A 72,089-nucleotide genomic window follows, 5' to 3' on the forward strand; every position below is an offset into this window, starting at 1 on the left:
AAATACTCAAATGTCTTTAGAAACTCATTTTTTAGAGAGTCATGTGTCAGCAGATATGACTTGGACCGGTAAGCTATGGCTCCTTTCTGGACCTCACTGGTTTCCCACTTTTCTGTAAATTCCCAGCCCTCATCACTCCAAGGTGGTCCAGAAAAAACCATGCAAGGGGTCAGTACACATTCATTCCCATAGCCAGAAAACGGACCAAAAATCACCGGCAACCACATTGCAAGGGACAGAGTTACCGACGCGCTGAGTCTGTGGTTATCTGTTATAGCCTTCATTTCATGGCATGATTTTAAAACATATTTCTTGATGACGCTGCACTAAAAAGAATTCTTCTGCAATCTGCTCTCTTTCTATTTTATCTGGCATGAAACAGCATGGCTCCTGGGAGCTTGAGTCTCCCCGCACAACAGTAAAGAAAATGCCAGAAGTGCGGCTCGTGTCCAACCTCTGGAAACCAGGAGACTTTGAGTGGGTTGCACACAGGGTCTGCGTGTTTTCTTTAAGAGCACTGCTAGGTGTTTGGATTGCTCAGATTTATTTTTAGGCTTTCCTTCTCACTGGAAGAAATTCTCCTCAGAGAAATTTGTGTTCTAAGTCTTCTCTCTGATAGGTGAGAGAACAAATCGTGCAAACTGGTGTATTTTTAAATGCATTCCCAGAAACAGGAAAGGATAACCAAAAAATCCTGTCCAGGTGAGATGTGTTTTATTTATAGCAGTAGAGAAACAACTTTTGAAATCCAAACACAAAACAACCATCCCTTCTCATTCGATGCTAACTCTAGACAGAGGGGGAAAGCTAGCTTTGCTACACTGTTTTTGGTTTTGGAGGCTCTACTCTTTTTCCTTCTAGGTGGCGTGGAGGTAAGTTCCTAAGCTTTACCATTCCGAGTTTGAAAAGGAGATAATTATGTGTTACAACCCTTTCACAAAATTTTAAAAAATAGTTTTAAAATGACAAGCATTATATAAAACAGCCCGTCCGTCCAATTGTAGGTATCACTTATCTTTTAGGGGAGTGCTAACACGGACACATTAAACTGCTGTAACTGCCTGCTCCGTGGGACCTTCCCTCCACATATAGGCTATTTAATTAAACCACCTCTACAAATTAACTTATAACCAGGTAATATAACCTCGGGAAGGCATTTAGAAGATTCAGTGAGTTAATAAATGGCTGCCAAAAACATAGCGTAGGGCTTGACGCTCAGCATGTGCTGCTCAGGATTGCATTAGCTCCCTAAGGCCCCTCTCAAGAGATGGTGATCAAAGCTGGGCACTGTTGAAGTCACAAACTGCACTTGGCAGTTGGGACAGTCCCAAACCCCAGAGAGTGTGCATGCTACAGTTTGAGTATTTTTTCTCTCCAGTGAAAGCTCATGTCCCCAACATTACAGGGGTTGGTAAAGAAAGAGGCGCTAATGGTTCAGGGAGTCGCGGCCCACTCTCTAGGGACCGATCGCTTTCTTTTTGTTGTTGTTTTTTGTTTGTTTTGTTTTCTTTTCTTTTTGGAGTCAGTTGTATGAAAGGAATTCCCTAACCTACCAGAATTTCTCCTCTACACACCGTTGCTTCTTACCCTAGCCCGAGTGTCAAGCTGCAGGCGCAGAACGTGCCAGAAATAGCCAACCAACTCCGCCTCCAGAATATGAGCCAAATAAACATGTTTCCTTATATGTTACCCAATGCTAGTTATTATTATTTTTTTAATAGGAACACAAAGCAGAACAGGACAGCATATTTAACTCCTAAGCTATACTATTTTCCTGTGTTTGTAAAAATATATTAGCTCAGAAATTTTCCTTTTTGACTTCTAGTATGCTCCTTGTATCTTCTCTCTCCCTCCCTCCGGCAACAAAACACCAATGAATTTTACTTTATTTTTGATACTAAGACAAATATTTGGTCCAAAAAAAAAAAAAAAAAAAAAAAAAAACTGTTTCAGGCAGTATTCCACCTAAATACAAGTCTGTGTGAGCTGTAGCTATTCCCAGGTAAGTCCTCCTCTGCGTGTGTTAAGGCTGCACTGTGGAGATCTTGTTCTGCACCGCTGCACATTAAACTGAAATGGACCGTGCGATTTTATAATCACGAATGCATCTGATTTACCTGAAACCTCGTTTAGACTCTGTGCAAGCAGCAACTCACATCTGGCTCTACTTTGAAAGTTCACAAAAGAGTCTTGTGTGTGTGCGTCTACCGCATAACGTCATTCTAGCCAGAGCTGTGCCTAGGAGGCCTTTCGTGGCAAGCCGGCTTAGTGTTCTCTGCGTGAAGATGCCTTTGGAGGAAAGAGGTGCAATCTCAGGCACAGCAGCCTTTGAAGACCCGCTGGACTCAGAGCCGTGCTGGCACTTTTATTGTTTGCTTCGGTGTGTCTCTGGCTGCCATGGGAACCGTCACTCTGCTGTTCCAAAGGGCGGCCCATCGGACTCACTTGAGGAAAGATAGGGTAACGGGATGGTATGCCTTCGGGAAAGCACGGAAAATCAAACAGAATCCCTGATCCTGGCCTCACAAAAGCAGAGCACCTGGCAGTCAGGGCAAAGTGTGAGATGCTGTGCCCACCACTGAGCTTTTCATGTGACCAGCACTTACACACGTCACTAACTTCTCTTCATGGCTTTATTTATTTGGGGTCTTGGAAACAGGGTTGAAAGGTGCCCTGGCTGCCCTGACTTGCTGTTCAGTCAAGGCTGGCTTTGAACACTCACCTTCTTTCTTCCATCTCCCAAGTGCTTACACATTAAAGCACGTAATAACACAGGGCATGAACCTAGGCTGTGGTTTCCAACACTCCCCTTCTATCCTGGAGTTCTGCATTTTGGAAACCACGGACAGTAAACCTGCTTCCCAGAGGTTTTACCATGGCTGTCCCGTGGCTGGCATTTTACTTTGGATTCACTCAAGCTCACACTTGTCTGGGACACTAGCCATTATTGCTGGCATTCCCAGAAGGCATCCGGCACAGACAGAACTGCCTCCTCCCAATCCGTGTCTCAAAAGCAGAGCTGACTCTGGCTTCTGGAGACAGAATTCTCACGCATCCTGTCTCCTTGGTTTGGATGATAGAGGACAAAGAACCACCTGAAACACTGCTATGTTATTGCTGCTCAGCGACAGGAGAAAACAGGAAGGCGAGACTTTCAACAACACTAATCAAGGCCCTATAGAGGGGCAGACAGTACAGAGCACACCAGTATAGATTTTATTATATGCAGGCCCAATAGAAGAACACACACTGTAAATGTGAGCACAGTCAATGATGGCCTGGCAAAGAGAAAAGAAAAAAAAATGATTGTTCAATGTACTGGTCAAGAAATCACATTCTGATTTTTAACTTTTTGTTTGTTTTGATTTTGGTTTTTGAGATAGGATCTTACTATAGAGCCCTAGCTAGAACTCTCCACGACCTCAGCCCAGCAAGGAGGGCTCCTGCCCTGCCTCCCAGATTATAGCCAAGTGTGCCCATGCTCCATACTCACATTACTGCTGCTCAGATTTTTTTAGTCATAATTAACTATCTGGAAGATTGGCATGGGCTCTACAGTCACCAGAGCGCCCGGCATAGAAAACCAGGCTCTTCTGTGAAATAACACGGGGCAGGTATGATGTGGTTGCATCTTATGTCCATGTTTAATGGGAACCACCTCCTGACATGTACCCTTCGAACATGCTAGAGCTTCTAACCCACAACCATGAGCAGCTCGGAAGGCTGAAGCATGGAAATGCCGTCACCATAAAGAACTCAGAAATGCTGGAAATATTCTCTTTATTAATTTTGGAGGGGGCACAGGCATGGTGTCTGTAACAAAGGCTTGGGTGACTATCCAGAATGCCAGGCCTCGTAGGCTTGTGTTTTTATGTCCAGAGAGTAGCTCTGCAGAGTCTGGAGTTATCTGTCCATATTTTTGGGTTTTTTTGACAAGAGAGTATCTAACTTGGAATGAAAAAAAATTCAAAAAAATGTTGCAATGTGTAAAGTGGTAAGAAGATGCAGGGTCACCTACAGGGTACAGCAACAACTTTGGGGACTGCAAAGGCCTTGGGGGCTGGGGACTTTGCATGTAGTCACCCTGCTGTTTTATATAAGGAAGGGAGGGGATTTCGAACCATAGATCCAGGGCTCTCCAGGTCACACAGCAGGCTTTACTCCATACAAGTTCTCCAACATGGTTGTTCTCCATCTCTATGGAGCTGAGTGGCTTCATGAAGCAAAGTAAACAAGTGTTTGTGTCCCAGGCAGGCCTCCTCCAGGAACCATGTCCTAATGGGACTGCCAATTGCTGCTTTCACTGCACTCAGAAAATATTCAGGAAGACCAAGTCAGCTACAGGGTCATTATAATTGACCTATTTTGTTTGACTCTTATTTGAAAAAAAATATTAGGAAAGATAAGTTACATGCACAGAAATGAAAGATGTGCATTGAAAACACCCACTGGTTCTCCAACAGTTACGCTTAGAATTATAGCAAGACCCAAATGATTCTGCTCTTAAGTGTACACACGCATTCAAACTTGCATTTGTGTAAGGATATTCAGATACTTACACACAGCTGGGGGTGTGGTACACACCTTTGATCCCAGCACTCAGGAGGCAGAGGAAGTCAGATCTCCGTGTGTTCCAGGCCTGCCTGAGCTACAGAGTGAGTTTCAGGACAGCCATGGTTACACAGAGTAACCCAGTCTTAAAAAACAAGCAAGAAATAACACGCCCCCCCCCCCATGAAACCCTTCCACATAAAGGTCCACTGAAGGTCTTGAAGTTCTTTTCACAACAGGCCAGAAAGGTAGAAACAACTAAAACACCTGTGAGTGGATGAATGGATAAACAAATTGAAATGGAATAATTTGGTCATGACAGGTGTGAGTAGTTGATGTCTACTGTAAGCTCTAACATTAGGGGTTTGGGGAGGGATGCTGCAGCAGATTGAAACCTTGGGGAAAAGACGTACTAGGGAAATTCTTAATTGCGCAGAGAGACAACATCAAGCGGATTTTGGCCAGAATCCAGACCTGTGAGAAGAAGGAACCTCTTCCAGGTTCCAAAGGGCGTGGGCAGATCTTGAGCCAGGTCGTGAATGAGTAATACCAGTGTCATTGTGAGAGGAGAGAAATGTCTGTTGAATGTTGTACCTATACCTGCTTTCACACTCGAACAGGAATAATAATGATAATAATGATAAATAGCGTGCTCACCAGTTTCGTAGTCTGGTTACCTCTGGAGCTTGTTCAACTCTTTTTAGGCAAGTGAGGGTTGCAGACTCACACACAGTCCCCGTGGGGTGTCATCATTCTTTTACAGCAGCTTTGGGGGTAGAGAAAGAGGGTTGTTGCAGGTCAGTAAGTTCTGAGTTCTCCTCAGTCTGTACTAACTGTGTTCTACATATGAAGCATGGGACATATCATGCCAAATTTAAAAAGCTGGCACAAAAGGACACCATCATGTAGGTCCATAGATCTGAAATACGCAGGTCAGTGGATCAGTGGCAGGGAGGAATTAGGGTAAAGGGACAAAGTGAAGTCACTGCTCCTCAGACGTGGGGTTTCTCTGAGACGTGACCGCGTTTCAGAACTCGAAAAGAGTAAAGGACATGTTGTGCAATGGCTCATTTTACATTATGTGAATTACACTAAAATACAGAGTTGACACTCTAAACATCTACTGATTACAGAAGCCGCCACAGGGGTGTAGAAACACGGTGTAAAACCTGCAGTTTTGGGGCACTGTTGTAGTCCCCAAAGGCTGTGTCCTGTTTCAATCCACTGAAGGGACACAATGCATCCTGAGCACCTCTCTGGGCAGCTCCTGTCTGGAGCGAAATCGCTGATGGGTACTGCGTTTTTCATTGTTGTTGAGAAGGGAGCCATCCCAGTCAGCTCCTGTAAATAATCCCCCCCCCCAGCAGCCTGTAGACAGTTTCTTACACTGTCTAAACAGGAGGATTTTAAAATTTAAAAAATGTCGATTATATGGACCGTGCGCATGTGTAGCGGTTCTCAACCTGTGGGTCCCAACTCATTTGGAAGACTAGGATGACCTTTCTCTCAGGAGTGGCTGAGACCATGGGAAAACACAGATATTTACAATACTATTTATAATAATCGGAAAATTACAGTTATGAAATAGAAACAAAAATAATTATATGGTTGGGGGTCACCACAACATAGGAAGGAACTGTATTAAAAGGTGTGAACATGTGTGTGCGTGCAGTACCTACAGAGACCATAAGGGAACTATTTGAGTCATTGGCAAAATCAGCAAGTGTTCTTAATCACTGAGCTCTTTCTACAGCCCCCAAAGGAGATTTTTTTTTTTTTTAATGCAAAACAAGGAAAGGAAAGTACTCTTTCCAAGGGCTTTATTTAAATCAAAGTTGATTTTCATTGCCTTTAGATTGTTTCTTTCTGTTTCTTTCATCCCAATTTCCATTACAGGGAACGATTTGCGGCCAACCCTCAAATTCAGGATTTGGCTCTATTTCGTTAAGAAAACAGAAGAGCTTAATCTCTACTTTTTTCCTTAACGATTTTGAGGTCCTTACAGGGTGTCAAATATATTTATTTCCACTCACATTTTGCGTAATTTTTTTCTAATAGAGATATAAATAACCTCTTGTGTCCTGTAATTCCCATCAAAATATTGACCGTAAACCAATTCATCTACAAAAGTACTGAAATTGCCTTAGCCTTGTTGGGAAGACTCCAGCTCAACCACAGTGGACAGTTTGGTGGGAGCTGAGTAGCAAAGGTGAGTCTGTAGCCGGCGGTGGCAGAAGTGATCTGTCTCTCAAGGCCACTGGGAAGATTAACACAGACTTTTTGCTAAAAGAATTCAACAGGCTTCTTCCTTGACAGGCGTAGTTGATTCAGTGTTGGTGGGTCGGGAAGATGATACAGTTCCCAGCCGGGAGAGACACAGTCTTTGTACAACTGTGTCTTTTGTGTGTGAGCCGCTGTTTGGAGAAGGTCAGGTGAAGGGCTACAGAATGATACACCAGCTTGTAGCCCCAGGGGCTCCCTCTCCTGCTACTAGGAATCTAACAACTTGTAAATGCGAAAGTATCCAGTCCCCTTGCCGTCTCATTTCTCATCAGAGCAGCTTTTCCTGTTCACTCGGGACAATGTAACTGTCACACAGGAGTAAAAACAAGGGGTTTTCCTTGTCACAAACGCATTGACACGATACTGATTACATTGACTCAGGACAGAATTGTCACCTGTGAAATTAAAAACAACTCATTCCAGCGAGGCTTCAAAAAAAAAAAAAAAAAAAAAAAAAAAAGTCACTTTCTAAAATCAAATTTCAGTAGAATACAGGCCAAAGGTCAATGCTATTCCCCCCCCCTGATTTAGAAGGTTAAGAGATGTAGTAGCATGTGTGATGTAGGAGCCCAGTCATTTAGTGTGCCATCTATTTGGTTTCCAACACCAATACTCAATTGCTTTGTGAGGTACAGGCATTGAAATTTCCACAGTGCCCAGGTCTCTACTAAAGCTGGCTAGACCCCTAGAATGTAACACTACTGATAGGTGGGGGTGGGGAGAACTGTCACAAAATTTATTGTGAAAAAGATGATTCCTTCTGGCAATTAGCAGCTACGAGCCACATAAATGCAAATTTCTCATTCCAGTGAGGCGAAAAGCTTTCTACTAAACGTTAAGCCCAGCTGGGGCCATTAAAATGCCCCTTTTACAGAGGTAAACTCTCATCATAATGTTAAGATATGCCAAACCTAAGGTCCACTGAAGTACATAGGGCACTGGAGCCGTACACCTGACTCCTTGTAAGACGGTCTCACATTGTCTGTCGCCTTGCTTGTGACAGTCTTGTGGGACAAGCGTGGCATCCCTTTCTTGTGGTCATCTCATGGACGAAGGACCTGAAGTGGCTGAGCATCTTCCCAGAGCCTTGCTCGCCACCCAGCCACTTGCTTCTTTCCAGGACTGTCTGATTTCAGAAGAAGCTGTCTAAACGTGAGCAATCAGCAGCCCCGTCCACTGGCAGGTTCCTGCCTCACACCTCTTTATCAGGGAAGGGTCTTACATGGAAGATGACCCCCTCTCCCCAGAGGTCTCTTCTTTCTTTTTACTTAGACTATTAGATGTTGGCACCTGGGCATGTTTTGACATAATTGGAAAACAATGGTTTGCCATAGAAACAATCCAGGAGACTTTCTGCACTTTTATCCTGAGATTGGATGGGGCCCAGTGCCACCCCTATTTACTTTACTCATTCATTTCAGCTGACTGGCAGGGGAACACCCGGGCTGACATTCCCAGGGACAAGAACGCCACTGCCTGTCCTGGAGCCATGGCAGCAACGAAGATTCAGGAGAAACTGAACAAAGGAGGTGAAATACGGTAGGTCTGTGTTTTAGACTGGTCCACTCCAAGGTTCCAGCGCATCTACAGCTAATGACTGAGAGTGGAGGATGAAGGGACACCAGCCCACTCGAGCATGTGGCTGTGGCAGGCCATGCCCTTCCATCCAACTCCCGTGCCACTTTACCTTTATAAACTGCTGTTTGCTCATGTGCCGGGTCTGTCTCCGCTCTCTCCAGACACAGTCGTCTGCCCTTGTGGGACAAACCCCACAGCCTTACTCTTGGCCTCTTCTCCTCATCCCTTATCTTCTTTACCACCTCTTCCGAGCCCATTCTGACACAGACCTCCCATTTCCTCCTCTTAAAAAGTACACCTGCAAGGCCATTTGCTGCCCTTTCTACCTGAGTCAGAAAGCAGCCACTTTAATTTTCTTCTCCACTTAGTAAATCATCTCCCTGTGAAGACAGGGGTTGGGTGTGGATTGTGCCTAATCTAGGGTCCAGAAGGGAGCCTCCTCTATGGGAGTCCCCTTCTGAGGTGAAGAAGAGAGGATCCCAGAGGCCAGGGCTTAGATTGGGAAGGGGGTTTAGGGTCTGTTTCACCAGACAAGGTGCTTTGGTTGGACTTGGGAGCTTTGGCAGAAGTCACAGACCTGGTAGCCACCCATCGCCTGATGACGTTCACTACCATTCCTCCCTTTTTCAGTGACAGAGGGCTCCATTTTTAACAGGGAATGGAATACAAGACCAGCCTTTGACAAACTGCAGCTACAACTGTGTTTATTTAGCATCGCATCTACTCAATTGTTTAATATCGACTACTGTTATAGCTACTCCCAATTCCACAAATATTTTCACTTAAAAACTTAACAGAAATACAGGCTGTATGTCTCCATACAGTTACAGAAGCATAGCAAAGGCCCTCGAATCATAGCTGGGCAGTCTCATAAACCGGACATCTCAGGTGGTCATTTTAACTGGATCAGAAAAATCACCTCTTCAGCACCCCAGAACAGTCTGTGTGCCCTTGTAATCACAATCCCATGGGAACAAAAGCCTTGGACGTGTACTGAAATGTACCTGCTGCATCTACCTTTGAGTTTTCAGGCCGTGAATCTTACGGTAGACGGCACCTTTGTCCGGCTTCTTCCCTTCAGGGTTTCATTTGTGAGACTCACGCACATTGCTGCGGCTCATTCCTCAAATGCTGACTACATTGTCTGGCATGGCTGCTCACGGTTGATTTATTACTCGGGGTAACAATCAACTGTGGAGCGCTTCAACAAGGCTGATGAGCAATCTTATGCGCCTTTTGGTGACTATGATACAATTCTCTTGGACACACTTCCAGAATCACTGCCTTGCAGCCAAATATTGCCTAGCATGACTACTAAATGTGTTCATCAAAAAAGGGCCTCCATATCAACCAAGTGGATAGAGTTAGTGTCATTTCTTCAAAATAAATGCCGTAAAAAAAAAAAAAAAAAGGAACAATCTCATTAAATAGTAGCTAAACTATTTATGTCTGCCATGGACAACTCACTTCTTGCAGGGCCTATCAGTGTGCAAATAGTTGGAGGTGTCAAAGGTGCCCTTTTGCCACAAGGAAACTTTTTCCTGGTTTAAGAGAAAGCCTGCAAGACCACATCCTACTGTGCAATTCACTGGCATCCAATGCTGCCTTCACTCAGCTACAACTCCCAATAAACAGAGCTACCTGAGATGAGCAGTTATCTGATGTTAACATCCCATGCCTCTAGGTGAATGACTCTTAATGCTGTCTGAGGGAGATTAGGCATTGTCTGGAGACTTTTTTTTTTTTTTTTTTTTTTGTCACTACTTGAGAGGGGGGATGCTACTGACATCCAGTGGGAGGGATCTGGGGTGATGGTTCCACACCCTCCCCACCCTGCCACTGGGGAATTCTCCCAGCCTGGAATGGGGTGTCACCACTGGGACAGGTCTTCCACAGCTGGGACAAGTCCTCCCTAATGGGCCCAGCAGAGATCAAAGTGCCTTTGCGCTGAAAGCCATTGGCCAGCACTTGCCCAGGCAGTGAACGAAAAGCCAGGCCCTGTACTGGATCTAAAGCTTCCTGCTCCCTGCAGGCTCACCCACCTTTGAAACCAACACCAGAATGAAGTCAACACCTCAGCAAGAAGAACAGGTTCTGCTTCTCTGTGCCAGACAGGTCTGTCAGGCCTGCTCCAAAAGAAATCAGGTTAATTACAACTTCCCACCAATGAATAGCACTTACTTCCGATCCTCTCATTTGTTTGGCTTGATTGGCACTTGGGGAAAATTGCTGTCCGGACCTTTCACCCTCACAATGGAATGCATGTGCAAAAGCATCTCTCTCTGCCTGGCTAAGATGAACGACGCCAAAAGAAACAGTACTCTGTAATCTTTATAGCATCTCCATGCCGTATTATAACAATGTACGTTGTCTGGACCGTGAAACTCCAAGGGCTGATGATGAAGAGGAGACAGACAGTGCCCGAGTTTGAACTCTGATTTTCCTGTGGTATCCACTAGGCTCAATTATATCTTCTTTCATCATGAAGTGAATTCGAGGCCCATTGTCAGACCAGAGAGGAGGAGAACGGATGAGGTAATGGAGAGGAGGAAAACGTGGTTCTTTTAAAAAGGGACCATAGCACATATTGGCAATCCAGTGAGAAAGGCCTTGCAAAAGCCATCTTATTCTAAAGCACTATCAAAGTGATTTGAAGCTACTTAGTGTATCTCTCATTGTGTTAAACACCCATGATAGATCAAATGGGCACACTAATCCTAGTTTCACATGGTCATGATATTGCCCTGGGTTGCAGTACCATGTAAAATGTTTTTTTTTTTTTTCCTGTTAAATTAAGCATAAAAATTTGGGTAGTGGTGCATGCCTTTAATCCCAGCACTTGGGAGGCAGAGGCAGGTGGATCTCTCTGAATTTGAGGCCAGGCTTGTCTACAGAGCCAATTCCAGGTCACCTCCAAATGCTACAGAGAAACCCTGTCTTAACAAACAAACAAAAGAACCTGAACAGTGAATTTTCTATAAGTGATCTGTCAGAGAGAGAGAGAGAGAGAGATCCAGGCTGTCCTGTGCCTCCTCCTTGGGGTCTTGCCCACAGTTGTTTCTTGAGCAAGGTGGGGAGAGCTCACATTAGCAATTCTTTCCTGTGCCTCCACCTGATGCTCCTTGGGAGTAAATGGAAGCCCAGGTCTCAGGGTGAGATGGGAGGAAAGGCTGGGAAAAGATAAGACGGGCTAACCCTAACACCGTGTTATTAGGAAGGCAGTGCTTTATCCGCTAAGTTTCACAGCCAGTCTGGATGGAGTCTAGCTCAGGAAGACAGTGCCTCTCTAGCATGCTGGAAGCCATGAAGAGGCAGGGGAATAGGATGGAATGGGAGGTCTAAACAACCTTACACATTGAGTTACAAAATAGCATGTGAAAACAATTTACCCTCAAAGAGGAAGCCTAGATAACTCCTGCCCCAGGTCCTCTAAAGCTGAATGTGGGAGCAGAGGTGACCCAGTGTCCGAGGGTGATGGAGATGGTTTATTATCTTCCTAAAACACACACCCCAGCATAGCATAGAGATTTAAGAAGCTAATGATACACGTGAAAAAGCTTGAGTGAGCTATGCAAATGACCTCAAAGTCTCCTGAATGGGACACAAGCCTCCAAGCCTCCGAAGAAGACTGCCTCGCTGAAGTGTCTTTGCTCCAGAGAGCATCTTCCCTTTGAAGGTTTTTTTCTCAAGAAACTATCTCTGCTGAATTGATTGATTGACTGTTCAGGATGCAAGGATTCCGTAACCCCTTCATGGTACCCACACAGTCCTGATATGAGCTGATGTCAATGGGCTGTAACCCAAGCACTCCCCCCTCAACACATAAAAATTCCAGGGTATAGACATAGCTGATTGGATTGTCACTGAAGATGCTTAAACTGATAACAATCTACCAAGAAACGCAAGGTGTTCCCTTCTGAATACTGAATTGTAGTTGGTAAAAGATGAGTTCCCCAGACTGCCTGTATATAAACTAGTAGCATATTTTTAAAGAACAACAAAAAAAAAAATCACAATATTATGTCTTACCAAGTAGGAATTTTTTTAAAAAAATTATTTACCTAACTTCTACGAACACATAGCATTTTACAGTTAAATATTTTACCGGTAGCTATAGCAGATAGTCATGGTGAGTGTAGAGATCATCCTAGGAAGCAAAACAAGCCACATTTCAGAAAGACAATGGCTGTGTACTTTTCTCATGTGTGGAAACTTGTGGGGGCAGACAGTGTGTAAGCAGAGGGGGACAATTCGCTTAGTTGGTATGAAAAACAAAAATGTCAAGTCTCCTTGACTAGAAGACACAGGATGTTTGAGTTCCTCTCCTTCTCCTGACTTCACATCTCCCGGGCTTGTCTCATACCCAAGTTCTTCTACACATTTATGTGTCCCCGTGGCTGGCGGGCTTTGGGCTAATCTTGCAGTGTGTTTTCCCTCCTGCATTTGCGCAAGCTTCCTACACAGGTCTCTATTTGTGCAGTTAAAATTCACAAGCCTTTAGGATTACGGAATCAGAAACATTCCAGTTCTCCTCTGGAAAGTTTATGGCCAAGTCCCTCATCTTAGCCTTGGTCCATTGAGCAAAGTTGTCTTTGTAAACATATACTTTCCTTGTCTTTATTTTCATGAGCCACATTTCACCACAGACAGTGAATAAAATCTTTGAAAAACCCTTTATTATGTGCTTCACTCCATAAAGAGTACTTTATTCAGAACTTTGATGCAATATATTTGATCTAGCATTTGATGGTGGCATTTAATGTATTGAAAACTATTAGCTTTATCAAAGACATCTATAAATATTTGACCCTTGCACTTTTACATGTTATGAAATGGAAAAACACAAAATATGAAAATGTCAAAACTCTTTGGAGTGTTGTTTTTAAATTTTTTTCATTTATTAAAAATTAAAATATAATTTCATTGTCTCCCATTCCCTTTCTTCCACCAAGTCCTTCCATGTGCTTGCACTTCTTGATTATTTCAAATTCATGACTTCTATTTCGTGTGTGTGTGTGTGTGTGTGTGTGTGTGAAACCTATGTATAAACAGGGGGATGGTGGCTCACACCTTTAATCCCAGTATTTGGGAAGCAGAGGCATGCAGATCTCTGAGTTGGAGACTTCCTGATTTGCAGAGTGAATTCTGGGGCAGCCAGGTCTACACAGAGAAACCCTGTCTTCAAAAACCAAACTTCATCCTCTGCTTCCTGAAACAGCATATCCAATAGGTTGTGTGGTGTGGCCATGTCTCTCGTCTTTCTTTCCACTTACTGCATTTGAACAATCAGTGTTTCAAATTAGTGTTCAAATGTGTTGACAAAGGCAGGAATCTCCTCACGGCTACGGTTTGAACTCTGGCTGCCATAGTCTCAACCTTAGCACTCACTCTCAAGAAACGGATTGCTTTGCTTTGCTGACAGACTTCATTTTCAGCATTACATCCTGGCCTCTCCATTGCCTTCATGAATGCAATTTCTTTTTTTTTTTTTTTTTTTTTTATCTTGGGGCTTTTCAGCAATTTTTTTTTATCATGTTACATGGCTTTTCCTTCTCCTGTAGCAAATTTCAAGTTAAGTAAGCATTTTTCCAAATTTGATATGGTCCCATGAGTTCATGGGGGAACACCCTGGGCAAGCACATTCATCCATCTAATTTAGAGAAGTCTTCGTGTCTACGTTAGCCCTCTTGTGCTGCAGAGCAAGACTTCTGAGCTACACTCCCCTGCACACACATTGTACAACAGCTGCCCATCACAAACAGAACCTACTTCATCAAACTCCCCACCACGGGTTCATTCAATACCAGTGGCTCATGTTTCTTTCCCTCTCCAGATCAAGTTCCCACACCCATGATGATCATATAGATGTATTTAAATCCCAGCTTTCTTTCTTTCTTTTTTATTTAATTTCCAATTTGTCCACCACACATTCAAGCTGCAGTCAGAACTCCAGTGACCAATGTGTGTGTTCCTGGCACCTGTGTCTCAGCTCATGATCTGTGTGCTTGGTCATCTCCATCGCCTACTGGTGCTGACAAGTGGGTGGTGCCAGGAACTGGGGGGGGATTTGTTGAAGTGGAGATATGGTTAAGTGGCAGCATGATGGCTCCATCATCGAAGAGTGGCGTTTCCTGCAAAATAGCTCGATGGGAAGGGCAGAGCCCCAGATGGCCGAGGGCTTCCTTTCTGCAGAGGGTGCCCTTCTCGCCAAGTCTTCATTCTCACCCAATCATGAATAGGACCTCAGGAAAGCTCCTTAAGGGGACGATTGATTGGCCACCAGTGTCTCGATGAACTGAGACTGGTAGGATAAACTGTCTTTGAAAACACAGCCTCACTCCGGGAAATCTCAGCGGCCAACACGGTAGCTGGCTATGGCTGGCTGACTTCAATTTTAGTATAAATTCTAAAATGCAGATAAAACCACTCATATATGTCTCATATGTACACACACACACACACACACACACACACACACACACACTCACACACACACGCTGCTCTCGTGCTAACAGATCCCATTTTGCAAAGGTTTTTAGTTTTATGTCAATCATTGTGTTAGATACTCATAAACCGAAAGGACTTTTTCGATGACTGATACTTATGCTGGAGATCACTGTAGTTTATAACTGACCTATTTGTGAACAATTTGCAACACAACCCCCTCTCTCTCCTCTCGTGCATCCCCCCTCTTTATTGATCCTGTCATTGCCAAATTATGACTGAACCTTCCTGTTTCTCTTTCTTTAGATAACAGAAACGGAGTTTTACTTGTTTGCTTGCCCAGTTTGCTTTTGGCAGATAAATACAAATCAGATCTATTTCTTGTATGCAAGTTGTCTTTGAGACCTATATCCTATGACTTATTATTCTGGCCTGTCCATTCCATCTTATTTATAAATGTACTCATTTCCTATTCAATGATTTAAACAAGATTAATTTGCTACTTTGGCTTGACTTTTTAATGTTACCATGGTGACCTAATTCAGATCACATATTTCAGATTATACATATGCAATATGTGTGTGTATATATACTATATATGTTGATAACAATGTTTTATATTAAATTCTTTTGAATAATTGATTAGACAGTTAAATTGTCCTAAACCCATTCTGGCTACCCTGTGCATACATCGCCTTTGGCTAGTTGCCCTAGAATAATAATACATATTATTATAATAACTTAGAAATACTAGGTGGCAGTTCCAAGTATATCATCCAGAACATAATTATATTTCAAGTTGCTTTCTCCAAACCATATTAACCTCTGAGGTAATTTTTTTTTTTTTTGCCTTTGGTATGAATATACACAGATGACATAACATATTATGGTCAACCTGACCTAAGAGAGAAATTCAGTACTCTATAAAAAGATATTGCATACCTCAAACCAGGTATTGGTGGTGCACGCCTTTAACCCCAGCACTCAGGAAACAGAGGCAGGCAGATCTCTGCGAGTTTGAGGCCAACCTGGTCTAAGGAGCTAGTTCCAGGACAGGCTCCAAAACAATACAGAGAAAAACCCACCCGGCCTTGAAAAACCAAAAAAAAGAAAGAAAAAGAAAAAGAAAAGAAAAGAAAAGAAAAGAAAAGAAAAGAAAAAGAAAAAGGATATTGCATCCCTCAATCCTGACAGCCAGAATCGGAACCACTCATTAATTTCTCAACTATTTCAGATAACCCATAAGGAGTCTTATCAGGTGTGACATCATACATTTATGTTGCCATTGTGGAGAAGTCAGGGCTAGAGAGACAGATGGGTCGGGAGCTAAGAACACTTGCTGCTGTTGCAAACGGTTGGGGTTCAATTCTCAGCACCCACACGGCAGCTCACAAGCTTCTGTGATTTGACTTCAGTTATGGAACATCTGATATCCTCTTCTGCCCTCCAAGGGCACTGCATGAAGATGGTGCACATACATGCAGGATGTAGGATGTGAGAGAGGTAAGAGGTCTGGACCCTTTTTCTGGTAATATAAGACCATGACCATGTGGAAACACAGATTGACAGAAATGAGTTAATATTTAAGACAGAGCTAGCCAATAAGAAATTTTCATAATTAAAAAAAAAATGAAGGTCAGAGGAAAGCATTTACAAACCAGTCCTGCTGATAGCCCCTCATTCAGTGATTATGTTTGTGGTTACTTTTCAACATAACGAATGCTCCGCTTGAACCTGCAGAAGACACATTGGTGCTTCAGAGGACAGGAAGAGAGGTGTGTCTTGGGGTGAGGGAGCTTGCTCAGCCACTCCTGACAAGCCTGCTTAGATTCTGGCCCCTCTGGTGCTCTCTCTAACTCATCATCTCTGGCTTCACTGTCACCAAACAGTCATCCACTTCTTGTGATACTTCTACAAGTTTTCTTCCTGGCTTGTGTTTCTCTGTGATTTTTTTTCTAAAGTCTCATCAGCTATGTGTGTTTGCTTAGAGCATCCTTAGATGTGCACTCCAGGTCTCAATATTTGGTCTCCAATGGGAACAAAATAAAATGCCCATTTCTTTAAAAAAGACTTCAATTATATTTATTTAGCCAGTGTGGTGATTTGTGCGTTGTGTGGGTGTGCGCGTACCATGGTACTGGCAACTTAGAGGAGTTGGTTAGTTCCTTCTGCCATTTGGGTCCCAGGGATCAGACTTGAGTCATCAGGATTTGCTGAAAGTGCCTTCTTCACCTTCTGAGGTCTCTCACTAGCTACCACCTCCTGAACACAAACTTTTATAAAAATACTCTATATAGTGATGAAGTGGGGGTTATGGGTACCCAGAATGCATCCAGACAGTGATGAGTAAAACACTAGAGGCTTGAGTTTCTTGCCCTTCAGCATCACCTTCTGCCAGTGTATAGCTCTGCCTTTCTAGTCCTTTTCTATTCTCCAAACATGGGGAACTCACTTTGCACATAATTCCTACTACAGCCAGATTCCTAAGTTCTATCTAGACCTGGCCATCACTCTACATCCTCCCAGTATGCTTTATCTAAGCCAGCCCTTGTTGGAGGGCTATTCCCACACTAAGTGTCAACGGATCCCAAGGCCCAAGAAGAAACCTCTTGTGTCTACTGTTATGTGTATCCCCAGGTATTAGATACTGGATAGGACAAATGGCAAGGACAATTTGTTGAAATACTTAGTGTCTATTTGAGTGTTTGCCATTATTCAACACAAAATAACGTTTGAGACATCAGCTATTGTTGTAGGCTCAACATAAAGTTCTCTGAAATCTTGGTCAACAGTGAAGTGTTCAAAAGCGTGGCTTTGGGAAATGGAGTTACGACCTCACTGAAACCATCGAGGAATTCATCTACGGATGGCTCCATAAGTGAGTGGACCCCTGGGGGGGTGGGCTCTGTGGAACCTGGAACCTGACTAGAGGAAGTGCTGTGAGCTTTTGAAAGTGTATTTTCTCCCTGATTCCTTCTCCAACTACCTCTCCCCCTCCTCTCCTCCTTCTTCTCCTTTCTCCTTCTCCTCCTCTTCTCCATCTTTCTTATACTCAAGCCACCATGAGGTGAGAAGCTTTGTATTCTGTTACCCTCTCTGTCATGAGGCCAAGACTGGCCCCATCTCAAGGCCTAAGCATTGGAACTGAGCAACAATGGACTGTAGCCTTGAACCCGAGCAAACCCTTCTGCTTTTAAAATTGCCTTACTCGGGTCACTGACTCATGCACGCTATGCAACCTTTCCTATTTTGTCAACACAGTGCCTTTCAGGGAATTCACTCATCTCCCACACATACATTCAAGGCATAGGTAGCTTTGAAGTTGGTAGAAATCCCAGTTTTCAGCCTCTAGTGCCCTATCAGGCCCTGACAGTGGAACATATCCTGCCTGCTAACTTTTGCTTCATTACATCAGTTGTGGACCAGGGAGTGTTCAGCCTGCGGGTGTGATGCTGACCGAATGGACAACATTGTTGGGAGTCAAAGGTGAGGCCGCTTTCTATCCATTTAAGGGTGGAAAACGTGGAGTAATTTATTGCTTTATTGACTGCTCCAGGAGTGTGGAAATTCACACTTTCCCACTCGCCGGATGGCTTAGAGGGACAAGCTACAATTACCAGATTATACTTTTGCCCTGCCATATGGCTCTAAAGGAGCCTGGAGAAAGCCCCTCACTTGGCTATGGGCGTCAAGGGCAGCATACAGAACTGAGCGGAACCCTGAAACGGTTTTCTTCCTGTGTGATAATTTTAAAATAGCAGCGGAGCTACAAGCAAATGTCAGCTGTGAAGTGAATCCCCAGTCTGGAGGCCAGGGATTTTGGCATTTAAGTCCAATTAGAAATAATGGAAATCACGGGGTTTGCTGCGGCCCTCCTTACAGCAGGGGCTATTACAGTTCCCTAGTCACCGCCACAGTTCCATGTGCGCCTCTGCAGGGTTCTCATTTTAATTGGCAAATAGTGTATGACATACGTCAAATCTCATCAATTCTGGGGCCCTTCCATGAAAAGCCGGCTTTGAACTTGCTAATGTTTAACCTCCATGTCCCCAGGCTTCCCACTGCAAACAGTGCTGCAAATTAGTTTGTATAGCTTCACTGTCAGTGGTCAATAGCCTGGCAATGGATTTATGAATGACATTTGTTAAGTGACAGCTCAGGAATAGTCAGAACAGCCTCAGATACCCCCCCCCCCAGCCTCCTCTCCTGAAACTAGAATTTGCACGGGCACAAATCACGCATGAATGAAAGACTCAAATGGACTGGAACCCCTCTGGAAGTAGGAACTCATTTAAACACTGCTTCCACAGTCATTGATATCCCTGCTTCTGCATTAACAGTGGATATTTGCTCAAGGCGGCATTTGATTAACCCCTTGTTACTCCAGAAAAAAAATGGACAGATACAACAGCACCCCTGTATGCCTTTTATAGAGCAGCACCAAGGTCTTGCATCTTAAATATTTAGAGAGCCCAGAGAGCCCATTCCTCCCTGCACCCACATGGGGGCGCTAGATAGACACCTTCATGGACAATCGGCAGGGAAGCCAATGGTAGGTAGGCACATCAGAAGTGCCTGGAGAGTGAATGAAGAGGTAGGTGGCCAAATGCTTGCTGCACACTATGAGGATCTGAGTCTAGATCCTTAGCACCCACATAAGAAAGCTGGGCATGGCTGCACAAGCCTGCACTACATGATCTGGGGAGGTGGAGAGGGGCTGAGGAAGACCCCTAATGCATGAACATGGACATACACCTCCACACACAGACAGCAGGACACAGCGGCTCTCACCATGTTGAAACCCCTGTGGGAGGGATGAAGCAAATCTTTTCCAGGTCTAAAACTTTATCACTGCCAGAGAGAAGAAGGGATGGAACCCACCGGCCTTTTGGGTTAATCTCAACCTCTCACAGCCTCTGTCTCCTTACTGTCTCAAGCGAATTGTCGTTTCTCACCTTTGAATCTGACTTTTGTTGCTTCTCCAAATCACCCAAGGTGTGAGGCCCATCTTTTCCTCTTTTACCATCTCCAATCTTGCCTCTGGCATGAATCTTCTGCCCTTCTGATCTCCATTTCCCACACCCTCTGTCTCTCTGGGGAAAAGTTTGTGTCTGGAGCCAGAAATCCCATCTGGCAACTAGCTTAGCTCTTCTCACCATTAACCAATGTTGTCGGGAGTATAGGAAAGGAGCTCAGACATAGACCAAGATCTGGACACTCCATCAGGACACAGAAGCCTTCCCTCACCTCCCAGAGTTTTCTCATGTCTCTCTTTGTGATCAGCCCTTCCTCCAAGCCCTTCCCCTCTCCTGCTAGCCTTTCAAAGGGGTTTGATCAAACAGTTTACCACTGACCATAAAGGGAGATGGAGTGACCTGTCTTGCCTTGTGCCACAAACCAGTGTTTCTTTCCATTATCGGGGAAGTGCCATCTTAAAGGGAGATGACTATGCTTCTTGGAAGAAAATGTCTTCGTATTTTTATGGAAAGTAAGAGCCAAGAATAGCAGTTTGAAAATGGTATTTCTCTCTATATTTCTAGTCCCATTAAAGTCTGTGAATTTGTTCAGCAAAGTGTATCAAGTTGTCCCTCCATGCTAGACGATCAGTCTACCTGAGAGATGGCCTTCTGCACAGTCTGTCTGAGGGGTATCAGATGCCTTGTTGATTATTCTGACTTCAAAGGCCACTGACTGAGACTTTCAAGGTGGTCTGTAATGCCCCGAGTGTTGAGGCCACCTGTCAGTGTCCCTTCCAAATTAAAGAGAATCTGCTGGAAAATGAGGGGTAAACTTCCCCTCCTTCGGATGAGGCTGATTAACCTGGAGCAATTTGAATTTTTCAATGCCAGCTAGCATGAGGGAAAAAAAAAACAATCCCCAAGAAAATCTCAGTTCCTCTTACTGTCGGTGTAGATACACTTGTCAAAAATTGCAAATAACCTGGTCTACAGAGTGGTAGAGTTTCAGAAAAATGGAAAAATATTCACAGTCTTCTACTTCCTTCAGTTCCTGGAATTTCCTGGTGCTGTACAAATGGAAAGTATCAATCTGAGACCTAGAAATATATCTTGAGGAGTTAAAAAGTTGCAAATACTCATCAGCCAGAATTTTCTTTGCAATTAAAAAAAAAAAAAACAGTTATTGGCTGATGCTGTTTCCTAATTATAAACTATGAGTTACTTGACAGGTTAGAACTGTCTGTAAAATGTACACATTTGTGCTGGTTTAAACAGAAGATTGAGTGTAACCTCTTGAATGCTACACATCTGTGTTCTTTCTAACCTTTTAATACAGCTTTGCTTTACTTTATTTCCGAGTCGGGATCTAAATGTGTAGCTCAGACTGGCCGAGAACTGCTCACTGTGTAGCCCAGGCTAACCTTGAATTCACAGTAATCCTCCTGTCTGAGATGACAGACATGACCCATTGTGCACTTTGAAAATGTATACAATACATGCAAGTGCTAACAAATATTGTGCAGTGTTTTTACTTGCTTTGGGACGATTGGGTTTTCTTTAAGGATTTCTTTCACTAGCACTGTGTATTTGATTTTTACCCTTCCTTCTTCCGTCTCCAACAACTCTTTGTCTCCCTAACATCTCCTCTTGATTTACCCCCTCTTCTTCTATGACTATCTTTGTTTCACACACACACACACACACACACACAGTATTGCCCATGGAGGGCAAGGCTCTCTAGAACTCATGGCACCTTGAATCACCATTGGCTTGCCCTTGGGCCACTTAGGCTTCAGCAGTTCCCTGTGTTCCATGCGGCCACCAAGAAAGAGCAAGAAGCAATGTGTGCTGCCATTGGGCTCCATAGTTAATACTCCAAGTCTCTCAAGCGTAGGGTGGAGCTTCCAAAAGAATTCAGCTTCTTAAATTTACAATGCTAAGACTTTCCTAACAGGTTTTAGAATGCATTTTAACCTTTGATATGTAAGATTATACATTAAGTAAAGCTTAACTTCTCTTAAGAGTTATTCAATGCTATTATACCAATTTCATTAGTTAATGTGTTTCATTTTGATTAAAATAGAAGTTACCAATTTATTCCGCCAAGGTTATTAAATGGGCATTGAAGCTTTATTTCCAAGGCTGTGGGTAAATTTTGATTGTTTAATATGTCTCATGACATATTATCTGTTTAAAATAGAATTTGGGTTCATTATATAAATTAACATTTTATTTTGTCCTTTTCTCATACTTATTTTTATGATTTTAGATTTAAAGTGTAGTCTGATGTATTTAATGCAGAACTGGTGTGCTTAGTTACTGGTATTTGCATAGCTGTCATCATCAGCTGCCTCCAGCAGCAGGATAAGTTTGGTTGGCCTTCAGCCTGGGCTTCATTTGACATACGTTACCTCCGGTCACATTCCCATCAGCTGCCAAGGTAAGACTTAACATTACTTGGTGTTACTGTTGATGAAGTCTTTTTTAAAATCCCACGCATTTGCTTATAAACTGCTTCAGGTGTTAGCCAGTCTTTCCTCAGTCTGTAGACAAGGCATGGAGTATCAGTCTGTTACTGTTGGGGTTTGAATGAGGAATGTCCCATGTGTGTGCATTTGATCGCTTGGTCTCTAGTTGGTGATGCTGGAGTGGTGACATTAGGAGCTTGAGCCTTGGTGGAGGAGGTGGGCTTTGAGGTTTTATAGCCTGGTGTCTCTTCCTGTTTGCCTCTATCCCTTTCCTGCCTGCTGCCAAATAAACCCTTTCCTCCTTTATTGCCTTTTTATTCCATCTCAGTAACAGAAACAAAGAACATAGTTACACTTTGTGGAGAAATGACGGAAGTATAGTTCAAGTGAGTCAGTGTGCAGGACCAGGCTATTGCTGCGTGTCTATTTACTGGTATCATACTATTGCAGAGCTCAATGGCAGGTGCTGCATTTACATTAGCTACCCTAAGTGATGCCAAGTCGTAGGTCCAAATATCATAGTGCAATTTTATTCACAAGGAAATAGAAACTTTGAGAGACTTGTTCAGTCACCTATGCATGAAACAGTAGTGACTGGAATGGAAACAGTGTTTTCTGGCCCTAACACTAGGCTTACATTTGCTACACAACCAGAGCATCTCTCAAAGACTAGTTGGAGTGCACTGACTTTATCAGAAGTATTCTTACATTTTAAGCCCAACTGAATGCTGAAAATAAATGATGTCATTATTGAACTCTGTAACTGCTCTACTGAGCCATACACCTCCCCTTTTTTTGCTTCTTATTCTGAGACAGGGACTCACCGTTTCCCCATGTGGACCTGAACTTCACTCTGCAGTCCAGCCAGTCCATTCTGCATCCAAAGTGATGGGCCTCAGTCACCAAGGCCAGCTGCTTTATTTTTTTTCAAGGACCACACTGCCTGTAGCATCACTAAACAGTCTGAGGACCCCTGTAGATGGTGGATCCTTGCTTGCCTTGAACACTTGCCCTAGTGGAGACACTGACTCATGAGAGGAATGCAGTCACCAGACAGGACCAGAATGTTTCAGAATTTCTGGATGTGGCACTCATGATTCTTGGTGCCATCATGCACACCATTGGCAAGAAAGGGGGCTTGACGGCATTTCTGTTGCCGGGTAAATCGTCATCCCTTGCAAAGCAGCAATGCAGTCAGATCCCACCCTGAGATTCGGCTCCAACAGGGTGTGAGCCGGGTCTCCTTCCTGTACAGGCCTAGTTAGTACTGGGCGTGTCATACTCTTCGTAAGCAGGTGTCGGGTAATTAACTAAATTAATTTAAACCCAACCAGAAAACAACCATGGAAATCACCACATGCAGAAATTGTGTCAATCAAACAGGAAAAGGAGCTTGCTGTCGGTGAGTGAGTGGTTATGGGAATTGCGTGTCCAGACAGAAAAAGCCCGGAAGAACTCTCCCTGCTTTCACTCTCCTGCGTGTGCCATGGTTCCAACCACTGCCCCACTGACACAAGGATGTAACTCATCCTCCTGCATATGGACCAGGAGGTAACACGACCCAGGTCCATTATTAATTCTGTGTTCCTGAGCTCTTAACCATGTAATTGTTTTAAGGACTAGCAGGTGGCTCAGGGTTCCAGGTTTGTGGGACCTTAAACTCTTCTAGGCAGGGAAATTGGTCAGTATGAAAAACTCAGGGATGCAGCTAAGACTACAAAATACTCCCTTTCACAACAAATAAGAAAGGCAGCCCGCTGGCCACTGAGCAGAGAGGGATGGCAGGTGATCCAAACAAGGCAGAAGTCCGTATTCCTTCCCAGAGAAGCTGTGTGCTTGCTTCCCAGGGAGAGCAGAGGGCTTCCTGGATGAGCACACCCAACTCCTCTCCACAGTCTCTCCTGCTCGGAAGGAGCGTGGAACACGTAACCTTCTGGTGCAAGCACCACCATTTTCCCGTGCTTTGCCTCCTTGGGCCTTGCTGTTCTGGCTCTAGTTAATTCACTCACTTCTCTATGTATGGTGGTTTCTCTAACTCCAGGAAAACATCTTCAAAACGGAGGAGTTGGGAAGAGAATGAGCATCTGAGAAAACAGTTATCAGAAGGACATACTGGAAACACTTTCCATGACAACATGCAGCACGCACAAAAATAGCAGGTACAACACAAACGACCTACAAAGGTCCTAGTTCCCTGGTAACAGCAGACATTGCTTTTGGTATTTCTTCTAGCTCAGTTTTACTTCCTTCCTTGGAATGAATTTCTTAAGAAACTCTCCCTGCTCCTAGCAGGGATCCATATGCCCCTGCCAAATTTATTGTTGTGGGATAGAAGAATCTGGAAATCTCAGGGGATATGTACAAGACTCTGTTATTGCCCATGACAAGAGTTGCCGATAACACATGACTAGGATCAGTGTTTATTTAACTTCATATATCTTAATCCAGAGATCCTGGCAAGAATGTTTCCACTTATAATAAGCAAGGAAAGCAGAGTTACCATAATCCAGGCATTGTCATCCTAAATTGAGCTTTTCAGCACTTTCATTTTAAGTTTTACAGCATTGCACAATATTCTCTCTCTTTAAAAATGATGCTTATCATTTATAAATCGAAAATACATGTACACAATGTGTCTTTATTGTATCCACCCTGATGTCCTTTGAATTATGTCAGGAGTGCACTAACACATGTCCCTTGAAGCTTCATTTCCTTATTTTACTTTCTCTTAAATCCATGATGCCTATACGTGTGTTGCATGGGACAACCTACTGGGGCTTAATCTATTTATAGTGACCACCACCACCACACACACATATAGAAAAGTGACTCCTTTCCCAGCAGCTGTCAACTACCAATAGCCCCTCAGCCAGGAATGGAGACTTGGTAGCAGCTCCCTGATCCATGCTGGAAATTTCCCACTGGCTTACTTAGTCTTATGTGGGATGTGCATGGGTAACCACAGCTGCTGAAAGTTCATGTGTGTAACAGGCATGTCATGTGTAGAATACAGCATTTCAAAGGGTTCTTCTCCATCCTATGGCTCTTATAATTTGTTCTGCTCCTCCCTCCTTAATGTTCCCTGAGTCTTGGGGTTGAGATGGGCCAGGCTGATATAGATGTTCTATCCATGGCGGATTACTCACAGTTGCTAACTTTCAGTGCTTTTCAACTGTTGTAAGTCTGAGCATTAACCACTCTCTACTACAATAAGAAACTTCTCTAACCAAGGTTGGGAGAAGCACACATCTATGACTAAAAACATAAATATTGAGAAACAGTTTGACAATAAGAACCCTCAGCAAGACAACAATAGTAGGTTCTCCCTAGGGCCTGACTTCCCTAGACATGATTTTGACCATCTTTATAGTTACCAAGTATGAGATTCTTTCTATTGAGCAGGCCTCAATCCAATCACAAAAATGGCTGGTTACTGTATAAACAGTATTTCCACTCTTGCACTGTGTTATCTGGCAAGCCAGTGTTATTGAATGCAGGGTTCAAAACTAGGCAAGACCCTTGGCATCTCTTCACCCCTACATAGGACTTTTTGGCACTGTGAAAGCTAGGTATTAGGGAGAGTCTCCTGATGTTGTCTAAATCTTTTAATGAAACTCATCCAAAGGACTCACCTAGCTAAGTATACAATGCTGATTAACTGCCTCCCATTTAATTAAGAAGAATAATGACACCTGCCTCATGGGCTTACATAATCTGATAAATGCACCATACCCACACTTTCCAGGGTCCAGTGCATAGGACAGCCTCAGTCAATGCAGACATTCCTGTGACAGTGGGGTTCAACACCGTGAGGCTCACTGAGGCGAGAAGGACCTTGCCAGACCACTCATTGACGTTTACATCAAAATTTGAGTTTTGAGATCCAAAGCCACTAAGTAGGTTAGGGCGGTCCTTTTATTAATTCGCCAAGGAGAAAAAATATTACAAAATTATTTTCCACCCACGCACCCAGCTCAAAACGAAATTGGTGAGCTCTTGCCATATCTCTGTGCTTTCTGACTTTCCATGCTGCCTGTAAGAGCCAGTGAACTAAATCTTGAATGCTACCTCTTAGAAAGGAGAGATGACCTGTGATGAGTTGCAGGGGAGAAGGTCCCTTGGAGTGCCAATTTGTCTGGGGGCTGTGAAACAAACAAATGGTGGGACAGGAAGGCAGGGGACCAGTGACGGATGACGAGTAGATGTGACCCGAAGAGAATAACACCCAACCCCAGATCGGCCGAACACATCAACTGCTATTAAATCATGGCTTTTATTTTCCCTCCCTTGCCCTTTTAATGTTTGGTTTCTCCATAAATGAAAGGAATCATTTGAAGTGAGGGTCTGCAGAAGGAGGGCCTCTGACCCCTAGCTCGACCACAGAGATCAAAGGTAGTCCCATATGTGTGAGATATTATCTTTTCAAGGCAAGTGGGCTGCTGTTCTGTGATGCAGTAGTGTGGAAACTGACAAATAGCCAGTTCGGGACCACTGAGGAGAGATGATGGACATGGGGCTGAGCAGACGGACAGCACGCTTCAGAGGTCTTTGCATTTTGTTTCGACCCCTGAAAGTCCTTTCGCGTTTGGGGGAGGGGGGGTTCATTACTCTACTTGTGACTTAACTCTGAGTCACCTTCCATGTTTGTGGGGAACACTGTCCCTTGCAGACACACTCCTTATTTCTCTAAGTCTTCCTTGTCTTTAAATCTGATTATTTGATTTTTGCAAGGTGAGGCTCTCACATAGACTGGCCACACAGATGAACACATAGCTAAGGTCCTCACCAGAATATGCCTCCTGTGCAATCTCAGTGTGGAAGCAAGACAACCTACCAGGCAGCTACAGTGACATTCAATACACAGGAGGTTATGATGCTCTTCCCCTCCCTGGCTCTGCTGCTCGCCCATACATAATCCCTGGGGCAGATGGCTCTCCTTGTTATTTCCTGGGGATGCCGTGCTGACAGGAGGTTGTTGTCAACTCCTAAGAGTCACCACACAGCTTAGAGGCTTTCAGGGGCCTTGGTCTACACACTGTCCTTCATCAGTCTGACCATTAGTGGGTCCTCCAGAAGAGAGTGAAACAGACCACGGTGAGATGGATTTCAGCCTGTGCGGTTGAACTTGACCTTTGTATCATTTTTCCTCACTGCACTCGGTGGTAATGGTTCCCGTGGGGCGCTGGGCTTGTCCCACGGGATTCCGCTGCTTTGCTCCCTCCTCCATTAGTGGCTCAGTAGCATCCATCTTTGCTTCCTCCTTTCCCGTCTCCCTTGTCCCTTCTCTCGCTCCCCGGCTCTCTTTGCTCTTCCTGTCGAGCTCTCGTGCTCTCCTCACTGGCCTCATTTCCTCTCGCCCAACGCACTGCCGCCCTTTTCCTAACTTGTTCTTTGCTCCAGATCCGTAGAGGTCCAGCCAGCGCCTTTGTGGGGGGGGGGGGAGCACAGAACAGAACTTTCTCTTGTTAATGGGTTCAGTAAGATCCCCTTTTTGTTTGTTTAATCAATCTTATTTGCATTCTTGTATTTTTATCTTCTTTATATCATTTCCTTTTGAGTCTCCCTTTGCAGGGAGACACTATCGGGAGATGGGCAGGTATGGAGCGACTAGGATATGACTGGGATTGGGGCTCATGACGTGAAATTCCTGAAGAATCAATAAAAAAAATGCCGTTAATTACAAAGAAAAAGGAAAGATCCCCATTCTACTTGTCAGTTTATCCTGGCTCGTGGTTTTGTGACGTGGACACACCTATATACACTAACATACACACTAACATAGACACACCAATATGCACACATATAAAACATGTGAAGTAAAATACATACACATGCCAATATACACCAATGAAAGTAAGCATATGTGCTAACACGCCCTCAGCATACAGAGTAATACCCATGCTAATGCAAACTCATTATCACAAGCATCAAAACACACACCAACGCGTATAGTGTGATGAGCTGATGAATACAAAACTAACACTGCCACACGCACATCACAACATACATACCAACATACATACTAACACACATCACAACATACATACCAACATACATACTAACACATACACACTAACATCAGCACAAACACTAATGAGAAGAGTCCAAACAGTAACATACATCAATACACACTACACACAAATACATACGACAATAAACACGCTGATGCACACTGATAAACGCATGCGCACACATACCCCCCCCCAAAGCACACTAAGACCTATGCAGCCCAACACACATGAATACAAACAGAACCACTTCTGACCCCTGGACCTCCATGTTTCTTCATTACCCAGTCAACAGGACCCAGGAGGAGATTCACATTGCCAGGGAGGTTATAGGACCGCCTGCAGTGTCTGCTAACTGCTGAGCTGAAGGGACACTTGCTACTCTCCTTGTGAATACTTGGTGTAATGATTATGTTGAAAACAAGGTAGCAAGGAGGCTTCCAGTCTCCAGAACAAAGGTGGCAGAAATTGACTGTGAATGGTTAGTGGGCGTCCGGTCACACACCCGGAGAGCTTTCAGGAGCCAAACATAATTATTTCATCCACACAGCACTAATAATGTTCAGGTACCATAGATAATGGATGATCAAACATCCAAAGAGACAGACATGCACTAGCGATTGTTAACCTCTTTGGTAAGATCTGGCATGCATCCAGTTAATACAGACTTAACTATGATGCAAATAATAATTTAAAAAAAGTGACCCGGAACCTCCCCACACACACTACAAATACATGCACAGGATCTGTCTAGACAGCTTTAGACAAAAGAAAATCATTTTCTCTGGGAGGTGTTGAGTGAAAAGGCACTTGAGGTTGTTTCGGGGAGGAACGTAGCCGTGGGAATCAAAGGGCTTCAAGTGAGCAGCCTGTTAATCTCAGGATCTAACCTGGAGACATGCTGCATACAGGACCCCAGGACCCTGAAATCAAGAGGTTAAAGAACAATTTTTCTTTTAAGTTTTAAGTCTTAGCACCCCGTTCCTCATGTAAAGCATAAAAGGCAACGTTGACCATTTAATACAAGACCATTTTCTTTTACCCCAAGGAGGAAATCATGCAAATGTACTTTTCACTTGTAAGCCACCTAAGTGAAATACTGTCATTTATGCTAACATGAGCACAGTCTTACTCCAACACCGTTGTGGCTACACCATCCATTCTAGGGCTCTGATGCTCTTAAGGCCCTGATGGTAAGAGCCATTTATCGATTTCTGAAAGTAAGTTCCTACTGACTCCAAGGCATGTTTCTGCTATGCAGATGCCTGTGCCAAAGAGATGAACTGACAGCCCTTTTTAACACTCGTTCCCACTGGAGTTTTCCTTTATTGTCCTAATGTATCTCACAAAGACAAATTCTTGGTGTTTATTCATTTTTATTTTGATAGACAACTTTTAAACTGGTTGTTACCATTCTATCTATGATGCAGGGATGCTTCTAGCAGAAAAATAAATTCAAAACTTTTGCCCACAATAAAAGGCAAATAGGTCAATAGGATCTGATATATATATATAGTAAATTGAATACAAAAGATGTGTCCCTTGTTGATAATTGATGAAAAAATGGGGCTGGGAGCAGTTGACTGGACTCCAAATCATGCTTTAGCTCATTTTCTCACGCGACTGTGTGCCGATTACCACAGCTTTGAAAGACAGAAAACTCAGAAGCAAACAGTGCTCCGTGACTTACATTGATTGCGATATTGATACAATTTATGTGATCTTAAAAAAAATCATTTACTTATTGGCCTTAAAATAATTCTATGCTACTCTACATTGGAGCATTGTGCCCAGGCAGAGCTATTTAAAATGCCCAGATGGTATGCCCTCATTGATTCATTGGGATATAGGGGGTTATTGTGAGGTCTATTATACTTACCTTCATGACTTTATTTAACTTCTTTATTGGTAGATTTTGTGATATGCATAACATAATTCTGCCTATACACAGATACACATAGATATCTGTGGTATGCTAATAAAACTGTGTGAGCAAACACATATGGTCACACCAGTCTGGATCTTGGTATTTCTTATCATGCTTGAGATAAAGAAAGTAAACATTTCCTGACAACATTTATGAGATTCTCCTATATGCCAAATACTATATAAACCATTTGTCATAAGCCTCCTGAGATAAATATGAGGTATTTGCTTTTCATAGAGAGGCATAGTTTCACAGAAGAGATGAGTCTTCTATACGAGTCTCCTATCTGATTGTATAGTGTGAGCAAATGCTGTTCACTCTGGCTAAGTTATAGTCTGTCCCAAGGGCTGATTATAGTAGGATGCAATAAATATTGACAAAAGTTTGCCAAGTCCAGTTTTGTTGTAGTAAATGAATAAAAGATGCACTTATGGACCTCGTGGAAGTAAGTTTCCTGTTCAACGTTCTTGTGGCACCCAGACTCTGAGGTGTCATGCTCAACAGCAGACTCTCAGTTAACACCTGCCAATGCTGAAGGAATAAAGAGAGCCAGTTTATCAAGTAACGATTCCGCATTTCACCGTTAGCCAGCTCACCTAAGAAACTGGAGGATCCAGGACGAGAAGCAGCAGCTTCCCCAGTAATAACTAGAAAATTTTCCCTCTCGGGAACTTCCCATCAACTCTAGTCTGTTTCTGGTTTCAAAGTATGAACTTTCTGTTACATATTTGGTTTATAATTCCTCAACCCAAATGAAAAACAGAAGTTCCCATTGGATGCTATGTGAACTGATAGCCTTCCATTGCCGTTCATCTTCTGGAAACTAACTTCTCCTTTAGTTTGAAGTTATTGGTGATGCTTTACAGAGCAAGCAAATCTCATGCTTGAGTGCAGAGGAAATCCACAGCTAATGAATGGGAGACTTCCACTGAAAACATGCTCTGTCCAGTTCCCTTCATTACTCAACGTGAGGGGCGAAGGTGTTGCAAACGCTCAAAGCCTTTGTCCTACAAGTACTGTCTTGACTTCCATGTGTCCCTCCACCTCAGTAAAGAGATCTGCCATCATAGATTTTTTTCATAAGGACACATGTGCAGTGTTGTTCCACGCTAGAAACAGTGTCAAATACTTACCGTCCCTCTGATGGAAGGACCCTGCACTGCTTCTCTTGATAGAAATCACTCTCCTGGTGGGAGGCTCGGAAACCCCTCCCTGAGCCTCTACTCCTCCAGCCTCTCACAGTAGAAGGTTTTTGTGAACATGAAGAGTGCCCTTGCCTATTCCCATTTTGGAAGTTCAGTTACATTGGTCCACTGAGCATTATCCTCACCAGTTCCTCTTCAAGCCCTTATTTTCTTTTCTGACTCAGATTCCTTCCAAATGTGCTTTAAATCTTTAACGATTTCAGAGTGTTTGAGCCACTACTCTAACAAATCTTTGGTGGGGAGGTCTCAGAATTGGGATTTCCTTTTCGTTTTTCTTGCTTTCTCTCTTTCTTTTAAATTTCGTGGAGAAAGGGTCTCTTTGTGTTACCAGGACAGGTATAAAACTCACAGAAATCCTCTACCTCCTTACAAGGTGCTGGGGTTATGGTAGGAACACACAGCTGGAACTAGGCTTTAAACCATTGCCAGTTTTCTGGGCATCTTGGATTAACTTTTGGCTAAGAAGATTATTTTTATGTATTGTTTTCATTATGTTATTTGTATTTTTTCATTACCATACCATATATTTTTTTTGAGACAGGGTTTCTTTGTGTAGCCTTGGCTGTCCTGGAACTCTCTCTGTAGAGCAGGCCAGCCTCCAATCCATCTTCCTCCTGAGTACTGGGATTAAAGACGTGCACCACCATGGCCTGGCTCCAATACCAATTTTTAAAACCTAAATAATTTATTTAACTTTATTTTATGTCTATTGGCATCAGAGCCACTGAACTGGAGTTGTAGACAGTTGGACAGTTGTGAGCATCCATGTAGGTGTTGGACATTGAACCCAGATCTTCTAGAAGGGCAGTCAGCACTTTTAATCACCAAGCTAACACTCCAGTCCCTACCATACCAATTTTAAAAGGCCACTTTTAGTCCATGCATACATTCATTTGTCCCTTCAGACTACTTTTGGACTCAAGTACATCTTGATTAACTTCGTTAATTAGGAACCAAATGTAGTGGCCACTCTGCCAAGTGGAAACAGAAACATGAATTGTACTCCTACAACTTTCGGATATCCCGTAGGAAGAAACAGTAAGCCAACAAATCCAAAAACAAAATATAAAGCTGAAACTTGCACAGAGCAATGAAAGAACACAGGCCAAAAGAGCAAATAAAGGCAGAATTGGCCTAATCTGACAAAGCTAGGGATGCACACCCTAGAAAGCCAGCTGAGTTCGGGATCTCAGACAAGAAGTGTCTAAAAGAGCAAGTAAGAGGTCAAGCCCTCAGACAACTCCTTTGCTAAGAAGCATTTCTTAGGAGTCTGAAGAGATGGCTCAGTGGGTAGGAGCATTTGCTGTGCAAGCATGAAGACTTGAGTTCAAATCCCCAGCACCCACCACATGAAAATTTGGCTTGGCTATGTGCGTCTGGAAGACCAGCACTGAGAAAAAAGTCATGCAGGACATGTAGATCCTGAGAGCTTGCTGACCAGCCAGTCTATCCAAAATGACAAGCTTCCAATGTAGAGAGACACCTTGTCTTAAGGCAGTACAGAAGCATGCTTTGTGTCCACACAAATCATATTCAATTGTTATTAGGAGTCTATTACATACCAGAGATCATGTCTGAGTCTGAAAACACAACAATGAAAAGCCAGGAAACCCCTACTCAGCACTCAGCCTAGTGAGATAGATACTCACCACATCATCATGCCATACAAACTACGTTACAGTCCAAGTAAGGGCTTTCAGGAAAGCAAGGCAGTTAAAAAGGCAAGTCCTAGTTGAGCATCCCTAATCCGGATGTCTAAACTCTTAGATACTCTGACACATTCTGAACACCTTCCTGAGGTCCTAAGTAGACATATCTGTACCTGACTCCATATAACAGGTTAGAGTCAAAATCACTGAGAATGTTGTATGAAATGATTTCTGGTGATGTACCAAGTTGTGTGTAAAACAAATGAATATCATTTTTAGACTTCAGTCTCATTCCCAAGGTGTCTCATTGTGTAGCTACAAATACATTAAAATACAAATGCATCTGAAGTTCAAAAGCCTTCCAGTCGTGTGTGTTTTAGACAGATGATACTCACCATGGATAGAAGTCAGTGGTCCTCCAGAAAGCAGTATTAAGTGATTTGTTTCTGATCTGCTGCTAAGGACGCACCAAAGAAGGGATGATAACACTTTGGTGCTCTTCTTTATGAGCACACCAAATGAAATAAGTGCCCAAGGCCATTCCTGACAGAGCTGTTGCTGCTATCACCGCTATCATCTCAGTGACAATGGGCTGTTTTGCTTAACCTTTTTGAGGCAGAGATCATGTTATATAACTCAGACTGGCCAGGACTGGCCATCCTTCTGCCTAGGCAGTCTTCAAGGATGGTTTTCACGGTGCAAGCAGACACACACACACACACACACACACACACACACACACACACACACAGTTGGATCTGTCCTTGGCTACTGTAGACCTTCAGCGCTGGTGAGCAAAATACTGATTTCATGTTTTACTCCTTTTTCTTTCATTACAAGTTATACAACACCAATTCTTCCATGACTCGACTGAATCTTTCCCAAGGACAATGTCAATTACCTTCAATCTAGATCTGGTCAAGTTATTTCCAACATACAGTAGTTTGTATGTGGTTTTCTTATGATCTGTTCTTGGAAGTGGTCTTATCAGGAACCAAGCTCAGGTTCTCAGTCCCTAGCTCCTTCATTTTCCACACGGACACAGCTAACTATCAAAAGACTTACATGGCATGTACTTTGTGCTAGGCATTTGAACGCTAAAGAGAACTGGGAGTCTCGTTGTGGTCTCTCAGCCTGACTGCTGGGCCACAGTGCAGAGGGACCGCAGAGAGTGGCCTGGTCATGTTCATTACCTGAGCTCCTTAGAAGCCCAATAAGCCAAAGGACTATATCCTGGAAACTTGTAGCAAGCTCCTGAACATATTCACTTTATTTACCAGAAATCTTGTGGTGCTTTGTGACCCGTCAAACAAATAAACTACTACAGGGTGCAAAGGTGGGGGGGGGGGCAGTGGAGAGACGCCATCAAATGACTAGCTCTCCATGGAAGTTTACTGCTGGGGTGGGGTTTTCCTCCATGGTACGATGTTGCTGAGAACTCACTGCCCTGACAGGAAGTGTATTTCCCAGCATTCTTTGCCTGCAGAGCAACCCGTGTGACTGGGTTCTGCCCAAAGGCATTGGGTGAAGGTATTGTATATCCCAAAGACTACTTTCCCCTCCTCTTTCCAATGGATACTGTCCCAAGGCTGCTCTGAGACACAAATTGGTAACAATGCGGGCACAGGATGGATGGACATACAACTTGAACCCTGCACCACCACTTGAGGTTAAAGTCACCTGGCTAGGAATGGATCCCCCCGCCTCTCCCCTTGGATTGTGATGTGGGGGAGAATAACTTCAGTTTGTCAGCCCCCCCCCATGTTAAGGTGACTGCTCTATAGCAGTTAGTTAGCATTAACTTTGCAAAGACGTTCACCCTGCAAACAATAAGGCAACCAGAAAATGTGTAGCTTGGCCTTTATTCTTGAAAACGCTTTCCCACTCCTGTGACAAACCTGTGAAATTTATCATCCCTCTCCACAGATCTTCATTATTGGAGCAGTGGTATAAAAGTCCCTCAGCATTTGTAGATGATCAGAATTTGCAGTTTATAACAGATTAACACCAACTTCTTCCAAGTTTGAAGGGGGAGCCATTTCCAAGTTCTGCAACACAAACCATATTGCAGTCATTGTTCAGCTCATTAAGAGGGGCCTGCAGTATAGCTCTGAACAAAACGAGAAACCTGTCTCTAATTAAATCTAGCAACAGAGAACCCTAACTTAAGGCCATCTACCTATCTTGGCTGAAATGCTTCAGGGAGAAAGTCTGTATGCAGACCTCTCAGTGACAGGTAAATTCTATTGTTTTTCTGTCTGCAATCCCAACCTGTGCCCTTCACAAAATACAAACTTTAGGCAACATAATGTTAGATGTTTCTCCCAACACTGTGCCCACTAGCAAATAGGAACAGTATTTCCAGATGCATCCTAAGTGGGAGGCTGCCTTTCTACCACCCATTCTGTGCATAGCTGGGAAAGCCATAAACAGGCCTTGGATGCTGCAATTCGATCTTTCAATCTGCCATCACTGACGACAATTTTCTGCCTGATTGGGAGCATAATGTCTAAAAAGAGATTTCAGAGCCAGCCTTGGACAAGCTCTACCATTGGTGACATCTGCCTTCTTACCAATAAAAATGATGTATTGTGTAACAGCAAATTACTCAGAAAACAATTCCCAGACATCACCTTTGCTGAGGAGTGCGAAAGAGAACTACTCCCTTTCCTGAATGTCAGGAGGGTTACACGAGAGAAATGACCTATTGACAGCTGCTCAATGGGAAATGTCCCTCCTCACACAGATATATGATGCTTAACTTCACACACTTAGAACCCATGGCTAAAGTAAAATGGAGCCACCACGGTAGGGCTTGCAGAGCCCAGCAGAATGTAAACACACAATGGGAGCGGGAGGGTGAGCACTTTCAACCAACAAAGGCTGCTCAAGAAGAATACTATGTCAGCAATTTGAGCCTTAAATAACATGGCTGAGGACTAATTTGAAATATCTTAATGAAGACAGATTTGGGACAAGCAATCCTTAAGCGTAGTACAATATTTCACTGCCCAAACGTTGCCGGAGCAAAACCAAATGACTTAATATGAACATCTCTACATTCTTTTTTCTTCTTCTTCTTCTGACGTGGACTAGGCTGGAGTCACTGTTAAATGACATAAACTCGGGTAACTTCATCTGGATGAATAAAAGCCATGTTGAGACACTCAGGAGCTATCAGGTTCAAATATGTGAGATAAAAGATCCCTGAATCTTATTGCCAAAAGTGAGCTAGAATGTCTTAGTTGTATCCTTCCCCTTATTTCAGACACTTGTCTGTATGAATACGTGTGTAGGGACATCTATGTACTTCTGTGCATACATTGTGTGCAAAAAGTAGCATGTTCTTTCCTAACTCTTGGAATGCACTGTTATGACTGCTGTAACCTAACAGGATGCTGGCCCTTTAACTTTTAACACACTTCCCCAATTAAGCATCCTAGGCTCCAGACTTTCACAGCTGTCTGCAGCTGTTGAAAAGTGATTTATCATTGTCAACGTTCGTGACCAAAACATTAAAAGATTTTCTTTTCTTTATGTTTGGCAGGCTGACTTTCATCTGTATAGCCATCCATCCTCTTTAATGCTTTATATTCGCAGTTGCAATAAAAAAAATGAAAGAAAAATATTTTACTGAATAATTTCGAATTTTATTTCCCTCACACAGAATGGTCTAATGATTTGTGAGAACCTTTTGTGTAAGGGAATATTACTCTGAAAAATATTTGTTTTGTTTTATGGAGAGAAGTATAGAGTTTTGTTCAAAAGGCTTTTGATGGAAACCCGATTTTATTCATGCATAGGAAATTCTTTTAAATTCTAAAAATGTTCAGAGAAATCTAAAACCATTTCCCTGTTTGAATAACAAAAATCTCCCCCGTTTTAAACTGATGTTAAAAAAGACGTCCACATCAAACATGTTGTGTTTTCACAGTGTCCTTCCTTGCTTTGAAAGGAAGCCTTACTACCTCCAAGCTAAGTGGGGGAACCCCGGGAGTCCCTACAACTGACTTCCACTTTGTATCCTTGGTCCGCTGACACTGGAGAAACATTTGAATGGAAGGCTTTCTGTTATTCATTCTTACCTTCTACTTCTCCTTCCTATAACTATTTACCTAAAGTTACCGGGAATTGGATACTGCCTACGTTTGTTATTCATTTGTTTAGTCAACAAGCTCAGGCGACCTTTGATTGTGCGTGCCTGTGTGTGTGTGTGTGTGTGTGTGTTACTTTGGAGTAAAACTAGGGCTCTCAGCATGCTTGACAACAACTCTAACACTGAGATATCTCCCCAAGGCCCCCATTTTTTTTTTTTTTTTTTTTTTTTTTTTTGCTTTTAAATAGTGTCCTCGCTAAGTTGCTCATGGTGATCTTGAAGTCACTCTGTAGAGAAAAGAGGCCTAGAATTTGCCATCTTCCTCCTTCAGCTTCTTGCGTATCTCAGACTACAGGCCTGCCGTCACCAGGCCCAGCCCAGAAAACAGTTCTTGAATACCTACTGCTTTGGTTGGTATGCCTTATTGGTGGCCACAGAGTAGATGAGCAATCTGGGGCTTGCCCTGCTCTCCAGAAAGTCTGTTCTATGTGTCAGTCAACACTTAAGCACTTCACACTTTGAACAGACTTGACAAGTCATGTCTAGTCTTTGTCACACAGCCAACATAACCTTTCCCTACTAAACCAATGTTTTATTGTTTACGTCCTCACGGTTCTGTGAGATAAAACGCTCCAGCTTTACTCTGGAAAAGAATCTGAAATCCATTTCCATCCATCCCAACCATAGCATGGAGACGCTTTCCATGTCTGTCAGTGGATTCTTCATCCACCCTGCTTTTGTTGTGGTAAGCAATATTCGCAGGCTGTAGTGAACAAGATTTCAGCGTGTTTAAGAGGGACCAGCTGCCTTTACCCAAGAAGTTTCGTTACTTAGCTTTCTGATCCCTGCCCCCTCATTGTGAGGAAGGAATCCTGTGTGGATCCCTCAGTGACTAATGAATCAAAGAAAAAGGTAAATTTACATAGAAAGGCATTATGGCTCAGGCCTTTGGACCATGGGCAAGGTAGAGACATGAAGGAAAACGAAGTGTATTTGTGATCATTTACTCCTTTACTGACTGACCATTAAACATAACTTCTGCATACCAACTCTCAGTCAGTGACTCTTGCTTTTACTCCAGCCACTGCCTGCTCTGAGATAAGAGGGCTGATGGCCAAGAGGCCTCCATTTTCGCTCCCCTGTCTCTGATAACCCTCTATCTTCTTGCCTCCCTGAAGAACACATACTTGACCTTTGCACATTTTGGCTATAGATCTGTCCTCCTAAAGACAATAATTTTCTTGAGGAGTAACTTCCTGTTTTAACAACATCCCCCAGAGTGTTAGTACCTTGAATTATAGACATGATAAGGTGACAGAAGACAGCTAGACCTGCATATACCAGTCCAATCATGACCTGAAAATGTCTTGGAAAACAAAAGGGACAATAAAAAAAATAAAGTGGGAAGACACTCTGATTTTAACTCTTTCCCCCTTTCTTGTGTGGTAAGGCCCATAGCACAGGCGTTAACTCTATCAGTACATAGAGATTAGAAGCATAAACCAAGACATATGTAATGGCATCTGCTGGCACCGCAGGATAATGTAAAACCTGCTTTCCCCGTTTCATGGAGAGATGGAGACAACCTGGAAATGCTCTCCTTTGGGTACCTACCACTTGACTCTGACTCATTAGATGCTGACTGTGAATGGATAAGAGCACTGGTGGGCCATACAGGGGATAAAAGGAAGGATTTCGTCAATCTGTCTGATAAGTTCTCATATTTTCAAGTTCATGAAGTTGAAAGTGTGAGGTGGTTTTTGTCTTTTTGTTTGTTTGCTTGATTTTTATTTATTTTTTGGGGGGGTTGTTTTTTGTGCTAATAAAAACGATGACTATTTAAAACACCACAGGAAATGTGATTTCACCAATTTATCATTAAGGAACAGCTGTAACATATATCAAACCACTTCCCCTTTTTGAGGAAAATAAAAGGAAAGGATTAGAAAACGAAGAGCCCCCAAAGCAACACTTCTTAAGATAAAGGCATCTTGAAGTATTCCACTGTGTGTTTCTTGGAGGTGTAGATACTATGATTCACCAGACCAGTATAACTGAAGTGGAGTTTATTAGTAAATAATTTACATGGAAAACAATGAGTAACTGTTTTCCTGCTCCAAGGAGATAGACTGCTCCCAGATGTGACCGAAGGAGTAGATTTCCTATCCTCCTTTGTAAATTAGTCAGGTCCCTCTGCACCTGTAGCCACGCCCAAAAGGCATGGCCATTGTTATGGGATCTTGGGCAAATATCTCCCTGCAGTTTCTAACATCTTACTTCCTTTGAGTAACTCTCTAAAGCCAAAAATAATTGAAGAAAAATACGTGCAGGAAAAAAGGATTTTATGGATAGAACTTTATTTTCTAAAGAATGCAACTCAAAATGATCCTAAGATAGTAAGACACTGATATCCAAGAAGTGACTTGGAAAATAAAATCTATGTTCTTTAACTACCTACGGAAGAGGACATTAGATCTGGAAGAGGCTCACAAGTAGATGCAAGCCTGTCCTGTGCGAGCCTGTCCCATCATGGTAAAGTAGTCTGCAAATATGGGATCTTCTGTTACTGCAGTTCCTGGGAGGCAAGTTGCATCTCCTCAGGGAGAGAAGTAAGCTCCAGACTCTCTGTGAAAGTGTGGTCAGATGTTGAGCTTGGTGCAGGGAGCCAGTCATGCTGGAGCCATGCTAAGTGACAGAAAGGAACTGAATCAAAAGGAAGCAAGAGCCTCATCGCTCCTGAAGGTCAAGGAAAGTCTCTGATGATTGAGTGTGCTAATGCTATTCTTTGAGTCCAAAACAAAACAAAACAGAACAAAAAGTAGGAAGAGGTCTGTTATAAAAGATATAGAAACACAAATTCAAGAATGGACGATAAAGACTTTGTCTACATAGTGCTAACTCCACTTGGTTGATTTAAGGGCTGTCCTCATTTGGTTGCTGCTGATTGAACAACAACAACAAAACCCCTGAATGGAAGCAACCTGCTGGAGGGAGGGTTTATTTTAGCTTGCGACTCCAGCTGGTAGCAGGGAAGTCACAGTGGTCAGAGCTCAAGTGGGTGCTCACACCTGCAGTCGGGAGCCAAGAGAATTTATGCACCTTTGCTTGCTTGCTTGCAGCTAGCTTTCTTCCCTCTTACAAGGCTCAGGCCCCAGCCCGTGAGATGGGGCTGCCCAAGGTAAGCTAGAATGATTAACAGTCAAGATGATTCCCATAGACTGTTCAAACATCAACAGGATCTAGCTAATCCCCTTGCTGATAGTCTCTTTTCAGATGACCGTACACTGTGGCAAGTTGACATTTAACCATCACAACTGGTGAAACACAAGGTTAAGATGGCTTCTGAAGCCATATCTCAGCTCAGCAGCAAGGAGACCCCTGGTTGATTAGTGATGTCTGATTGGAGAAAAGGGTGTGAGGGGTAGACTGGAATAAGGGAAGCGGACAAAATTGCAGCCAGACGAGGAGTGGTCCATTCTGATGTCTTTTCAAAACTATGTATGGAGATGAGTAATTGTGAGGGATGGTGAAAATCAGGAAAATCAGGGATGGTCTGATTGCAGATATGCCCAAACCAGTGATGAACCAAAGTATAATCCCGTGGCTTGGTCAAGTTCTTACAATGGGAGGTGCGGACAGATTGGTCATAGTTGGAGTTGGTGGTGCCTGGCTTTTGCAACTAAAGCCTACCTGTCCTGTTTGAGTGCTCCCTTCTGCAGCTTAGCTACTCTTCCAGAGCCCAAGTGACCCCCTTGCTTTTCCCACAATGCCTCCCACTGCAGCAAGCCACTCCCTCATTACAGCCTCCTGAACAATCTTCAGCGATGTTGCATCATCTTCCCCCAGAACTGAAACAAAGGCCTAGGGTTGCTACTCCTTACTAAGAGAAAGCATACCAGTGAGTTATATTCCCTTATGCTTCCTTCCTGCCTGCAATTCCCACACAGGGTTCTCTTCTATGACAAGTAATGTTATGCCAGCAAAATGCAAAGGCCTAGAAAAGTTAAGTTTCACCCCTCTACCTTTCATCAAGATGACCCTTTCTAGTCTAATCCCCATCCACAGACTAGCACAGTCTACATTAAAAATTGGATCTGTCCCAGTGTGAAAGGATTAGGAGTGTTTGCGGTATAATCTTCATTATTCATTCCCATTGTTGGGCTGGTAAATTAAGGATTTCTATCAAAGTCAATCTTGAAGGAGAAAGAAAATTATATATATGTACATATATATATATATGTATGTCATATATAGTGTAAATATATAATATATAATAAAAACATTATGTACAGCATAAGATAACTTGATAACTTAATAGTATTCTTCTTACTGTTCCATGACTGGCAGAACTCAAACTTGAATTCAAAGACGTATCCCAATGCCCACATTCTAAAGGGAGACTCAAGTAATAAAATGAAAACACCATGCCACTGGGGTCAACCAGCAGACGGAAGGGTGGAGAGAAACACATCACAGTCAATGTGTTGCATTTGCGGGGCCATGAAGCACCAGTATGCTAGGCTATACACCCTGAAGGACCCTCAGTCTTGATGTTCCTTGGAACCACGGAACTACAAGCTAGAGTGAATTTGTCCACTCTCCTACATTTCATGTCTCACAGTAATTGTTTCGATGGCCAAGATATGAAATTTGTGTTTGTTGGCTACATGTGAGTTGTTCACAATGCAACTACACCTGGGGACTAAAGTCTCCCTGCATTTTCATTTCTTGTGGTTTGCTTGCTGATGAAAATGGCCGTTTGAATTCAGATGATTCTACAACTGTGGTTGTGTTCCTCTATTGTTAAACTTCCAGCTTGATCAGCTTTGATTATGGTAAGAATAGATATGGGTGATGCTGCCTGTTCTTTTTAGGGGCGTGCTTCGGAGTTGTGTCTCATATTATGACCTTGAAGCCATTGGTGATCATGGATAAGATCATTAAATTAACTAATTTTTTTTTTAACAAGTGGTGTTCTTCTGATTTTATGGCTGCCTTTTCATTTATTTGATCGAAAGTTCTAAGAAGTAAAGTTTCTCCTAATGCACTTTTTGGTTCCCCGGAGGATTGCCTTGACTGTTAATTGAGCCAGCCCACTGTGGACAACACCATTTCAGGACTGGATACAGAGCAGTGAGGGAGGGAGCCAGCTGAAAGCAACTGAGCATGAGCCTGTTCTCACTTGGCCTTTAGCCACAGGTGTGATGAGACCAGAGACTCCAAAGACACTCCGTGTGTTTATTTTGTGCTTTTACGTAGCCTCCAAATATGGCCTTGTGAAGGGATTTTCCTTTCATTCTCTCTGTTTTAATTTATTTAAATTGTTTTATTGGTGTTCAGATTGTTTATACTTGTGCACAGGTACCCGCTTCAATCTCTTAAGTCTGGTAGTTTATATTTCCTGGTACAAGGATTCGTTTTTCGTTGTAACCTTCTTGGAGTGCGGTTTCTCTTAGTAAACAATGGCATTCAGAGACTACAGGCTGCCATTCTTGCCCCTTCACAATTAATGGTCACTTCATGTTTAGACGCTCGTAGTATTATACAGTCGGCAGGCGTTTAGGCAACCAACTATTCTACATTATCATTAAGATGCCAGGGGAAAGCAAGAAGGCCATTTTAGTGTGGTTTAATTACATTTCAGTGAATGTCAGCCTCTTAAGATTTCTTTTATCATACATGGTCTCATAATGGCTGGGAGTCAGATAAAGGCAGCGGTGGAAATGTGACCTCCCTCTCCTTCTCCAGTCCCATGTGCATCAAGACTAACAAACTGTCTGGCGCAAATGACTAATAAGTGTCAACATTTAATTATTATTCCAGGGATTCACATCTTATATTTTTACATCCAAAAAGTAAAGACAAAAGGGGGAAATGAATTCAAACTACAGAGAGTATTCAAGAAACCTGCACAGCTAGAGAGATCTGGAAGTTTTATAACCCACAAGCCCCTTCTCTGCACATTCTATTTGGATCGTGTCCAAATAAACAGTGGAAGACAAGAGGAAGTGGTGGCGCCCGTCCCCCTGAAGGCAGAAGCCGGACAGATGTGAGTAGAGCCAACGACTGAGTGAACGTTCCTGAAGTCCTTCAACGCCAGTGTGTCTCTTCACGCTCAACTCTGGGGAATCGCTCTTAGTTTCCAGCCTTCTAAGTGAAGGACTTTGATTTCCAGTCCTCATTCTCCAGACCTGGAATACCTAGAGCTCCACCTGCTTCCCTGCCCATGTTCTGGCTACCTTCTCAGCATCCACACTAGCATCACAGGCAGAATCAGCTCAAGCGCCTTCCCCCTGAGCACAATGATGTGTGCTGCTCCCCTTTCTCCAGTTCGGACCACTCACAGGAAAGAGAGGCAAGCACATTGCAATCCATGGGACAGAAGATTGGGTAAGTTCAGTCAAACCACCCGGATAAAGGTGCAAATGTGTGGAGTAGCAAGAATGGGAAACACTGTCCAGTCACCCAACGCTTTCTTCCTTAAAGTTACGGTTTTATAACTGACTATTTGTATAGACATTGAGAATAGCTCATTTTGTTCCAATTAGATACAGTGGTTTGGGGATCTATCTGCTAAGGCTGTCTAGATATCAGATCACAGAGTGACGTGAAGCACATCAGAATCATGGAAACTTCATTTTGGGAGAACAAGAACATAATTGCGAAACAGAGACATGGAGCAGATCACAGAATTAAATGCTTAAAAAAAATTGGACATACATATTAGAAGAAGATATGAGTAGATTTCTCTATGGTCCAGTAATGGGAAAGTAATAACGTGAATGATTATTAATTCATCTGATGATATAAAAACTAGTGTTTCCAGTAACTTCCAGACCTTTCCCCACCTCACTATCCATCTAACTTCATATTTTCTGATAAAAAAATGATCTTGCAGAAAAATTAATAAAATCATACGCAAAGCCATGAATTTGTAGAAAAAAAGTGTAACTATACTTTGACCACATAAAAACTTGCCCAAGGTGAAAGAAAGGGGAATTAAAATTGTACTTAGATACTCTTTCTCTACAGTGTACTCTGATGGAGAAACTGAGTGGCAAAAAGCATTTCATTATATGGTTGGTGTCTGTCTTAGCTGTCACAGGCTTAGGTACCTTATCCCAGACAAGCCTGCGTCTCAGCAAGAAAACACTACAGCAATGAACTGAGACATACCAAACTGACTAAAATCCTCAGGTCAGTTTAGTTCCTTAGACAACGCACTAATCGTTCACTGATTGGCTATTGAGTAAATCAAGGCAAAGCATCCTCTTCTTGCCTCAATTCATTTGGATTTTTGTGTAGGATCAAGACTTATTCTGAAGACTGGCCTTAGGCTGCACGGTTCTAATTACCCAACTTTATTAACCATGTAGCCAATGCTGCCTGTTAAAAGACCCACCTTCATCTTTTATAGTATTTAGTCCATTTGGTGACATTGGAAGAAAACAGCTCTAGAGAAGCCAGGATCCAAGAAACGTTAGCTTGCTTCCAGTTGTCTGAGACCTCCTTCCTTGCCCCTAAAGATGGAGCAGAATCCATCTCCCTGCCTCCAAGTAGCGTATATACTGACAAACAGGACTCCACTTTATATTCAGGTACATGCATGTGGTCAGAGGCAGAGGACCCTTAGAGGAAAAATGGCAAAGGATGCTGGGCATTGGGTGTGTATGCCTGAAAGATACACTCAGTTATAAGAGGGATGCAAGAGGGAACTATGGTCAATGTAAATTTTTGCAAGCTGTTTCATGTCATTAAATTAAACATTGGTGTTACCACTAAAGGGTACTATTAACACGCATTTCAAATGTTTGTCTCCCCCACTTTGACTCTGTTCAGCTTAAACTGAACAAAACATGGGTTACTGGGCTCATCACAATGAAGCTTAAGCAAACATTAATGACACCCCCATCTCACAGGAAGCTGCCTTTAGCAGCGTATGCCTTGAGCATAATATCAATTCCACCCCTTGGGAATTGGTTTTGATACTCACCCAAACTAACTCAGAAAAACTAAGTATGGCTGGAATGTCATGTAGATAATGAGATTTCACTCATCTGACCCTGCCCTGCAACAGACTAAACTCTATCAGATATCATCTCCCCCTTTTTTTTCAACTTGAGAACAAAACATGTGTAATGTGTGAGACAGTGGTGGTTCACAAGTGTACAAAGCCACCAGTGTGATCCCATCCCTTCAAAGACTGTTTTCTAAGACATGGGGTGCTTGTTGGGGGGTGAGTCAATTCTGATATCTGCATCTCCAGGGAGAGGAGTTTCCTGGCCCTGGGGTCTCGTAGGTATTCCAGCAGCCCACACTGAGCACAGTGTCACTATGTCCCCACTGACTAGTCATCACGTTCATTTGTTCATTTCATGGAGCTCACGAGTGCTGTTGACTTGTCAGTTTTCTGATCTCTGCATGTTCTGTTCCTTACCATACACATCTGGATGATAGTGTACCGGTGGCGTTTGTAGGCAGGAGGGAAAAGGCTCGTTATTCGCAGGTCCCCGGGTCTCTGATGATGGGACCAGAAAGAGTTCCTCTTACGTGACATCCTGTTTGTCCTGGTGTTCAAGGTTGAAATGTAAAATTGTTTTCTTCTGGAAACTCTGTGCTATATTTAGCATGAGCCTCTCTCTCTCTCTCTCTCTCTCTCTCTCTCTCTCTCTCTCTCTCTCTCTCATACACACACACACACACACACACACACACCTGCTTTCCAGAAGCTCTGTGCTATACTATGTGTGTATTACATATACGTACTCAAACACATGGTTCTTTGAAGGCCTTCAGAACACACAGCTTGACACACATGTATCTGAAATATTGGTCACGATGAAACTGGCAATTCATTTTTAGCCATGCTATTCTTGTACTTATTCATTTTGACTTTAATCTTGTGTTGCCTTGTGTTATGCTTATTATTTATTTTGGCAGCTGAGGCTCTGTAATTCTTTTATTTGTGTGTGTGTGGGGGGGGGGTTCAAGACAGGGTTACTCTGTATACCTCTGACTGTCCTGGAACTCAAATTTTAGGCCCAGGTTGGCCTCAATTCACAGAGATCCGCCTGCCTCTGCCTCCAGAATGCTGGGATTAATTCTGTCCTTTGCCCTGGAGTCAAATACTTAGACCAGTGAGGACTAAGCTTGGGTCTAGTTTTCCCATCATTCTTCTTTAACTGTCCACTCCAGTCATCAACACATCTGCATGAGCATTTTTATTTTCAAACAAACACAATGATTATCACCTGTAATGCCATCATTTTTGCCAATAACAGTTATCAACTAATAATAAGCCATCTGCTGAACTGGGTGGCTTGTGTCCAATGCCTTTATAATTCTCAATAAGCCTATGGATGGTTTCCTTCATACAAAATCTGCAACACAAAATTTCAAACCTCAAAACACAAGAAAAGGTCCTGAAGCCACTACTACAGCACAGGTGACGTCCCGATTAAGGACATTTTAACAAACAGAGGTCCTGAATCACAGAGAGCAAAGTCACTTGCCAAGTTACAGCCAGAAGCTACTTCAGACTGGAGTCTCCTGAGATTCAGAGTCCGGTACAGAATACATAGAGACAGTAAGGTTAGCTATGTCAATCATAGTAGGATAGCCCCAGAAAGGGTTAAAGCCTTTCCAAAGTTGTTTGACCTATAGCCAGAAAGTTGCTATGACTTGCAAAAGTCTGTCCCAAGTCTTGAAAGAACTTCTTCCAGAATTGTCCCGAAGGGCACCGTTGATCATCCACCCCTTCCTCTTCCTTCTTATCTCACGGCTTGGTGATTTTTATGGCATGTTTTTCTTATTTCCCATGAAACATTTATGAGATCCAGCCACTTTAAAATGTTGTTCTACTTGCAGAATGCCAATGCAGCTCTGTTAAAAGAGATTGCTTGTTTCTCTAGACCAATGTCTCAGATGCGTAAATGTCAAGACAGCAGGAGCTCTGGTGTGGAAAAAATGTTGGACATCAGGGGGAAATTACCTTAAGAATTGCAATATCTCCAGCCCATAAAATTCAGTTGGAAAATCTTATGAAAAGTGTCTTTCTAGTAAAAGTTTTGCAGAAACTTGACTACGACTGGAAATACCACAGAATAATTAGAATGAAACCGATTTCAGTATTCACGAGCTTCACTAGAAAATCTAGCACAAAATGCTACAATGTCTAAGAAAAATTTTTTTGAGACCTCACAAGCGTTTTAGATATTCCTAAGAGAAATGTATATTGTTGAAGAAAATACTTCCATTTTCATGAGAATTCTTTTTCAGCCTGCATCGCTATTACCAAACTTGCAAGGCCAAGACACCATTTTCCTGTAGCGTCTGTGCTACAATCTGCTCCACTAATTGGGCGAAGGCCTAGAGATTGACATAAGAAACAAGACAGCAGGTCATTCATTCAATAGCAATGTCAGAATGCCGAATGCCGGTTATTGAGGGGATGGGGTGGGCTTATATACTAACTCACAGCACAATGGAAAACAACAGGGTTTTCAGATTTAGCTCCTCCCCAGCAGTAGCAGGAAGAGTACCAATACCACCCCTCGGGGGAAGGGAGGCAAGAAGTTCCAGCCAACAGCTTCAGGCTAGCTCAAGGTGCCTTGGGGGGTCCATGCATGGCCCTACATTTACCAGTATTTCAAATAGATCTTTCTAAATAAATGACCTGTCACTAATATTCCCCTTGGCTAGGGTCCAAGGGACAAAGAGAAAAGGTAATACCAGCATGCAGCAATGTCCAGTTGGGTCTGCGCGTTCCTGCTGCTCTGAACTCTGTTGTACCCTTCCTCACCATGCTGAGCTGTCGTGTTCTCAACGCTGAGTCAGATAACCTCTTCTTCCCTCAAGAAGTATTTTGTTTGCTGTGTATTTTGTTACAGCACAACAAAAGTACCATACATAGCAACGGAGTGTGGCAGCACAGGGTGGGCCAGCGATGAAAGCTGCACCACAGCCTTTAGACATGGTGACATGACATGACAACACGCGAGCTAGAGAGATGTCAGCTACTCGTGAGCTGGTTCTTACCACTTAGAGAATACAGCTACCAATTCTCTTTCTCTTTTTCATATGCTGTCAGAAAAGTGATGCAGCTATGTCCATTCACATGAAGATATGCCTTGGGAGGTCAGGGCCACAGCTGGTTGGATCCATGGAACCCTGAATGGCTTTGTAGTCGATATACCCATTGTCATCTTGTTAAATAAGAGGATAAATAAACTACTGCTGCATTAAAACCACTGTGTTTGCATATTTTAGCACTCATCGTATCTAATGTAGTAGGCCTTATAGTGAATGGATGACTGGATATACAAATTGATGAATGAGTTTAAGACCAGACAAAGTGTATATAAGACCGACCCAGGTCCAAGCCAGATGCTGTTCCAGCACTGAGAGGGAGAGGTGCACATGGGGTCCCAGTCCTACCCAAGAAGCTATTTTCTTCTGAGAGCTTCTTGCAAAAGGACAATTTGTCTTCTTCCATGGGATGTCATCAGTAATGTCAATCACACTCCAAGTTAGGCTTCATGCTCAGGAGTAGTTGGATAATACAAAAAGAACTCCATGGTTTGGTTTTTTTTTTGTTTGTTTGTTTGCTTGTTTGTTATTGTTTGGTGTGGGGTGTGTGTGTGTGTGTGTGAGTGTGTGTGTATGTGTGTGAGAGTGTGTGTGTGTGAGTGTGTGGTGTGTGTATGTGAGTGTGTGTATGGTGTGTGAGTGTGAGTGTGTGTGTATGTGTGTGTGGTGTGTGTGTGAGTGTGTGTGTATGTGTGTGAGTGTTTGTGTGTGAGTGTGTGTATGTGTGTGTGTATGTGTATGTGAGTGTGTGTGTGGTGTGTGTATGTGTGTGAGTGTGTGTGTGTGAGTGTGTGTATATGTGTATGTGAGTGTGTGTGTGAGTGTGTGTGTGTGAGTGTGTATGTGAGTGTGTGAGTGTGTGTGTGTGTGTGTGAGTGTGTGTGTGTGTGTGTGTCTTTTGTTGTTCCCTTTGTTTCTTTTCTTATTGGTCTGTTTTGTGTTTGTATTGATTTTTGTTTTTGTTTGTTTCTTGCTTTGAGAGAGAGAATATAAAGTTGGGTAGATAGGAGAAGGACCTTGGAGGAATTGGGAGAGAAAAAAAAAAAAAAACATGATCAAAATAAATTGCTCGAAACAAAAACTTGCAAATTAAAAATGAATTAAAAAATGGAAATTGAAGATAGCCAGGAGTCATGAAATGAAAGATTTAGCTTTTACCCACATAGCTTAGCGTCTGAGATGTAAGGTTATCATAAAAATAAGGAAGAAGAGGAGCAGGAAAAAGCAAGAAAAGACACTAGATTCAAAAGTGGAGGGGACACGACTCTTTCTGTAGAGGAAGGTAGGTGAGGGAGGGGTAATACAGGAAGGTGAGGGGTAATACAGGAAGGTGAGGGGTAATACAGGAAGGTGAGGGGTAATACAGGAAGGAGAGGGGTAATACAGGAAGGGGAGGGGTAATACAAGGAAGGTGAGGGGTAATATAAGAAGGAGGCATTCCAAAATTCCTGGAGGAGCAAGCCTGAGCCTGAGTGGGTACACATGAACTGAGATCTGCGCAATCATATTTCCAGAAGCCAAGCAGTCATCTGAGGAAGAAACATGGGACCATCTGTGGGAGTGGAGAGAATGGCTGGGCCAGGACACTGCGGGGTGGATGAGAAAACAAGGGAGTATTGGCAGGCAGAAGGGAAGGAGCTTGTGAAGGGCAGGGTACTCGCAAACATCAGTGCGGGGTGGGGTGGGCGGTCCCTAATTCAGCGGGTTTGAGGATGGGGGCAAGGGTTAGGCGGAAGCATCCCAATGAAGCAAGAGGAAAGAGGTACAGTGTGGGAGAAGTTGGATGGAGATCGGGGAAATTATGAGAACAGGAAAGCCAGGAAGTAAAGAGGGGGAAGCCGATAGAGTTTGGCCTCTGAAATTCCTCCCTTCCTTCACCCACAAGAACGTGGATTACTGCAGCACTCCCCACGGGGCTCTATAATGTTCTTGGCAAACTGATACTAGACTGACGTCGAGCAGCACATAGCAGTTTGCTTGTGTATCATGGCAACAGACTAATCAGGAAGAGTTGTAGACATTCCCACTCTGCAGAGGGAAGCCCAGATCAGGTCGACCAAACCTGCTCATTCCAAAATCCTCCCTGAGGCAAGAGACTTACTTTAATATCTTCTCACCGACTCTGTTATGTTAGTATTCGCTAACAAAGGGAGATTCCGTACCGTTAGAGTCGTTTACTTCTGAGTGCTTGTAAAACAATGTCTTTGGCAGTCCACAGCTTGTGTTCCTTCAGTTCTAGGAGTCCTGGACATTTATCTCTGCAGCAGGTGCCGCCTCTCCATCCTCCTCTGCTTTCTCCCGTCTTCTTCCTGGGGACCCTTTGCTCTCCTCTTCACCTCATCCGTTCTTTCCCCCTGCCTCCCCGTCCTTCTGCCAAGCCCTCCATGTCATCATGTCCTGTTGATACATGTGCTAACCGTGCATAGAGTGAAGAACAGTATACAAATGCTTTACCTTAGAACCTTATTAATGCTGAATAAGAAAACATTGCCAAGGGAAGCAGACACGTAAGAAGGAAATATCCTTTTCTGTGCCGTATTTCCAAATCATTGAACACTCTACAGCTTAGACATAATGAGTACATGTTGAGAAAGCCAAACGATAGAACATCATCTAATTTATGTTAGTCTTTTTAAAAATTCATTTCACATTCCAACCCTCCCTCTTGCCTCTACCCCAGCCTGCCTCCATCCACTCCTCCCAACAGGTAAAGGCTCTCATGGGCAGTTGACAAAGTCAGGCACATTAATTTGGGGAAGGACCAATCTTCGACTGGATTTCTGATGCTTGTGGATCTCTGCATCTGGTTCCATCAATTACTGCAGTTCAGTTGAAGAGAGGGAAGAGGCGTCATATGAACGGGGGGGGGGGAAGGGGGAGGGGGAGGTCAAGAGCATGATGGGGAAAAACACAGAAACAGTTGACCCAGGCTAGGGGTCATTCATGGACTATGTAGACTGACAGCTAGAGAACCTGAACAGGACGGAAATAGACTCTCTGAATGTGGGTGACAGTTATGCCGCTTGATCTATTGGGGGGATCCTGACGGTGGAACCAGGACTTACCCTGGGTGCATGATTTGGCTTTTGGGAGCCCATTCCCTATGGTGGGATACCTTGCTCAGCTTTGATACATGGGGAGGGACTTGGTCCTGCCTCAAGCTGGTATGCAAGACTTTGTTGAATCTCCAAAGAAGGCTTTACCCCTTCTGAGGAGTAAATGAGGGGTCAGAACGGGGAGAGATGAAGGGGTGGGAGAAGGGGATGGAGGGGGAACTGAGGTTGGTATGTAAAATGAAAGTAATTAAATAAAAAAAGAAAAGAAAAAAAAAAAGAGAGAGTCATGGCCATGTGGAAATACACAGATTAACAGAAACGGCTTAATTTAAATGTAAGAGCTAGTTAGTAATAAGCCTGAGTTATATGACAAACAATTTGTAATCGGCATAAGCTTTTCCGTGATTATTTCAGACTGGCCAGCTGGGACAGAAGAAAAGCGCTGTCTCTATTTATACTGTATAGATCTTAGGCAAGGAACTTGGAAGGAAGTGAAGGAAGCTCAGCATTTCCTCAAAATCTCTTGTTTAGTCTTTAAAATATATTTACACTTGGAGGCCCTGGCCCAACGGGGAAGGAGCACACAGGCTCAAATCCCCAGCACCCACTTATTAAAATGCCTGGACTGCCATGCCTGCTTCTAACTCCCTAACCCTGGCATGGCCAGGGAGCTCATTGGCAGCCAGACGAGTGCAGCTTCCATTTCCTCAAGACTGTTTGATTTCCAGAACCAGACGGGGAAAAAGGAAAATAGAATGACATGAATTTTATAAAATTATATCGCAATTCATATCTATAATGAACTAGTATAAGGGCCTTCAAAATAGTGCCGAAGTAGGATGTCTGCTACCTTCCCCCAGGCATTCCCCACCATATTCCCTTGAGACAGAGAAGTCTATGGTAACTTCCAAGGCTTGGTGTAATGGAATATTAATTTAAGATGTGTTCCATTCATTTATGTTTCATTTTGTTTAACTCTGTGACGCTGTGTAACTTTGCCTGCCTAAACTACCTGGTTGGTCTGATAAAGAGCTGAACAGTCAATGGCTAATCAGGAGGGGATGGGTGGGACTGTCAGGCAGAGAGAGTAAATAGAAGAAAGAAGAGAGACAGAGAGACAGAGGGAGAGAGAGAGAGGAGTGAGAAAAGGAGGAGGGGAGGAAGCCAGGGGCAGACACCCAGCCACACAGCCAGACACAGAATAGAAGGAAAGAAAAGATATACAGACATAGAGAAATGTAAAATCCCAGAGGAAATGGGCAGATGGGATAATTTAAGAAAAGTTGGCTAGTAACAAGGCATTCAAAAGAAGGAGTATGACTCCAAGTGACTATTTGGGAGCTGGGTGGTGACCCCCAAAGAGTAAAGAAGCTTTGTCTTCAAATCCATAGTGATCAGTAGTTAGGTATCGCTGAATTTTCCAAATACTCTTTAGCTAAGGCTTCCAACTGGCTATCACCCTCAGTGTACTGAGTTTACCCACCACTGAATGCCAAGGTCAGGAAATGTTGCCATCCTTGGACGTTTTACCACTAAAATAAACCTTGGCCCATGCATATGGAAAGTGAAATCACATAATTATCTAAGATTCTAATTTTCTACACCTGGCCCTATGGTATCAAGCAGAGATGTAGCTTATCAAGGAAGATTCCAGGTATAGGAAGGGTCTCCAAAAATTCAAGGCCTGAATTATGTTGTTGTAGAACACCCTGTTTCAAATAAGCTACATTAGCTGGAGGTGACCACTACATTCTCTTGATGTCTTAGCCTCGAAGCAAAGATGGGAGCTTTATACTGAATTTATGATTGCAGTATGTGTATCAGGTGATGTGGTTCACAAGGTGTCTTCTTTTATCAGACAGCTAGGATACTAAGAAGAAGTTGGGGACCAGATACTTACAACAAAGACATCCAGGCACATAGACTTTAACAACCCTCAGCTGGACTTGATGAACTGAGGAAGAAGTTTGCCGGGTCTTTACCACTGTACCTCATTCTCTGAAGCACACATGAGCCAGATGAGTGATACTAAGACAAGAATTCTGGGAGAACAATTATTGTAAGAGGTTGATGCTATATCTCTCTTCATGAGCCTGGAAGATACACACACACACACACACACACACACACACACACACACACACACACACACACCACTATATATTCTGGCTAACTCAATCCAGACTTGTGGCTGCTGGAGGGTTTAAGACAAGAATGCCTTTAAGGAATGGCTCTGTCTTCATTTCTAGCCCCCTCAACATGAGGTTTGGATATAAATAATATGAATCAGGGGCTAGAACAAGAGTTATAATGAAAATAAAGTTCTTTACTATAATCTTCCTTTAGGAAAATGGTTGTCTAGATGAAAATGTTCAAGGAAGATGGGAGGTTGGGAAAAACAGATAGCTTCCTCTTCATGCCTACAAGAAGTGAAAATCAGAAGATTCTCCCTTATTGAAGGGAAATTCACTTCAGGTTTCAGCATGGATACAAGATGAGGCAGTGGACTCAACTCAGAAGCCATTCAGCACCAGGAAAATGAAGGGTTAGTAGTCAAGGATAAGGATGGTCTTCAGAAAGCATCACACTCATCTCTATGAATAGAGTATTAAGTGCATGAATCATTTGACCTAACAGACACCCTAGCCGCCCATGCAACAGAAAAGAATTTGACTCTAGTTTAATGTCTTTAGTGGTTAGATTTACATTGTGAATGATATAACTTATCCAGACTTCCTTCAAAAGTTTCTATACACCATCTTCTAATAATTTCTAGACAGGCAGAAATTTGGCTTTCTTCCTACCACAAACATAAAACAACCCATCCTTGAATATGATGATAAGTCAATGTTTCACCTCATTCTATGAGAATTACCATTGTCAATGGTTCACGAGTAAAAGGACGGTATGAACAGTTAGTTATTTGAGGGAAACAAGTAGTAACTATGCCCTAATCCCATTCATGGTTTATGATAACCAGATGACAGGAAATAACTCTATTCGCCATATTGGTAATGCCATTAGTTGAAGGTGGATTTCTTCCTGTGTCTCAGGAGGAAGGCTCTGTGGGATAAGTTACTCACTGAACACTTCATCAAAGAAGCAGAGCCTTGCAAACGTCAGAAGCTAAATTTTCTCTCTCAATGAATGAATAATTACTATTATTATTATTATTATTTAGTGAGTGTAAGTTTTAAATGACACACAAATGCACAAATATCTAGGACCTGGGATATGTAAGTGATTACCAGTAAATGACTAAATTGGACTAAAGGGGCTAATCTCATCAAAACCCCAAACTTTTTGGTAAACATAGATCATGTATCTGAGACTGGCCTCAAACTTGCTTTGTAATGGAGTAGGTCTTTGAATTCCTGACCATGCTGCCTCCACCTCCTGACGTTTGGAAGCCATTCAGAAGAAAAGTGATGACCTTGAGTAATGGCAAAGAGGAACTCTGGTCCCTTCAAGCCACATGGGACAAACCACGGGCCTATGCAGGTGCTGTGTCCATCTTCCCATCTGTCAGTCACGCCTCATTGGTGGTTCCTAGTTCCTAGGTGAACTTGCTGTTCTGGGCTCTATGGGTTAGGAATAGGAGCTACTCTCATCAATAGTCTCACCCATAGCCCTGTGTCTTGCTCTCTTGAGGGGTTGGAAGTTGTAGATCTCGGGCAGCAAGATGCAAAAGGGAGCTGAGAAGTGATGGGCAAGAGTTACTGAGGAAGGGGGGGATGGGGAGGATCTAGGTCAGGCTTTCTTTTTCCACCTTCTCAGATTTTCCCTTTCAGAAACCACGCAATAGGAGCTGAGCACAGAGGACATTAGCTGGTTTGAGGACCACAGCTCACATGCTCCTTCAGACTTGTGTGACATCTATTCCAGTCCAAGCACAGCCTAGATGTTGTGGAGGAAGTTAGCACAAGGAGGGTAACACAAAGGTTAGGTAAAGTAGCTGATGTTACGTATGTCGTGTCTATCATCTACCTGTCTGTCTAACATATCTCCAGTTATGTTTTTGAGTATCAATCTATTGTTTTATCTCCCAAACATCACAAATTCCCAATAGTCACAACATCGATAGGGAGCATAATTTACATAAAACACAACTGGGGTGTGGAAGGGTGAAGACGGTGCTCGTTCTTGCCTGTGTACTTGAACTAAGAGGGTAAGAAGCTGCGAAGTTAGAGAGATGAGGATGACAAGCCAGATGAGGAAGCCTCCTGCCTTTGTGATTATGACGCAAAGTCTTCAGAGAGCAGCTGGGCAGCATGGACAGGTACAGAGGACAATTAGGAAGGAGCCTGGGCTGGACCAGGGATTTCCTGGGCTGTGCCTCTCCACTGCATGGCTGAGCTCTGGTCTGGGTTATGAACTTCTTTCTTTGCTCACTCACAGCAGTGTCTGGGTGCTGAGGAGGACTGTGTCATCACATCTCACTTCCAACCTGGGCAACAGTTAGGAAAGATGCTTTAACCCCTAATTTGAATTGAGCAAAGTGGCTTCCCACTGCTTTGTCCCCACTCCTCTGTGATGGTCTGTGCTCCACAGACCCCTTAGAAACTTGCCACAAAACTAATCACTGGGTGGCACCCACGAGCCAGAGAAAAGATGGATCAAATTGCAGGCCCTCAAGAATACACATATTTTAACAATTTCCTCCATCCCCAGTGAAATTATGCTAATATTTTAGTTGAGTTTCCTCAAGTCTGGAACTCAAATTAAGTCTGTCTGTTTCATTTTTATGATAGCACTTGAAATCACTTGCAGACAAGGGGTTGTTAGGCCATGAGATTTATAGTGGCATCGCCACGGAGGTCAAACACATCCTGAGGAAGAGGAAAGCAATCTGTGGAACCAATGTTTTCACTGCAATAAACTTTATAGCAGCATTAAGGGAGTAGTTACACATCAGCCGGACGGTGTTGATTTCATTGAGAATAAGTATATTTACACTCGTAAGCCTTCTCTTCATAATATTCTGAATGTTTTACACAACGGGGTTAGTGAAGGTTGGATCTGGGCATATTTCACCAGTGACAAAATTTGTTTTTCTTTTTCCTACCCATCCTTGTTGCTTTCAGAAAATGGGTTTACAAAGTCTCCACAGGGGCTGAGTCAAAGCTGAGAAATGCTCTGACATTTCCAACAAGGTCAAAGATACTGTAGTGATGAAAATTAAACTCATTTTGTCTATTTATGTGATTGAAGATGAGATAAATCTAAAGGAATAAATTCCCCCTAATACTAAAAGGCACCCTTTAGATTAGTGATTATTTCTTATTGTGCCTAGTTTTGCAGTATTTCAATTTCTTAATGCATTTTTGTTTGTATTATTTAAATTGCTGATTTCAGTTTCTACAATCAAAGGGACAAAGTAAGGGCAAGTGATGTGGCTCCTTGGTGGATCCCTTGCCTAGCATACCTAAGTCCCCGGGTTCAATCCCCAGCACAGTAAGTATACGAATTAACAAAATAAATAAATGAATTTAAAAATGGACAAGATATACCCCACAACCCATATTAGGCCTACAGTGAGAACTGTTTCTGCTCAACACAATCTTCATTAATTCCATGCACTGCTATGCTTACAGCTAATCCAACGGAACTGTATAGTTATGCTACATGGACAAAGCAGTGTGCCTGCTGTTTATTCCCGTATTTATCCAGTATCTTGCCCACTAGGTTTTTAACACCACGAAGTCAGGGACCTTGCCTCATTCCCAATTACATTCCCACAGTAAACAATGTCTGATACAGGGTCCTCCAGGCTAGTTTCTGATGATGCATTAGTGAATCATTCTATCATTCTCAGAATCTTCTTACACAGGGAAAACAATGTCTTAGCTTGTGCTCAGCTAACACCAACTAAATGTTTTCTACTTCTGTGAAATGAATTCTAGTACCTTCCCTCGCCACCTATTTTGCTCTCGGACAACTGCGTTGGCTCTAACTAATATGGAGGAACAAGCAGATGCTGCCCATGTCCTAAAGATGAGAAAGCTTGGAACCCCTGTTTTCCAGCCTGCTATGCAGAACGTGCTGGCAAGGAAGCGTGAGGCACAGCCTAGAACTGTTCCTGTCAACCAGGGTTCTGTGGGGCTTCGCTGCGGTGCGTTGCCTTTCCCCATGATTGCTGTGTGTGTGTGTGTGTGTGTGTGTGTGTGTGTGTGTGTGTGTCTGTGTTCTTGTTTAAGTAGCCGCCAACCTCTATCTCAACAGAGTTTAATTCAGCTATTTTAAGGTCATATAATGGTTTCCCACTTTGAGAAAATAAACAGACTCAGAATAATCTGCTAAGTTGCTCATTAGATTTAACCAATTACGTGGTAGACTGATTATTTATATATTTTATCCTCTTTTTCCAACAAGTTTTCTACTAACTATAAAGATAAAATATTTAATTCTGTTGAGAAAAAAAATACAGTAAAACACAGACGAGGAAACCAAAAATTACCTAAATTCCTGCTAACGAAACTAAGCACTACTTGGGTTCAGATGAATTTTTCAAACTGTGTGAGTATACATTTTTACTTATTTTCATCAAAATCAGCACCATTCAACTGAGTTGTAACCATGTTTTTATTTGCCCCTTGCTTGGGTCTTGCTAGATTTACATGCCTCTTGATACAGAAATTGTATTGGTTATTGATCAGCCTATCACTGGACTACCAAAGATCAAGAGACTCCATGGAACACACTAAATCAATATCTTACCAAACCACCAAAGAAAACGTAGACAGATATTGTAATCAATTCTTTTCTTTACTTATGATTATTGAGAGGAAAAATTACCATTTTGTACATGCTCATGGATATACTTACAGGGAAATATTAAGTGAATTAAATAAGTTTTGTTATTCATATTACACACATATTACTAAGAACACGAAAACAGTCCTAGGTAGTAGTGATACCAAATCTGATTCTTAGGGAATCATTTAATAAGATGTTTGAAGGTGAGCATGGAGTACATACTTGTCATCCCAGACTTGGGAGGCAGAGACAGGAAGGTCAGGAATTCAAGACAATCTTCAGCAGCATAGCGACTTCAAAGTCAGCCTGGACATGCAAGACCAAGCAAACAGAAAGCCAGGATTCTGTACTGTCTTCTCGGGAAAGCTAGTTGAACACTCACTGTAGACAACCTTGTCAGGAAGAACCATTTGACAACAAATCTCAGTAGAAGGGTTTGTCACTTGAGCCGAACATTAAGTCCACAGACTCAGGGCTACAAATGCCAAACCAAGTGAAATCGAAAAGGTTTGGGGTGGGGGGCGCTAAGATGGAAAACTAGTGCAAGAGATGCTTCATTTCCCGAAGACTGCAGGTCAGACCTGGGAAGTTTTATCAGTGTGGCTGGAAAGGAACAGAACAAGCGCAACTCAGACCTATGCGGGCAGAACCCCAGGCTGCGAACACATAATGGAACTTTACTGTGATATTAAACGGAACGCAAGTGGAGGCCTTGAGGATGTAGTCAACCACATGCTTTGGCTAAATATCTTCACCCACAAATTCATCTAACTCCAAGTTCCTCAGAATGTGGCTGTTTTCTTTTCTTTTCTTTTTTTTTCTTTCTTTCTTTTTTAAAGAAAGGGTTTAAATGACACGATTAAAGTATAACTGGAGTGGATCCTGACCATCATGATTGTTGTCCTTCTCAGAAGGGTATCAAGAGAGACATAGGGAGACATGAGCACCTGCAAACTCTGCCTCTCTCCCCCCTTGCTCCTCATGTCTCCTGAACATCGCTCATGTAATGTGGAGGGGCATATGTAATGTGTACAAGGAAAAAGCTGATAGCCTGTAAGTGGCATGGCTGTTCCCTTTTGGGTCCTTGATGCATTATTCAATGGACAGCTTCAACAGTGGCCAGCACTCCCTGAGATAGAATGAAGAGTTCTCACAAACCTCCTAACTTACAACTTCCTGCCCAAGTCATTTTCTATCTGTACAACAGCAGGCAAGCTTAACATTCATGATGATACGGAGGCCTGAAACTAGATTTCAGATGTTCTGAGAGAAAGCACATGAGAAATCCAGCTCACACCTTCATCTTGGACTTCTGGTTTTCAGAAGCATGAGAAATCAAATTCTTGTGACTAAAGATACACGGTCTGTGGTACTTTGTCATGGTAACCATGGATAACAGATACACTTTGTAACCTGATTTCCGGATATGGCTTGCAATCAAAATGGCTGGATGCAAAATGTAGCCAGTTGCAGAGACCCCCCCCCCTCAGAGTGCTCTGTCTATGTGACAAAAATTCCTCTCTCCCTTAGAAGTAGAAGCACAGACTACATACTCCAACTGTCAAAACTGCCAAGTGGTCCTGTGAGGAGGAGGCAGGGTCAGGTCAATACAACTCAGGGAAGCGTTAGCCATAGGAAACTTGAGCCGTAGAGCCACGCTGAGCGGGGTCCTAAGAGACCCGAAAGCGATAAGGAGGAGTATTAAGGAGATGGGCCTCCACAGAATCCCATGTATGGTTGCCTGGATCTGTCTCCACCTCCTGCACTTAATAGTCAACTTCACTTTCAAGGCACCAAACAACCACAAGATAAAAGATTGCAAGCTCCTAAGAGCAGCAGATCCATGACTTTCAAAAACTGTGGTGTGTGTGTGTGTGTGTGTGTGTGTGTGTGTGTGTGTGTGTGTGTTTACACATGTGAGCTGTATTGTATGTGCATAATGGATGTAAAGATAGCAACCTGTCTACAGATAGGAAGTCATCAATGAAGCTTAAGATAAAATAAACAAAGATATGTGGGTCTGTTTTCCTGTACGCATTGCCAGGTAAGGATCTCTACAAATATTTCTAGCACTAACTTGCGGTATGTCTTCAGATAAAGTGTTTAGCATCTCATTCTCTCTGAAATGAAACAGTGCCAGCAATTCACTTCGGGAAGCAGGTGAACAAGTCCTTGAGTGACAGTGAGTATTTGAATGAGATGCTATGGTGCCTCCCAAATAGTCCTTGAAAATAGGCTCTGCGGGCAAGCACACCGCAGCAGTGATGGATACAGAAAACTAAGTTAGAAGTAATACTTTTAACACATGTAAGAGTTAGGAGGATAAGAGTCAGGCTGCAGATCTTGTATAAAATTCCTCTGCTTTGAGCTGTTCGAGCTTGGGGAGCACACTGAAGTTCTCCTCTTCATCATCAAAGTGAGGGTCACATGCTAAAAAGCAGAACCTTCAATGTCTGTCTCAAGTTGCAGTTGTGATGCAGACTCTCAGAATCACTTAGTCTAAGTCCTCGCCAATGCACATATTTTAAACAAACAATGAATTAACATTATTAGAGGCGAGAAGATGCTGAAAGAAGAGACTCCAGTTACACTAGAGGGCAAAAAAATGCCTGAAAACTGAGGGTAGTGAGGGAGAAAGGTGGGAAAATGAAGACGGACAAACAAATCTAGAGCAAGGGTTTATGTATGCCTCAAGGTCTTTCAGCTAGCTAAGGTTTGCCTGTCTGCCAACAAGCCCATGGTACCCAAAGAAGGTGTGACTATCCCTATTCCCATAAGCAATTTGAAAACTAGGACATTTATGCAACTCTGGGATATTATTGCCAAACATATGCTGTGTAAAATAAACTTCTTACAATTATTAAGTGGCTAGACACCCCAATTAGAAATCCCAGAGCCCACATAGCCAGATTTTAAAATGTTGATGAAATTGAATAGTGTCAAGTTATTTGGAGAAGTCTCTGCTGCCCTTTATGTGCTGACTTCTTAAAAAAAAAAAGTGCAAGAAATATGGCTTTAGTTTTGTCTGAGAATGAAATAGAGTGTGTTGAAAATTGCCTCAGCAAAATTCAAGCACTCCCATAAATTCTGCCATTGTGTCTTGCTTATTGGACTGTCAACAGTAATAACACTTCATATTAAGATATATTCCCCTCTTGTAGAACTGATCAATTTAGCAGTTTCCATTTCCCAATTATAGATGAAGTGTGAATGAAATAAAGAAGGCAACTTTTCAGAAGAAATCGATGGTGAAGACATAGTCATCATTTTAGTAACACTGCATCATGAGGAATGACCTGATTCTAACAAGACATCCCACAGAGACAATGACTTATATTGTGAAGACATCTTCCAGTGGGAGGGAAAGACCTTTTATCAGTAAGTACACCCTTTACCAGAAATATGAATCGTATTTCCGACATTCAGCATTTATCCATTTACCCATGACTGAGCTCTCAAAATGTACACTAGGACTTACCCAAGTTTTCCTACTACTGTGCCTGGACATGATTTTTTTTATTACTAACAGTCTTCCATCAGTGCCTTAATAAATGTATGAGTGAAGGTCATTTTAACAGTGGCTTTATAGATTTGTCTGATGCAAAATATGATTTTATATTTGGTTTTGTGTTTTCACTTTCTCTTTTGGCCATTGGTCATCCCTAAGTGGTCTTTACTTATGTCTAATATAAAAGAAAATAAAATGTTATGCTTGACAATTTCATATGTGAATTGCAAAGCCTGAATCATCAGAATTCTTGTGTTCTCAGTCTATAACTGATTGGTAATAAAGAAACCAATTATTTTCCTAAATTTCTAAATGTGCCTAATGAATTGTTTGAATATGATTTTCTTTTTTTACTCATTTTTATACTTGCCAGGTAATTTGTTATCTTCTCACCTACACAAATTTCCCATGGCACATGCACGTGTGTGCGCATGTGTGCACACACATGCACACACACACACACACACACACACACCATATTTTTAAAAAAGACTGCCAAGTTTCATTATTCTGACAGTCAATATAAAAGATACATAATTATACATGTATACATTTATTAAAATGTCAGTTGGTCAAGTGAAGTATAATTATTCCCATGTTGGATTGAGGAACATTTTCCTTTGGTGAGTCCTTTTGTAGAGACCTGTGCATTCTAATATAAATGCCCTTGGCAAAATCCTTACAGTGACAGAACAAATACTTCCATAGGACTATTTCCAAAAGTGTACCTTAGAGTTTGGGAATTCTACATTAGCAATAGGAGAGTTAGTAAGAACACAGTGATTAATGACACAAGTTCCCCAAATGTGGCAAATTTATAGTTTAATGCTATAATAATAAGTGGTGGCCATGACATTGATGTGTTTGTTGTGTTCCAGATCCAATGTGCATCATTTTACGGGCATTCTTATTTACTCCTTTCAGTGATCCCTTGAAGTAGACTTAATTCAGTTTCACAAATGACATTTCAGCCTTTGAAGGATCTTAGCAAGACTGCTCAGTAAGTGTTGGTCAAGAACTGAAGTTTGCCCCCCTGTTCTATGGCCCTGGTGCCAGATCAATCTATGTCCTCACCATCCAAGTAGCCACTACACAGTCATCTAGCATGAAGGATGAGTCTGGCCAGTGCATATCTAGTGTAAATTAAATAACACAGAATTTATTGTTTGCTGTCTCCCGTGTTCCCTTCAATGTTGTTTGAATAATTCATCCATGTTCATTAAATCACACAGAATTTATTGTTTGCTGTCTCCCGTGTTCCCTTCAATGTTGTTTGTATAAGCCATCCATGTTCTTGTGTCGGGTTGTAATTTGCTGGTTTTCATGTCATGCAGTTTTCAGTCTGACCATCATGTAGTCAATGGGCATGATTATTATTTCTGTATTTTCATTATTATGTATATTGTTGCTGTGAATATTCTCCTGTCTTAGCTCCAGATGCATTTGTATACATACTGTGGTGGTATTGATGCCATGTCTAAGTAGAATCAGACAACAAACAAAATCAGTCCTTCAGAGGAAAAGAGTTGCTGTTGAATTACAACACAATAACCTTAGGTCTCATACGTGAATGTGTGGTGAGAGTTTTGGATGTGGAAGGGAGTGGAGCACTTATCTACAACACCCAAATCTCCAGGTTCAAGCCCCAGAACCCAGAAACACACACACACACACACACACACACACACACACACACACACGCGTGCGAAGAAGTGCTCAGCTTTAAATGGGTTATCTACGCCTCCCTCTTCCCAGGGACCAGATGCATGAAAGGAGTGTAAGGGCCAGAGGTCGTGAACACCTGCAGGAGAACGGTATTTGTGACACAGTAGCACCATTGCACACATGCGTGCGCAGCGGCTGTGGGTGCATAAACAAGAAGGTAATAAGAACAAGCCAGCTACCACCCTAGCACAGGCAGGGAGTATCGTGAAATAATCTTTTTGTACACTGTGAGTATGTGTCACTCTGATTGGTTCAATAAAAAGCTGAATGGCCAATAGCTAGGCAGGATTTTGTGGGCAGAAAGAATGCCGGGAATAAGAAGGGCCAGCCCGACACAGAGGAAGCAGGAAAGCAGAGTAAAGGTAATAAAGTCATGGGTCAGGAAATAAATGAATAGAAATAGGTTGATTTAAGCTATACAAGCTAGTTAGAAACAAGCCTATGCTAGAAGCCAAGATTTCATAATTCATAATGTCTCTGTGTGGTTATTTGGGAGTTGGCTGGCAGGAGAGAATAATCCATCTACAGGGGACGGGCTCATGAATCCCTACCCCTATCTGGGACACTATTGGCAACTGATGGTTCTGTTGGGGTGCGAGTCAGTTTTCCTCGGGGATGCTTCATGTGAAAGCCTTCCAATGCTCCAGTAGACGTTCCTACACCTACACACACGCAGGCATCAGAAGGTCTGTTTGATGGGATAACAACAACAGGAGTCAGGATGAATAAGTCATGGGAAGGAAAGTGGAGGGGAGATAATGGAGGTGGATTTGATCAGAACAGGTTATATTCATGTGTGGAAATCTCTAACAATAAAAAGGCAAATCCTACACTGTGTCTCTGTGCAGCTGTCCTCTCCGTTCGTGATTTTGTACTTTGCTTGTATCAGGAGAAAAGCAGTTCAAATCCATCTTCTAATGAAAAGACCAGAAACAAAGCCCACAAAAGCTTTCCACTTTTAAATAGAATCGCAGCAAACAATAACTCATTTTCTCAGAAAAGAACCAATACTCAAAAGAAGTATGAGTGAAGGACTGTTTTAATTATAGGATGTGGTGAATGAGCTACTGCCTGCCTGTTGCTGTAGGCAGGAAGTCCTCTCAAGGGCGCCTTGACACCACCCATCAGAGAAAAGCACTAAAACGCCTTTGAACTTGATTTTAAAGTGCCTTGAAATACTATAATCTTAATTAGCTATGACACATAAATTACTTCATCTTACGCCCACGACTGTTGGCATTCAGAATTCCAAGTCAGAGTTTCTGAATTCTCAGATTAATGTGTGTGCCAGGAAACACCATTATTGCCCTGGGAAGGAAATATTTTTAGCCTTAAGGGAAAAGACACAGAACAGAAAGCAATGTTTTCCACTTGGTATATCCCAGGGAATTTATCAGGAAAATTGCCGAACTATTGTCTTACATGGCAACAAATAATTAGCCAATTTCAAGAAAGAAATACTACGGCTTCTTAACTGAGACCCCCGTAGTTCTCTGGGGCGATTTGCAAGCTTTTTCATGAATGTGTTTTAACGTATTGTGATGGCTATCTTAAAAGCTAACACAGTTGGGGCTCACTTGGAGGTCCTTGCCCCTGAACACTCATCCCAGGGTACGGGCTCACATTTGCCTTCTCCAGGAAGCCATCATCAGCACCCATTATATCACAGCTGAACGGGCTGAAAAAAGCTTGAGGACAATGCTGTGTGCTAATGACATCTGCTTTCAAGTTAATTCAGTCTGATTCTGAATAATTAGAGACGTGAAGTATCACGTAACACTCAGTAATTAGGGCGTGCCAAAGTCAAAAGTTGTCAAAAGAATGTGACTGCAGAGTCCAACTGCATTTCCAACAAAATAACAGTAATTAATGCCACCTATTTGAATTTTTATTGGCTCTGTATTTAATTTGCAAATACATTTTTTTGTTTATAGGCATGCAATTCTTTACTTCTATTTTTGTCCTTACTTGAGAAGTATAAGGATCAGCATAGACATCATGTGCCGATTAAACGATGTTCAAAATAGATAGAAAATACCAGTAATGTAGACAGGTCTAAGGGAGAAAGCAATATTATTGCACTTAAGCACACAAAATTACTCATTTTATCAAGTTGTGTATGAACACATACACAAATGTATTATACACATAAAAAGCCACATTTGAGACAAAAATTAAAAAGTGTCAAAGAAAACTTGGCGTCCACCAGAGTTGTACCCTTACTTTATAGTGTGTATGTGTGTGTACATTTGAGCACGCGTGATGTGGGAGGGAAAATCACACGCCGCAACGCATTTATAGATACCTGAGGACAGCTTTGGGAGTCAGTCAGCTCTCTCCTGCCAGCATATGTGTCCTTAGGCTCAGTAGTAAGCATCTTTACCAACCAAGCCATCTCCCCAGCTCAGAGGTATTCTTCTTTACAACTTGTTTTGGAATGTGTATAAGGGTACCTGCCAGGAATCCCAGAATTCGGGAGGATGAGCCAGAAGAACCACAGAGAGGATTGCCAACCCAGCCTGGACTATAGATCACGACGCTGTCTGGAAAATCCAAATCGACAGTAATCAGTACAAATAAGATGCATCTCAGTATCTCTTTCTTTTGTTTGTTTGGTTTTTGGTTTTTGGTTTTGGTTTTTTGAGGCAGGGTTTCTCGGTATTGCTTTAGAGCCTTTCCTGGTACTAGCTCTGTAGACCAGGCTGGGCATCTCAGCATCTCTTAGGTTTAAGAACACTGCTTTCTCTAGAAAGTCAGTGATGGCAACGTCATCTGTGAATTTCAATTGAGAAGGCATTTTACTGAGAGCTCTCCCTGAGCCCTATTTAAATCCCTACCGTCATTGATAGTCAGGCCCGATTACTGAAGACAACTGTTACGTGTCTCCTTGAACAAAGAGACCTCTAGTTGGAGCCTCACTAGAGCCTTAAGGCCTGCCACTACTGTCACGGCACTAGGACGGAAGGTAGCCTGCACACTACCAGAGGAGAAACATAGCCACCAACACAGATACAAACCCTGGACCTACACTGGTGATCTGCCTGAATGAAATGCTGGGACTGAAAAGCGCAAATATTGTGGGAGCAACCGACCACACTCTAATTTGATGTAAGGCAACTGCACCAGATGAAACTCATGCCTGTCACTCCTCCAGTGCACAAGAACCCGAGACTCGATAGGTCATAGTTCCAGGGGGGAAATCAAATAGTACTGAAGGAACACAGCAATAAAATGACTCCTACTAATATTCTGCTACACCCACAGATCAATTCTTCTCTCAGCCCCCATCAGAGAAGCTTCCTCTTATAGTAGATGGGAACTCACACAGCGGCTCATAACTATACAGTTTTCAGAAAGTGAGAGATTTTCTAACAATCAGTCCCTAAATGGGATGTCAGGAAGCCATGTGGAAGAAGAGGAAGAAAAAAAATACAAGAGGTAGAGAGGATGAATGACTTCAAGGGAACCCTGTATTTCATACACAAGGGACTGATGATTGCGTGAACTGATGGAGACCGTGGCAGCTTGCACGGGATCCACACAGGTTCAAGTTAGACGGTTCCCAGTGCTGAAAGGTGGAAGTGGACACGGGTCCTCACCCCTAATTAAGAAGCTATCTGCAGTAGACAAATGCTTGCAAAGGAAGAAAAAATAGTTTTCTCCAGTGCAGTATCACTGGTTATATTAGCTACACTTAAGGATAGGCCCCATGGTCAGCAGCAGATGGCCAACACAAAATGAACTCAAATGGTATTTGTGGAGACTTCTTGCCTCACATTGCTTCATTTAGATATGTTTTGCCTTATTGCTCTTGTCTTCCTGAATATGGTTTCTGATTTTGTGGGTTTTGCTCTGTGTGTGTGTGTGTGTGTGTGTGTGTGTGTGTGTGTGCTCACACACATCTTGTGTCTTTTTTTGTTTGTTTGTTTGAAAAATTTTGAGGATTTTAGTTCGTATGCTTTCTTGTCTTTTTTTTTTTTCTAAAGAGAGAGAGGAAGAAAGGTTATGGACTTAGGTGGGTGGAGATGGGGAGGGTCTGAGAAGGAGAGGAAAACTATTATCAGAATATATTATGTGAAAACTTTATTTAAAAATGATATTAAACAAAACATACCTCCCCAAATTGTATGCAATGGGTACTGTTGTGGACCTGTGTTATGCTAGAAAAATGATGCTTACACAAATCACATGTAGAAGTCAGAAACTTTTTTCCTGGGAGTCACTGGTTTGGGAATTTTGTTATGAGGTGTAGGACACTAGAATGTATCTCCAAAAGAAGCCATTTTTTTTCTCATAGTGTGGACAAAGGGAGTCTAAGGTACTCTTTCAAAATCACTGTACAGATGTACAGGTGGACCTCACAGAATCCCACTTGATGTCATTCCGTGTTAGAATGTTGTCACTATGCAGGCCCAGACCACTGTGAAGTTTCTAGTTTGCTTTTGTAGTTGGTCTGTTCTTTTTACTTACTATATGTCCTCTCAAGTTTCAACTTGGAGAATGCTTCCTTTCACTGTCAGAATAATTTCTTCTATGAACTTCATTTTTCTGTGTTTGGTGTTGGAGACTGAACTCGGGGCCTTTCATATGCCAGGCACGTGGTTACTACTGCTGGATCCTCAGGTCACTTCATACCTGCTCTTGAACTTACTATAAGCCCAGGCAGGCCTTGAACTAGCAATCCTCCAAGTAGCTTGGGTCACAAGTCTGTGTCCCCAGTCTCACTATGGACTATTTTAGAGCAGTGTCATTTCTAGTTATTCAAAAGAGCTAAATACTGTAAAAGGAAGATGGGACCCAAAACAACAGCATGGACCCCAAGTATGTCCTTCAGGGGACGGTGCACAGAGTAGATGCAAAGGACAAAAACAAAAGGTGTGTGCAATTGGGCACGTCTGCTTCTCCACAAGCAACAGGGTGACACTGAACGGAAGTGGGGGTGGTCTGTGTGACAAGGACTCTTAGCCACACAGATACAGCTGACCCAAGTAACAAGGCCTTCTGGGGAGGAGGCACGCCGCAGATATGCACAAAGACCTCAGATACCTTACCTGTATGGAGAGTTATCAGTTTGATATGGCTGTGGCACAGAATACGAAGGGTAGAGCATGGTGAAACATGCTCTGAGTAGTAGGGGATTGTGCGTGCCCGAAGAGAAGGATGTTATACTGCCGCCCCTTGATTCGGAGATCAGCACGTTTTCTCCTGGCGACATCCTTGAAGTCGAATGTATCTTTCTCATGACGGCATCTCATCATCATTGTCTGATAGATTTGGGTCTTGTTTGTTTGTTTTCTGGAGACAAGGCTTCTCTGTGTAAAAGCCCTGGCTGTCCTGGAACTCGCTGTATAGACCAGGCTGGCCTCAAATTCAGAGATTCGCCTGCCTCTGCCTTCCAATGCCAGGATTAAAGGCTTGAGCCACCATACCTGGCTAGATTTTGGTCTTAAGTGCCCCCTCGCCATGGCCTACCTCTTAAAGCTTACTTCCCAGTGATGTAGACTCTCGTGGGAAGTCTTTAGGTCATGGTGAGGGTGTGAATGGGGTGGGTGCCTAATTCATAGGCTAACGTAGACCAGCGTGACAGCTGAACAGGAGGAGGCACATGCCACCAAGAGTGATGACCCACAGTGGAAAAGGATAATTAGTATTCATATATTGTCCTCTGACGTCCAAGCACACATGGGGACATACACACTCCCCTTCCCCCCAACAACAACATAATAATAAATCTTAAATGTGGCTGTGGCACCCCAACCTCAGCCCCTCCTCTTCCTCTCTTTTGTTCCTCGACTCCGGGGTAAGCGCATGTTTGCTGTCATGGGCTTCTGATGCCTTTCTACAAGCCTGGAGGAGAAAGCATCAGGCTAGCGTGGGTTAAACCGCACAAACAACCCACAACATAACCCTCTTGTTAGCGGTTTCATTGAGGGGGTGTTTATTATGACAGTAAAAAGGTGAGCAACACTGTCATTTGGGACACTGCCATCGCTGTCAGCCTATGTACACACCCTAGCTCATGTGCGGATTCTAGTTCACACTTCGAGTTGACACAATTACAGTGTTTCCTTGAGGGTTACTAATACCTTATCAAGAACACTAAATAATGTTCTGTTTGTGAAGAAAATTATGGATGGAGAAGCAGAGCTGAAACTAGATATTAATGGCTTAACGCCACCACCAAATAATTCCTGTAAACACTGAGTAATAATTCTAAAGATACAGACCCTATGCTGAAGCTTATTTTCATTTTCCACTTTCTTAAGATAAAAGAAAGATTAGGGATGTTGAAGCATCACATATAATAACCTAGTACAAAAAGATAGGCCACTTGGTTTTATGCATTATATGTAGATTGTAAATGGAGTAAACGCTCTCCAAAATATTCTTCTATTCTTGAAAAATGGGCGGCTAGACCTCGTAGAGCATGGAGTGGAACTGTGTGCCCTATGAGAAGATGTTAATGATTGAATATTCAAAGGTTATGCGTTCATGCAAGCACACCAGGAAGGACTCCCTAGAAACAAGGATTCAGAGGCAAAGGGGCACTGTGTTAGGTCATGTTTCCAAATCATTCATGGCAGTATTTCAGACAGACTGGACGCTCCATGGGCTGCAAGCACAAGTGTATCTGGAGCCTGAATCCATGCTTAAAGGCCTCATCCTGGCCAAATTTGATGTGCAAAGAGTTACTAGTCCTGTAAGAGACTTGCAGATTTAGACAGTATGTATGGTGTGATGGACAGGACTGGCAAGCAGAGGCCTTTCTTCTATACTTTAACCTGTTTAAATGCTAAAATCTGATTACAGTGCAAGGTGGAAGACATAGGCCATCTAGTATGAAAAAAGACAGAAGTGGAATCTCCTAATAATTTTGACCACTGGTGTAACTAGAGTTTTTCTTGTCCTGCCTGGTCCTGCCTCCCTCTTTTAAGCCCCATATAAAGAAAGACACAGATGCTATATTAATTATAAAACTGTTGGCCAATGACTAAGGCTTCTTGCTGGCTAGCTCTGTCTTAATTATTAATCCATTTCTATAAATCTATATATTTCCACGTGGTCTTGGCTTACTGAAGAATGCCCAAGTCTGTTACTCCTTTGGCAGCTAAATAGTATCTCCCGGCCTTTTCCTTCTCTCCTAGACCTGCCTGTCTTCCTGTCTCTACTGGCTATAGGCCAGACAGTGTTTTATTCAAGATATAGATATAGTATAGATATAGATATAGATATAGATGATATAGATATAGACATCCCCCATCACACTGGGGCTCAGATATAAATATTAATTGCTTCTTAAAAGAAATCTTTCTTATAAAGACATTTGTAAACATACATATTTATGCCATGTGAGCACTGATTCACCCTGGAATTTGAAACATGTATATTCCACAACAAAGGAGCTTTTTGTCTATAATTAAGTTAAAGGTCTTGATTGTTTAAGTTACAGCTTTCTAACCTGTGGGCCACTATCCTATATGAGTTCATGTAAATGAGTATGGAGATCAAGAAAAATGACAACCCAAAAAAGTTTCTAGCACACCTCCACCAAAAACTAATTCAGAATCAAATGAACCTGAGCTATTCCAGGCAGCATTTGCCTTTGAAGAATCATGCAACAACCCTACAGCCTTGGGTCTGAACACACAGTGTGAGAACTTTGCCCTGGGCATGCTGTCATACCTCACAGTGCCAGCGAGTGCTGCCTGAAACACTAAGGTTCAGGTTTGAGTACTCTATATTATGGTCTGCACAGATAAACCACTCCCTATAAGTTACCAAAACAGAGATGCTATGGTCAAGGTAGCCAGTATAGAGTAAGGTAGGGATAGAAGGCAGGAGATGAAGAGCCTGATCCATAGACAGAAAGTTAGCAGCCCTTTTGTTTTTGTTTTTGTTTTTTTGTTTTTGCATATTAGGGATAGCTGCACTCAGCAGAAGGTGGGGTACAAAGGCTTAAGATAATAGAAAAGCAGTAGGAACAAGATCAGTGTATTTCTGGTTGATGGAGAGAAAAAGAAGCTGGGTTTCCAACACCAGAAGCTTTTGTGCAAACCCAGCTCATGGTAAGAGTACAGGAGTAAAGTAATCTTGTGAGTAATCACTGACAATCTAGATCAAAAGGAGAAAGATACCCAAGTACCTAGTCACCATAAAATACCCCAAATTATGTTACAAAATTTCAGTAACAACAAGAAGATCTTTCAAGTGTCTTCTCTCTATGCCATACAAATGTTTGACACATTGTATATAAAACTATCTAATTTAAAGTGTACATATAACTTGGCCACTTTGTCTAAGGAAAGCTACAAGCTTTTCAATTGCACAGCCAAGAATTGCATGGCAATAACACACTGACAATTGGCCACCAGATCAGATTGCCCAGAGAGCAAATGTGACCCTTGCTCTCCTAACTTAAGTTATGGACTAGCAGCCTGGGAATAAATCGAATATTTCTGGATGTAGAGGTTCAGGCTGATGGCCAGAACTACTGGGGTAGAATTTACCAGACCATTTTTGCCTGGGTTACTCACCAGCATGTAACATGTGAACATCTGGGACAGTCACTGTCGTCACCATCCTCTAACCAACTGAGCTACCTACTCCTCAGACACAGTGTAATTAAATTCTCAGAACTTGCTGTACCTACACGCAACAGCACTCTTAGTTGCATGGTCTGTGACCCTGAAAAATGGTTGCTGGAGAGGGGGGTGGGGAAGAGCCAGGAATTTCCAAAGCAGAGACAGTGAAGAGGAACAGAAGGAGGACATGGTACAGAAGGACACGCC

Source organism: Phodopus roborovskii, unplaced genomic scaffold (genome assembly GCF_943737965.1).
Source record: "Phodopus roborovskii unplaced genomic scaffold, PHOROB, whole genome shotgun sequence".
Classification (NCBI taxonomy): Eukaryota; Metazoa; Chordata; class Mammalia; order Rodentia; family Cricetidae; genus Phodopus; species Phodopus roborovskii.